The sequence below is a fragment of the Nyctereutes procyonoides genome, unplaced genomic scaffold (assembly GCF_905146905.1).
Source record: "Nyctereutes procyonoides isolate TBG_1078 unplaced genomic scaffold, NYPRO_anot_genome, whole genome shotgun sequence".
NCBI lineage: Eukaryota > Metazoa > Chordata > Mammalia > Carnivora > Canidae > Nyctereutes > Nyctereutes procyonoides.
In genome coordinates, this window is record NW_026575048.1 from 39,200,289 (window position 1) to 39,267,175 (window position 66,887).

Genomic DNA, 66,887 nt, shown 5'->3' on the forward strand with positions numbered 1-66,887 from the left:
CCCCAAAGTGGTTTCTCAGAAATCCCTAGAATCCTGAGCAGAGATTCAGAAAGGAGCCCTTGCATCCTCCTAGGCCAGCAGGATGACCAATGATCTTTCTGTCCTGTAGGGCCTAGGACCAGCTAGCTGACTGGCCCGAGCTCACCTTCCTCGTGGGCTTAGCAGGGTGACGCACCCAGAACCTGTCCCACACCCACTGCACCTTCTCCATTCCAACTCCTGCCCCCCTTGTGTTCTCTGGTCAGACCCCAGAGGGGCCTCTCAGGGGAGGGCCCAGACAGACCAAGGTAGCCCCCCTGAACAGGCACAAGTGCGCACAAGAGCAGCGTCTTCAGCCCACTGCTCTGTCCCCCCTCCCCACCCAAACAGATGTGCAGCTATCGCCTGGTGCTCCCTGGATGCAGAAAACGAGGAGGGGCTCGGGAGGTGAGCAGGGAGCCAGCAAAGAACCTGGGCAGCCTCCTGGGCCAGTCTCCTGAAGAACTGCTCTTCCTGACAAATGTCGGCCTTGGACAGGTCATCATGGTCCTCAGGGATCAGACCAGAATAGGTCAGACCTGCGGAAGAAACAGCATCAGCATGTGTCCACACGTGGAAGAGGAGGGGAAGTCAGAACTCCTGGCTGCTGGGGAGCCCAGGAGGAGGCCAGAGCCCCGGACAGGGGTGGGGCTTGGACAGGGGCCCAGGAGGCCTGTCCTCACACTGCCCTGGGGCTGCCTTGACCCAGGCTCTGTGAAAAGACATGCTTTTAAGACCTTTCTGGAAACGGGAAGAGAAGATAATATCTCTCCAATATTACCATCTGCACAAACCTTTCTGTCTACCAAGGCCTCTATCTCTATTCTCTCTCTTTCTCTCTCTCAAAACACAAAAACAACAGACAAACACACACACACACAAACACACATGCAAATTTTCAGAATGCACTAAAATGAAAAAAATCTCATCCCTTCCCAAGCTTGTCTTTCTTTCCCTCTTACCTTCCGCAAAGACTTCATATTAGGTGATCAAGTCCAAATCACTCTCCAGAACTGTCCCTACCCTCAGCTAAAGAGGACTAGCCAGGATCACATGGGGAATGTCCTTACCTGGGGTGCCCAGGAGCACCGAGGCGAGGAGCAGGAGGGCCCAGGAGGTCATGGCAAGGCAGCTGCTGACACACCCTCAAACCCCTTTATACAGACTGGACACCTCACATCTGACCTTGCCACGTCCTGCTCCTCTTATAGGCCACCTCGCAGGTCCCTGGTTTACCACAAACATCACCAGTTTGTGGAGAAGTGGGGGGAGGAGAGGCTCCACACTATCTCTCTTCCCCTTCTGCCCACACAGAGTGTTCCTAGCTGAGTGCAAGGTGGCTGGAGGGCACAGCTGCCATGATGCCCCCATCCTGCCCCAGATGTGGTCATGGAAGATCCATCCTTGCACCTGAGAGCTCAGGAGGCACCTAGGCCATGAGTATCCCATCCCCCACCCCTTCCCCAACCTCCCAGGAGTTGTGCAGGCGTCCCTCCCCCAGCCATCCCCATTTCCCTGCTCTCCCCCAGCCATTTCAGCCCAGTAGCTCTAGCCGACTCCACCAGATTTAGAGACAGGTGCTCGGGGCAGATGCTGACAGCTCCTCCCAGCCCTGCCTTCTCGGGTGGGGGACACCCAGCATGAGCTCAAGGACTCCCTGTGTCCCCAGCCCCTCACCAGCCTGCTGGCCAGCACCGTGGAGGCAGGCTCTTCCCTCAGAGCCACCTTCAGCCCCGCCTGTCAGGGCCCAGGGCCACAGGGAGACACAGCCCATGGGAAGGAGGTGAGTCCTGGACAGGGGTCTAGGCCCAGCTCCCGGGCCCCTGACTCCCCGTCTGTGCACCAAGATCACGGCCCTCATTGGTAATAACCGTGGCGGCTGCCCACTTAACAGGCAGTATCAGATAAGTAAGAGACCATCCTTTAGGGTAAGTCGGTCCCAGACATTGCGCAGAACATCCTCCTGCTACAGCGTGTGCCCTCCTTACCTGACACCCATATTCAACAAGGCATCCCCTCATTTGTCTGGTGCCTTCACCCACCTCCTTCATGCCTCAGACCAGTACACTGGGTGCAGATAGCAGGGGACCTGACCTCTGCCACCAGGCCTGTGGGGGACACTGCGAGCACCAGAACCCGCCTCCCACCTCCTATTGGGTCTTTTCCCAACCAGCTGCTGAGATGGCACAGTCATCCAGGCAGGACCAGCTGACAGGGTCCCCTCACACCCCCAGCCCTGCATCCCCCTCATTGTGGCTCTGACGACTGCACCTCCTGCCACCTGCCCGGGAACCCCATCGTGGGTCTACAGCCTTGTTCTCTAAATCACTCTACTTTCCTGAACCTATTCAGAGCCCTGCTCTCCACTCAGCCTCTGCTGAGAAGGGAAGAGGGTGGGGTCCCAGGCAAGCAGGCCTCTGACAAGCTGGGGGCTCTAGAGCAAGGGTCTCCATCTCTTGGAGCTTCAGTTTCTTTTCTATCAAAAGGGTAGAGTGTCATTTGTTCATAGGGCTCCCCTGTGGGGTGTCTTTCTTCATGAGGAAGCTTTACAGGCTTCTGTGAGCACTGCTCCTGTGCGAGGGTAACAAGTGCTTTGGGGGGGGGGGGAATGAGGGGCTTCCTGTGCTCAGGAAGGTGCCAGGCTAAGAAGGTGTCCTAGATCTCCTCCCCTTGGGACTCCTAGGCAACCCTATCATTCGAATCTTCTTACCCATTTATTAGCATCAGAAACAGTAGAATGGACATTATGACTGATCTTCCAGGAAGAATAATGGTTATACAGTGAAAATGCTAATAAATTGGACAACTAATGTTGAAATGGACATATCCCTATAAAGACACAAGCTGCCGAAATAGACCGAAAAGAATGGAAAATCCATACGGACCTATAATAAGTAAAGCCATGGAATTAATAATGCAAGCTCTACCCACAAAGAACAGCCCAGGCCAGATATCTTCACAGATGAATTCTACCAAACATCAAAAAAAGAATTAATATCTCTTCTTCCCAAACTCTTCCAAAAACTAGAATAGGATGCCCTGTAGTCAATACCAGAAAAAGGTAGCCCAAGAGTACCAATATCCTATCAATATGGTTGCAGTAATCCTCGACAAAATCCTCACCAGCGTAGAACATATAAAAAGAATTGTACACCATAACCAAGTAGAATTTTTCAGGAATGCAAGATTATTTAACACCTAAAATTCATTCATGTGATTCACTATAGCAATAGAACAAAACATAAAAACCACATGACCCTCTCCATGGACACAAAAGCATCATTTGATTAAACTCAACATCCATTCACATTAAGACACTCACCAACTAGAAATGAAAGGGAAATCCTGCACCTAATAAATTGCATCTATATAATCCCCCGGCTGACATCATACATCTTGATGAAAAACTAAATACTTTCCAACAAAGACCAGGAGCAAGACATGGATGCCTGCTGTCTCTACACCTATTCAGTATTGCACTAATGATACTAGCCAGGAAAATTAAGAAACAAAATGACAAAATACATCTATGAGCAAGGAAGATGTATGCCTATCTCCATTTGCAGATAACATCTCCTGTGTAGGTAAATACTAAAGGATTAAACAAAAAAAGGAATCCTTTCTAAGGTGTATCTAGAAGCCATTAGACCTCCATTATCAAATGATTCAAAGGTGCAACACTAGATTTTCCTAGATCAAAATTCATGCATGGATGGAACTAGGTATTTACCTTTTTTTATGTGAGTAAACTTGATCAGTCTCAATGGCAGGCTGTTTGTGTAATTATTGTAAAATCTCTGTAAAAGCATGCTAGGAGGCTGTTCTTAAAAGTTTCATAACATTTCCACTTGTAAGAACATCCAAACATGTGGACCACTTTTGAGAAAATGCTCTTGTGCTAACCATCTTCTATAAGATCATAAGTAAGAAGGTGCTCACTAAATGGCATTAAAACTCTTAAACAAATGGTGCTGGCAAAACTGGAGAGCCCATGGAAAACACTGAAGGTAGACCTTACTTTCCACCATATATGAAAAGTCACTAGAAATGGATTAAACACCCACGTGTAAGACCCAAAACTACAATATCATTAGACTAAAACGTAAGGAGAAAGCTGCATGACATTGGACTTGGCAATAATATCTTTCTGTCCATTATAGCAAAATGAAAATGCAGCAAAATGGAAAATTTGAATTTCATCAAACATAAGAATTTATGCATCCAATGACACAGTCGGAAGTGACTAGCGATTTTTGGAAGGGTAAAAATATTTACAAATCATTCTCTAATACTGAGCTACATTCCAGGATAATCAACAACAAACATCAAATCACTCAATTTAAAACAGTGAAAAGGACTTTCAATACACTCTCCCTTCAAGATATAGCAATGGCTAAGAAGCATATGAAATGTTGCTCCTCATCAATAATTGTTAGGGAAATGCAAGGCGAAACCACAATGAGGTAGCACCCCATTCCTGATAACTGGGCTCTTATCAAAAAAAAAAAAACCAGAAAATTACAAGAGTTGCTGAAGATGTGGAGAAAGTGTGCACTGTTGTTGTACTATCATAAAACCACTATGTAAAGCAATAAGGTGGTTCCTCAAAAAATTAATAATAGGCTACTACATGCTCCAGCAAGCCCACTTCTGGATATTTATTCACAATATGAGAAAACAGAATCTCAAAGAGGTATTCACACGCTCAGGATCATAGCAGTACTATTCACAATAGCCAAGAGGTGAAAGCAACCCGAATGTCGATGGACACATGATGGATAAATAAAATGCATTATAAATATAAGTGTGTGTGTGTGTTATTAATCTTAAAAAGATAAAATCCTGTTGAATGTCAGAACATGCATAGACTTTGAGGACATTAAACTGAGTGAAATAAGCCAGTCACAAATAGGCAAATACTGTATGATTCCATTTCAATAAGTAGTCTAGAGGTTTCAAATTAATGGAAACATCAAAAAGAATGCTGGTTTCCAGGCTTTGGGTCAAGGGAAAAACGAGAGTCATGGCTAAACAGTGAGTGCAGAGTCTCAGTTCTGTAGGTTAAAAGTCCTGAATGTCTGTGTCACAACAGTGAGAATATACTCAACATTGCTGAGTGGACATTTAAATATTATTAAAATTGTAAATCATGTGTTGTGTGTATTTTACAATGTAAAGAATAGCGATCCCTGAAAAAGGAGGTAGTAGAGCTCACAACTCAATCGCGCAAGCGCTTTTCCTTGGGATAAGCAACAAACCTCTCTGTGCAGCACAAGTGTCTAGGATACTCCTATCTCGTCACGCAGAACACCATGAAGACACGTTCTCAGGACACACAATATAATATTTATAGGTAATTTTTGTTTTATCTTCAAACAGAATTTGGGGTGCTAGACATCTTCATGTGATATTACTAGTATTTGGTAGATTGTCAGTTGCTTGAGGGAAGTGTCTTCCTTCAGGTGTTCCCTATCCTGACAACAGGATGTAACACGGAGCTGGGACTCTGTCCAGAGGTCTGTGAGGTGCCACTGGAAGGTGAGGAGATGTGGTTTGTAGGCTGGAAAGAGCCCAGGGCTGCCCTGTACAGAGGGACCTAGGAGCAAAGGCAGAAGGAAGTCTGAAGACGCCCAAGGAGATGGTTGCAGAGCCTGGCCAGGGCTAAGCTGCTTTGCACTAGGATCAGGCTACTCCACATTGCCAGGAAGGGGGGGGGTCATTCACCCCAGCTGGGGTCAGGGAACTAGGAAGTGGCCAGGAGGGAGGGATGTCACATGACACCAGCTGGCGGCCTGGGTGGCCCAGGTGGGTCACAGAGGAAATGTTAGAGAATTGAGAAGGTCCTGGGGGAGAGAGGGTACCCCAGAGGAGTCTGTATTAGGACGCAAGTGCACGCATGCTCGTCCTGACAGGTGACCAGAGCTGGCTTGCGCCCTGCCCTTTACTAGCTGTTACCTCTAAGACTGAGGCCACCTTCTTCTGCTCCCACCTTTAGAAGTCCCTGCTCACCCTCCATCATGCCCTGGACCCTTCCTCTCCCTCCCCAAGGCCTCCCCTGTGGTTGTTCCTCGGGTCTCTCCTACGCTGTGGGCCTCGGACCTCTCCCGGGACCATTGTCATCCACCTGGACACACACCTTACACACAGGCCCCAACTCTACTCTCACATGGCCTGCAGCTCTGCCACACTTGGCTCCGACTCTTGACAGGAACCCCCTCCTAAGGCCATCCCCGCCTGCTGACATCACACCCTTCAATCCCAGTGCACATGGCAGTTGTGCACTGAAACCATCTGACTAAGGTCCCCAAGGCCCAAAAGCACCCAAATCCAGGGACGGAATTTCCTCTTTCTTCTTCTTTTGTACTATCCCAGTGACCCTGGACAAGCTCAGCCATTCCCTAGAGCCTGAAACATTTGGTTCTCTTGGCTCCTTAGCCCCATGTCTGGTTTCCCCTGTGCCACTGGCTGCCTCTCCCCAATCTCCTTGCTGCTTTGCTCCTCCTCCACCACCACCAGCCGCCACAGGTTGACTAGCCCCTCCTGTCCTCAGACAGGAATGTTCTCCTTCTGCACTGTCTCCCTGCCCTTCACACCCAGTTCAAGGACTTCAAATTGGGCTCGGCCCAGACACCCTCTCCCCATCCACCGACCTGCATACGGAATAGACACAGTCTTAGGGTCAAAGAAGAACCCTTCCTCATTCTCTCCAAGTCCACCCATCTAAGTGTCTTTCCCCCCTTAGTACATGTCACACCACCCATCCATGTGCTAAAGGCAAATTACTGCAAGTCTTTTCTCTTTATTTTTAAATCATGTCAGATTTAGGCAAAGCTTGTAAGACTAGAACAAACAGCTCCCGTTCACCTTAACCAGATTCCCCCACTGGGTACATTTTACTACATGTATGTGCTGTGCTGTCTTGTCCTGGTGTTTCTGAGTGTACATGTTACCATTCTCCTAACTCACTGGCAGTGCATTGCAGACGTGATGCCCCACGACCCCCTAATACTTTAGCGTGTGTTTCCTTACAAGAAGGACGCTGTCATTCATAGGGTGGCACTGCCATCCACATCAGGACGCTACCATTGGCACAATATTATCATCCCAGGCTGCAGTGAGTTTCCCAGATTACACCAACCGTGTCTTTTGCAGTCTTGATACACGCCAGGCTCATCTGTTACAATTACATCAAGCATCTTCCTAGTTTTCTTTGAATCGGAAGAGATGCCCCATCCCTTCTCCTCTTTCATGATCTTGGCATTTTGAAGAGTACAGACCAGCTGCTGTGTGGAAAGTCACTGTGGGTTTGTCTGATGTTCCTCAGGGTTAGTGCATGGGCAGGGGAGGGGGCAGAAAACATTAATCACCTGTCTGCCATGTCTCCAATGTCACCCTAACTAATAATGCGATTTAGTAAGTAATTCCCATCTAGTAAATCTTTGTGGAAATACAGTTTGCAACTTTGTCTACATTTATTATCTGGTATTCTGAAGTAACACTTTCCTTTTTCCCTTATTAATTATGACTATTTATATCTATATGGTTCATGGATTCTACGTTACACAATGAGTGACAACCTACTGTTGTCCTTACCCATTTTAATACTCCATTTGCCCCAGATTTCACCACTGAGAGTATCCTTGAACTGCTCTTGGGTTGAATCTTGGTGGATGCACCATTGCTTTTGGTGATGGCCAACATTCACTCCCTCTCTAGTTACCTTCCCTTTCCAGGTACCATGTCCATTCTCCCCTGAGTGACTGAGGAGGATAAACTCCGCTTCCGCACCAGGGGTGTGTCCTGACTTGCCTCATGCTATCCTGTCGCCCATGCCCTTGGAACCGAGGGATGGATTCCAAATAGGTGCCTGGCCTACTCCAGTCAGTGCGAACAGAGATGTCTAATGGGGCTTCTGGAAAAGAAGCCTCCATTCCCCTCACTGGGAGCAGGTACAACGTAGAATCAACAAACACTCTCTTTCTGTCTGGATGACACAGTATGAAATGTCAAGTGTGGACGTGATGAGGCCATTGCTGCTGCCCAGATGGAAGCTAGCCTGAGATCAATCTCACTATACAGAGGTGGGAGGAATGTAGACAATAGCAGAGATAACAGGACTGAAGCCTGGTGACACTACTCATTTCTGGATCATCCTGTGCCTGAAGCCAGCTATGGACTGCATAATGATTTCATTTCATCCAATTTCATCCAATAAATTGTCTTATTCATTTAAGGCTGAAGGACCTAAGATTTCTACTGCTTCCCAAGCAAAACAATCCTAAATATTGAACTTCCCAAAGCAAAGAATGCATTTCAGCTCCTTAGGACCAAGAGCCCTCTTACTACAAGCCTGTTGTTTTCCCCTGCTGGTCTGAGAGCTTCTGGGGTATATTCACTGTGTCCCCGGCTCTGAGAGGAGTGTGTATCTCTAGTGAGGGCATCATAAGCATCTCATGTATATGTGGGAGACCTGCAAACGTTGTCTTGTCCACCGCTACATCGCTCAGCTTCTACAACAGAGTGTGGGACATGCAATAAACATTCATTGAGTCAGTGCATAAGTCACCCAAGCCTGTCTCCGAGCACCTCCCCTCCAATCCCCCAAAGGAACAGAAGCTGTGGCCAAAAGCTTGCAAGACATTTTATTCTCCTGCCAGGGGATGACACTGCAGGGAGCTAGCTGAGAGAAACTGGAGGGTCCGTCCTGGATTTAGGAAGGCAGGAGCTGGCGGTGCTTGCTGGAGACTCTGTGCTTCTCCCCGGGTGCAGTAAGGTCCCAGCTCCTTGGACACCTGGAGTGGGGAGAAGAAACAGCTGTGGCAGGGGTGGGGTCCCTGCAAATGTGCACTAGAGCCACCTGCCCCTGCAGATCACACCCAGAGTTACATCCTGGAACCCAGTCAGGAGCCTGAGGGTGTTTGGGGTTCTGGAGATGGAAACCACAGGCTCCAATGACAGGAAGTGGTGGGGACCTCGCATTACGAGGTGACCCCAGATCTGCCAGCATCAAGTCCCAAAGCCTCAGTCAAGGCAAGACTGGCTGCCAGAGACACTAAGGGGCCTTTCCTGCCCCCGGTCCCACCACCCTAGCCTGATCTGTGGGCGCAGCCTGGGCAGCCCTGGAGGGAGAGGCTGCAGAGCTTCCCTGCCAGCGGGGTTCCCGAGCCCGGCTCTCGGGCCCCGGGTGTCCTGGGCGAGATGGTGCCTGGTTCCTGTTCCCCAGGAACCGCTGCTGGGCTGGGGACAGGTGTCAGTCAGGCCTCTGTCGTCTATGCCTAGCCCAGGCTGAGGCCACTTCCTTGGTGGTAACCTCCTTACACATAATCATCTCACTCAAGTGTTACTCAAAATAAAAAATCAGGATTATTATCCCCTTCACAGGTAGAGACGCTCAAGTTCACAGGCGTTAAGCTACTTGCTCAAGTGCATGCTGACCAGAGATGGAGCCCTGATGTCACCCATGGTAGCCTGAGAGAAACCCCTGAACCCTTGGGGCACCTGGCTGGCTCAGTGAGTCACCTGGGCCTCTGGCTCTCAGGTTTGTGAGTTGAAACCCCACGATGGATGGAGAGATTACATAAATTATTTAACTAAAAATTTTAAAAGTCCAGATTCTTCATGGGTATTTCACAACCATTCTTGTTACAGCCCACCTGCCCAACTTCTCCAGACTTCCACACAGTAGGGGGAGGAATGTGTCACAACAAGGGCGCTAGGAGGGACATGTATGAGTTGCTTATGAACTTGTCTATGACAGATGTATTTCCATGTTTTTACACCATGCTACATATAATTGGGGATGAGATCTGGACCCTCCAGGAAGGGGTCCCTGCTGTTACCTCTGTACTCACCTACTTGAGGTCTGCACATCCTGAAGGTCACACAGATATCCCTGGAGGGATCACTATTCAGGAAAAACTGGGCAACCCTAAACAAAAATCTGGTGAGGATATCTTTGCAGATTTTTTCCACCGCTGGAATCTTTGAGCACACCGCTGTTGTAGCCTTGTCAATGGCTCCCTGAAGTAGCAACAGCACCATGACCAGAGACAAGAATTAGCTGTGCTCTGCCCCAACCACCCCCACGGATCCCAGCAGCTCCTGGCCCTGGGACACTCTGACTGTGGGCATGCTGGGAGGAGGACCTGGTGCCAGGTGACCATGGAAGCAGAGGCTGGAGAGACCTGGATAGGCCCTCATGCCCAGTTCCAACGCCCTGATCTGGGCCTGGCCAGGAGGGGATCAGGAGACAAGGACAGTTGGCTCTGTCCTGTGTCAGTCCCTAGTGCATCATCACCCCGGGCCCACTGTCTTTGTATGTGGAGCACAGTGCCCCGGCTGCTACCCCACAATCAGGTTCTGCCTACAGAGGCCTCCTGGGTCCCAGGCCTGGTAGGGCTCAGGCTCAAGTGGGGTGGGGAAAGTTAGGAGAGAGAGCTTTGAGCCATGGCACGTTCCATTTTGCAGTATCGTCTACTGCCATCGCAGGAGAGAGGCTACAGCTGAGTGCCCAGGGCTGAGGGTGGGCCCTGCAGCACCCAGAAGCTGAGCAGGGTCAGGGAACAGAGGAGAAGGAGGGAGGGAGGGTGAAACGAGGCTTCCTGGGAGGAACACATCCACTAGTTCAGCACTTGCTCAGGGCCAGATGGGGAGCTCAGCTAGTCCCACCCCTCAGCTCCTTCGAAAGGACTAAGGAAGTGTTTGGGGGATTAATATCCATCCCATTGCACAGAGAAGGAAACTGAGACTCAGAAAGCATTAGCACTTGGCCCAGCCATGCAGCTAGAGGTGACAGATCTGGGGTTCATCAACCCTGACCCAGATGCCCTTGGATCCAGCCTCATAGGCTCTCCCGTGGGCACATACAGTACGACCACAGGGGAAAGGTTCCTACCTCTCCTGGCTACAAGTTTCCTTTGACAATGAAAGATAAAGCATCCTTACCTGCTCCCAGAGCATCCCAATTTCAAATGGTTCTCTGTAGTCCCTCCCCAGACACGGGGGGCGGACCTCAGATACCCTGTTGAGAAGGTCTCACCCAAACAGGGAACAGCTTCTCCCCAGGGTGCCTGTCCCCAGCCCCTACTACTACCCCGGATGGTCGTTCAGATGGTTCCACAAATCTGAAGATCACCTGAATGTGGGACGGTCGCACACAAGTCCTCAGCCAAGTCATTATCATTCGACAAATATCACATTGGTTGAACTGCGGGTCGCCCTGTCAGAAAAAGTAGATCCCCAAAGTGGTTTCTCAGAAATCCCTAGAATCCTGAGCAGAGATTCAGAAAGGAGCCCTTGCATCCTCCTAGGCCAGCAGGATGACCAATGATCTTTCTGTCCTGTAGGGCCTAGGACCAGCTAGCTGACTGGCCCGAGCTCACCTTCCTCGTGGGCTTAGCAGGGTGACGCACCCAGAACCTGTCCCACACCCACTGCACCTTCTCCATTCCAACTCCTGCCCCCCTTGTGTTCTCTGGTCAGACCCCAGAGGGGCCTCTCAGGGGAGGGCCCAGACAGACCAAGGTAGCCCCCCTGAACAGGCACAAGTGCGCACAAGAGCAGCGTCTTCAGCCCACTGCTCTGTCCCCCCTCCCCACCCAAACAGATGTGCAGCTATCGCCTGGTGCTCCCTGGATGCAGAAAACGAGGAGGGGCTCGGGAGGTGAGCAGGGAGCCAGCAAAGAACCTGGGCAGCCTCCTGGGCCAGTCTCCTGAAGAACTGCTCTTCCTGACAAATGTCGGCCTTGGACAGGTCATCATGGTCCTCAGGGATCAGACCAGAATAGGTCAGACCTGCGGAAGAAACAGCATCAGCATGTGTCCACACGTGGAAGAGGAGGGGAAGTCAGAACTCCTGGCTGCTGGGGAGCCCAGGAGGAGGCCAGAGCCCCGGACAGGGGTGGGGCTTGGACAGGGGCCCAGGAGGCCTGTCCTCACACTGCCCTGGGGCTGCCTTGACCCAGGCTCTGTGAAAAGACATGCTTTTAAGACCTTTCTGGAAACGGGAAGAGAAGATAATATCTCTCCAATATTACCATCTGCACAAACCTTTCTGTCTACCAAGGCCTCTATCTCTATTCTCTCTCTTTCTCTCTCTCAAAACACAAAAACAACAGACAAACACACACACACACAAACACACATGCAAATTTTCAGAATGCACTAAAATGAAAAAAATCTCATCCCTTCCCAAGCTTGTCTTTCTTTCCCTCTTACCTTCCGCAAAGACTTCATATTAGGTGATCAAGTCCAAATCACTCTCCAGAACTGTCCCTACCCTCAGCTAAAGAGGAGCTGCCAGGATCACATGGGGAATGTCCTTACCTGGGGTGCCCAGGAGCACCGAGGCGAGGAGCAGGAGGGCCCAGGAGGTCATGGCAAGGCAGCTGCTGACACACACTCACAACCCCTTTATACAGACTGGACACCTTGCATCTGACCTTGCCAGCTCCTGCTCCTCTTGTAGGCCACCTCCCAGGTCCCTGGTTTACCACAAACACCACCAGTTTGTGGAGAAGTGGGGGGAGGAGAGGCTCCACACTATCTCTCTTCCCCTCCCCCCACACAGAGTGTTCCTAGCTGAGTGCAAGGTGGCTGGAGGGCACAGCTGCCATGATGCCCCCATCCTGCCCCGGATGTGGTCATGGAAGATCCATCCTTGCACCTGAGAGCTCAGGAGGCACCTAGGCCATGAGCATCCCATCCCCCACCCCTTCCCCAACCTCCCAGGCGTCTGTGCAGGCATCCCTCCCCAGCCATCCCCATTTCCCTGCTCTCCCCCAGCCATTTCAGCCCAGTAGCTCTAGCAGACTCCACCAGATTTAGAGACAGGTGCTCGTGGCAGATGCTGACAGCTCCTCCCAGCCCTGCCTTCTCGGGTGGGGGACATCCAGCATGAGCTCAAGGACTCCCTGTATCCCCAGCCCCTCACCAGCCTGCTGGCCAGCACCGTGGAGGCAGGCTCTTCCCTCAGAGCCACCTTCGGCCCCGCCTGTCAGGGCCTTGGCCACAGGGAGACACAGCCCGTGGGAAGGAGGTGAGTCCTGGACAGGGGTCTAGGCCCAGCTCCCGGGCCCCTGACTCCCCGTCTGTGCACCAAGGTCACGGCCCTCATCCGTAATAACCGTGGCGGCTGCCCACTTAACAGCCAGTATCAGATAAGTAAGAGACCATCGTTTAGGGTAAGTCGGTCCCAGACATTGCGCAGAACATCCTCCTGCTACAGCATGTGCCCTCCTTACCTGACACCCACATTCAACTGGGCATCCCCTCATTTGTCTGGTGCCTTCAGCCACCTCCTTCATGCCTCAGACCAGGACACTGGGTGCAGATAGCAGGGGACCTGACCTCTGCCACCAGGCCTGTGGGGGACACTGCGAGCACCAGAACGCGCCTCCCACCTCCTATTGGGTCTTTTCCCGCCAGCTGCTGAGATGGCACAGTCACCCAGGCAGGACCAGCTGACAGGGTCCCCTCACACCCCCAGCCCTGCATCCCCCTCATTGTGGCTCTGACGACTGCACCTCCTGCCACCTGCCCGGGAACCCCATCGTGGGTCTACAGCCTTGTTCTCTAAATCACTCTACTTTCCTGAACCTATTCAGAGCCCTGCTCTCCACTCAGCCTCTGCTGAGAAGGGAAGAGGGTGGGGTCCCAGGCAAGCAGGCCTCTGACAAGCTGGGGGCTCTAGAGCAAGGGTCTCCATCTCTTGGAGCTTCAGTTTCTTTTCTATCAAAAGGGTAGAGTGTCATTTGTTCATAGGGCTCCCCTGTGGGGTGTCTTTCTTCATGAGGAAGCTTTACAGCCTTCTGTGAGCACTGCTCCTGTGCGAGGGTAACAAGTGCTTTGGGGGGGGGGGAGTGAGGGGCTTCCTGTGCTCAGGAAGGTGCCAGGCTAAGAAGGTGTCCTAGATCTCCTCCCCTTGGGACTCCTAGGCAACCCTAACATTCGAATCTTCTTACCCAATTATTAGCATCAGAAACAGTAGAATGGACATTATGACTGATCTTCCAGGAAGAATAATGGTTATACAGTGAAAATGCTAATAAATTGGACAACTAATGTTGAAATGGACATATCCCTATAAAGACACAAGCTGCCGAAATAGACCGAAAAGAATGGAAAATCCATACGGACCTATAATAAGTAAAGCCATGGAATTAATAATGCAAGCTCTACCCACAAAGAACAGCCCAGGCCAGATATCTTCACAGATGAATTCTACCAAACATCAAAAAAAGAATTAATATCTCTTCTTCCCAAACTCTTCCAAAAACTAGAATAGGATGCCCTGTAGTCAATACCAGAAAAAGGTAGCCCAAGAGTACCAATATCCTATCAATATGGTTGCAGTAATCCTCGACAAAATCCTCACCAGCGTAGAACATATAAAAAGAATTGTACACCATAACCAAGTAGAATTTTTCAGGAATGCAAGATTATTTAACACCTAAAATTCATTCATGTGATTCACTATAGCAATAGAACAAAACATAAAAACCACATGACACTCTCCATGGACACAAAAGCATCATTTGATTAAACTCAACATCCATTCACATTAAGACACTCACCAACTAGAAATGAAAGGGAAATCCTGCACCTAATAAATTGCATCTATATAATCCCCCGGCTGACATCATACATCTTGATGAAAAACTAAATACTTTCCAACAAAGACCAGGAGCAAGACATGGATGCCTGCTGTCTCTACACCTATTCAGTATTGCACTAATGATACTAGCCAGGAAAATTAAGAAACAAAATGACAAAATACATCTATGAGCAAGGAAGATGTATGCCTATCTCCATTTGCAGATAACATCTCCTGTGTAGGTAAATACTAAAGGATTAAACAAAAAAAGGAATCCTTTCTAAGGTGTATCTAGAAGCCATTAGACCTCCATTATCAAATGATTCAAAGGTGCAACACTAGATTTTCCTAGATCAAAATTCATGCATGGATGGAACTAGGTATTTACCTTTTTTTATGTGAGTAAACTTGATCAGTCTCAATGGCAGGCTGTTTGTGTAATTATTGTAAAATCTCTGTAAAAGCATGCTAGGAGGCTGTTCTTAAAAGTTTCATAACATTTCCACTTGTAAGAACATCCAAACATGTGGACCACTTTTGAGAAAATGCTCTTGTGCTAACCATCTTCTATAAGATCATAAGTAAGAAGGTGCTCACTAAATGGCATTAAAACTCTTAAACAAATGGTGCTGGCAAAACTGGAGAGCCCATGGAAAACACTGAAGGTAGACCTTACTTTCCACCATATATGAAAAGTCACTAGAAATGGATTAAACACCCACGTGTAAGACCCAAAACTACAATATCATTAGACTAAAACGTAAGGAGAAAGCTGCATGACATTGGACTTGGCAATAATATCTTTCTGTCCATTATAGCAAAATGAAAATGCAGCAAAATGGAAAATTTGAATTTCATCAAACATAAGAATTTATGCATCCAATGACACAGTCGGAAGTGACTAGCGATTTTTGGAAGGGTAAAAATATTTACAAATCATTCTCTAATACTGAGCTACATTCCAGGATAATCAACAACAAACATCAAATCACTCAATTTAAAACAGTGAAAAGGACTTTCAATACACTCTCCCTTCAAGATATAGCAATGGCTAAGAAGCATATGAAATGTTGCTCCTCATCAATAATTGTTAGGGAAATGCAAGGCGAAACCACAATGAGGTAGCACCCCATTCCTGATAACTGGGCTCTTATCAAAAAAAAAAAAACCAGAAAATTACAAGAGTTGCTGAAGATGTGGAGAAAGTGTGCACTGTTGTTGTACTATCATAAAACCACTATGTAAAGCAATAAGGTGGTTCCTCAAAAAATTAATAATAGGCTACTACATGCTCCAGCAAGCCCACTTCTGGATATTTATTCACAATATGAGAAAACAGAATCTCAAAGAGGTATTCACACGCTCAGGATCATAGCAGTACTATTCACAATAGCCAAGAGGTGAAAGCAACCCGAATGTCGATGGACACATGATGGATAAATAAAATGCATTATAAATATAAGTGTGTGTGTGTGTTATTAATCTTAAAAAGATAAAATCCTGTTGAATGTCAGAACATGCATAGACTTTGAGGACATTAAACTGAGTGAAATAAGCCAGTCACAAATAGGCAAATACTGTATGATTCCATTTCAATAAGTAGTCTAGAGGTTTCAAATTAATGGAAACATCAAAAAGAATGCTGGTTTCCAGGCTTTGGGTCAAGGGAAAAACGAGAGTCATGGCTAAACAGTGAGTGCAGAGTCTCAGTTCTGTAGGTTAAAAGTCCTGAATGTCTGTGTCACAACAGTGAGAATATACTCAACATTGCTGAGTGGACATTTAAATATTATTAAAATTGTAAATCATGTGTTGTGTGTATTTTACAATGTAAAGAATAGCGATCCCTGAAAAAGGAGGTAGTAGAGCTCACAACTCAATCGCGCAAGCGCTTTTCCTTGGGATAAGCAACAAACCTCTCTGTGCAGCACAAGTGTCTAGGATACTCCTATCTCGTCACGCAGAACACCATGAAGACACGTTCTCAGGACACACAATATAATATTTATAGGTAATTTTTGTTTTATCTTCAAACAGAATTTGGGGTGCTAGACATCTTCATGTGATATTACTAGTATTTGGTAGATTGTCAGTTGCTTGAGGGAAGTGTCTTCCTTCAGGTGTTCCCTATCCTGACAACAGGATGTAACACGGAGCTGGGACTCTGTCCAGAGGTCTGTGAGGTGCCACTGGAAGGTGAGGAGATGTGGTTTGTAGGCTGGAAAGAGCCCAGGGCTGCCCTGTACAGAGGGACCTAGGAGCAAAGGCAGAAGGAAGTCTGAAGACGCCCAAGGAGATGGTTGCAGAGCCTGGCCAGGGCTAAGCTGCTTTGCACTAGGATCAGGCTACTCCACATTGCCAGGAAGAGGGGGGGGTCATTCACCCCAGCTGGGGTCAGGGAACTAGGAAGTGGCCAGGAGGGAGGGATGTCACATGACACCAGCTGGCGGCCTGGGTGGCCCAGGTGGGTCACAGAGGAAATGTTAGAGAATTGAGAAGGTCCTGGGGGAGAGAGGGTACCCCAGAGGAGTCTGTATTAGGACGCAAGTGCACGCATGCTCGTCCTGACAGGTGACCAGAGCTGGCTTGCGCCCTGCCCTTTACTAGCTGTTACCTCTAAGACTGAGGCCACCTTCTTCTGCTCCCACCTTTAGAAGTCCCTGCTCACCCTCCATCATGCCCTGGACCCTTCCTCTCCCTCCCCAAGGCCTCCCCTGTGGTTGTTCCTCGGGTCTCTCCTACGCTGTGGGCCTCGGACCTCTCCCGGGACCATTGTCATCCACCTGGACACACACCTTACACACAGGCCCCACCTCTACTCTCACATGGCCTGCAGCTCTGCCACACTTGGCTCCGACTCTTGACAGGAACCCCCTCCTAAGGCCATCCCCGCCTGCTGACATCACACCCTTCAATCCCAGTGCACATGGCAGTTGTGCACTGAAACCATCTGACTAAGGTCCCCAAGGCCCAAAAGCACCCAAATCCAGGGACGGAATTTCCTCTTTCTTCTTCTTTTGTACTATCCCAGTGACCCTGGACAAGCTCAGCCATTCCCTAGAGCCTGAAACATTTGGTTCTCTTGGCTCCTTAGCCCCATGTCTGGTTTCCCCTGTGCCACTGGCTGCCTCTCCCCAATCTCCTTGCTGCTTTGCTCCTCCTCCACCACCACCAGCCGCCACAGGTTGACTAGCCCCTCCTGTCCTCAGACAGGAATGTTCTCCTTCTGCACTGTCTCCCTGCCCTTCACACCCAGTTCAAGGACTTCAAATTGGGCTCGGCCCAGACACCCTCTCCCCATCCACCGACCTGCATACGGAATAGACACAGTCTTAGGGTCAAAGAAGAACCCTTCCTCATTCTCTCCAAGTCCACCCATCTAAGTGTCTTTCCCCCCTTAGTACATGTCACACCACCCATCCATGTGCTAAAGGCAAATTACTGCAAGTCTTTTCTCTTTATTTTTAAATCATGTCAGATTTAGGCAAAGCTTGTAAGACTAGAACAAACAGCTCCCGTTCACCTTAACCAGATTCCCCCACTGGGTACATTTTACTACATGTATGTGCTGTGCTGTCTTGTCCTGGTGTTTCTGAGTGTACATGTTACCATTCTCCTAACTCACTGGCAGTGCATTGCAGACGTGATGCCCCACGACCCCCTAATACTTTAGCGTGTGTTTCCTTACAAGAAGGACGCTGTCATTCATAGGGTGGCACTGCCATCCACATCAGGACGCTACCATTGGCACAATATTATCATCCCAGGCTGCAGTGAGTTTCCCAGATTACACCAACCGTGTCTTTTGCAGTCTTGATACACGCCAGGCTCATCTGTTACAATTACATCAAGCATCTTCCTAGTTTTCTTTGAATCGGAAGAGATGCCCCATCCCTTCTCCTCTTTCATGATCTTGGCATTTTGAAGAGTACAGACCAGCTGCTGTGTGGAAAGTCACTGTGGGTTTGTCTGATGTTCCTCAGGGTTAGTGCATGGGCAGGGGAGGGGGCAGAAAACATTAATCACCTGTCTGCCATGTCTCCAATGTCACCCTAACTAATAATGCGATTTAGTAAGTAATTCCCATCTAGTAAATCTTTGTGGAAATACAGTTTGCAACTTTGTCTACATTTATTATCTGGTATTCTGAAGTAACACTTTCCTTTTTCCCTTATTAATTATGACTATTTATATCTATATGGTTCATGGATTCTACGTTACACAATGAGTGACAACCTACTGTTGTCCTTACCCATTTTAATACTCCATTTGCCCCAGATTTCACCACTGAGAGTATCCTTGAACTGCTCTTGGGTTGAATCTTGGTGGATGCACCATTGCTTTTGGTGATGGCCAACATTCACTCCCTCTCTAGTTACCTTCCCTTTCCAGGTACCATGTCCATTCTCCCCTGAGTGACTGAGGAGGATAAACTCCGCTTCCGCACCAGGGGTGTGTCCTGACTTGCCTCATGCTATCCTGTCGCCCATGCCCTTGGAACCGAGGGATGGATTCCAAATAGGTGCCTGGCCTACTCCAGTCAGTGCGAACAGAGATGTCTAATGGGGCTTCTGGAAAAGAAGCCTCCATTCCCCTCACTGGGAGCAGGTACAACGTAGAATCAACAAACACTCTCTTTCTGTCTGGATGACACAGTATGAAATGTCAAGTGTGGACGTGATGAGGCCATTGCTGCTGCCCAGATGGAAGCTAGCCTGAGATCAATCTCACTATACAGAGGTGGGAGGAATGTAGACAATAGCAGAGATAACAGGACTGAAGCCTGGTGACACTACTCATTTCTGGATCATCCTGTGCCTGAAGCCAGCTATGGACTGCATAATGATTTCATTTCATCCAATTTCATCCAATAAATTGTCTTATTCATTTAAGGCTGAAGGACCTAAGATTTCTACTGCTTCCCAAGCAAAACAATCCTAAATATTAAACTTCCCAAAGCAGCAACAGAAGTTTAGAATGCATTTCAGCTCCTTAGGACGAGAGCCCTCTTAACTACAAGCCTGTTGTTCACCCCCGAAGGTCTGAGAGCTTCTGGGGTATATTCACTGTGTCCCCGGCTCTGAGAGGAGTGTGTATCTCTAGTGAGGGCATCATAAGCATCTCATGTATATGTGGGAGACCTGCAAACGTTGTCTTGTCCCCGCTACATCCTCAGCTTCTACAACAGAGTGTGGGACATGCAATAAACATTCATTGAGTCAGTGCATAAGTCACCCAAGCCTGTCTCCGAGCACCTCCCCTCCAGTCCCCCAAAGGAACAGAAGCTGTGGCCAAATCTTGCAAGATATTTTATTCTCCTGCCAGGGGACGACACTGCAGGGAGCTAGCTGAGAGAAACTGGAGGGTCCGTCCTGGATTTAGGAAGGCAGGAGCTGGCGGTGCTTGCTGGAGACTCTGTGCTTCTCCCCGAGGTGCAGCAAGTTCCCAGCCCCTTGACACCTGGAGTGGGGAGAAGAAACAGCTGTGGCAGGGGTGGGGTCCCTGCAAATGTGCACTAGAGCCACCTGCCCCTGCAGATCACACCCAGAGTTACATCCTGGAACCCAGTCAGGAGCCTGAGGGTGTTTGGGGTTCTGGAGATGGAAACCACAGGCTCCAATGACAGGAAGTGGTGGGGACCTCGCATTACGAGGTGACCCCAGATCTGCCAGCATCAAGTCCCAAAGCCTCAGTCAAGGCAAGACTGGCTGCCAGAGACACTAAGGGGCCTTTCCTGCCCCCGGTCCCACCACCCTAGCCTGATCTGTGGGCGCAGCCTGGGCAGCCCTGGAGGGAGAGGCTGCAGAGCTTCCCTGCCAGCGGGGTTCCCGAGCCCGGCTCTCGGGCCCCAGGTGTCCTGGGCGAGATGGTGCCTGGTTCCTGTTCCCCAGGAACCGCTGCTGGGCTGGGGACAGGTGTCAGTCAGGCCTCTGTCGTCTATGCCTAGCCCAGGCTGAGGCCACTTCCTTGGTGGTAACCTCCTTACACATAATCATCTCACTCAAGTGTTACTCAAAATAAAAAATCAGGATTATTATCCCCTTCACAGGTAGAGACGCTCAAGTTCACAGGCGTTAAGCTACTTGCTCAAGTGCATGCTGACCAGAGATGGAGCCCTGATGTCACCCATGGTAGCCTGAGAGAAACCCCTGAACCCTTGGGGCACCTGGCTGGCTCAGTGAGTCACCTGGGCCTCTGGCTCTCAGGTTTGTGAGTTGAAACCCCACGATGGATGGAGAGATTACATAAATTATTTAACTAAAAATTTTAAAAGTCCAGATTCTTCATGGGTATTTCACAACCATTCTTGTTACAGCCCACCTGCCCAACTTCTCCAGACTTCCACACAGTAGGGGGAGGAATGTGTCACAACAAGGGCGCTAGGAGGGACATGTATGAGTTGCTTATGAACTTGTCTATGACAGATGTATTTCCATGTTTTTACACCATGCTACATATAATTGGGGATGAGATCTGGACCCTCCAGGAAGGGGTCCCTGCTGTTACCTCTGTACTCACCTACTTGAGGTCTGCACATCCTGAAGGTCACACAGATATCCCTGGAGGGATCACTATTCAGGAAAAACTGGGCAACCCTAAACAAAAATCTGGTGAGGATATCTTTGCAGATTTTTTCCACCGCTGGAATCTTTGAGCACACCGCTGTTGTAGCCTTGTCAATGGCTCCCTGAAGTAGCAACAGCACCATGACCAGAGACAAGAATTAGCTGTGCTCTGCCCCAACCACCCCCATGGATCCCAGCAGCTCCTGGCCCTGGGACACTCTGACTGTGGGCATGCTGGGAGGAGGACCTGGTGCCAGATGACCATGGAAGCAGAGGCTGGAGAGACCTGGATAGGCCCTCATGCCCAGTTCCAAGGCCCTGATCAGGGCCTGGCCAGGAGGGGATCAGGAGACAAGGACAGTTGGCTCTGTCCTGTGTCAGTCCCTAGTGCATCATCACCCCGGGCCCACTGTCTTTGTATGTGGAGCACAGTGCCCCGGCTGCTACCCCACAATCAGGTTCTGCCTACAGAGGCCTCCTGGGTCCCAGGCCTGGTAGGGCTCAGGCTCAAGTGGGGTGGGGAAAGTTAGGAGAGAGAGCTTTGAGCCATGGCACGTTCCATTTTGCAGTATCGTCTACTGCCATCGCAGGAGAGAGGCTACAGCTGAGTGCCCAGGGCTGAGGGTGGGCCCTGCAGCACCCAGAAGCTGAGCAGGGTCAGGGAACAGAGGAGAAGGAGGGAGGGAGGGTGAAACGAGGCTTCCTGGGAGGAACACATCCACTAGTTCAGCACTTGCTCAGGGCCAGATGGGGAGCTCAGCTAGTCCCACCCCTCAGCTCCTTCGAAAGGACTAAGGAAGTGTTTGGGGGATTAATATCCATCCCATTGCACAGAGAAGGAAACTGAGACTCAGAAAGCATTAGCACTTGGCCCAGCCATGCAGCTAGAGGTGACAGATCTGGGGTTCATCAACCCTGACCCAGATGCCCTTGGATCCAGCCTCATAGGCTCTCCCGTGGGCACATACAGTACGACCACAGGGGAAAGGTTCCTACCTCTCCTGGCTACAAGTTTCCTTTGACAATGAAAGAGAAAGCATCCTTACCTGCTCCCAGAGCATCCCAATTTCAAATGGTTCTCTGTAGTCCCTCCCCAGACACGGGGGGCGGACCTCAGATACCCTGTTGAGAAGGTCTCACCCAAACAGGGAACAGCTTCTCCCCAGGGGCTGCCTGTCCCCAGGCCCTACTACCACCCCGGATGGTCGTTCAGATGGTTCCACAAATCTGAAGATCACCTGAATGTGGGACGGTCGCACACAAGTCCTCAGCCAAGTCATTATCATTCGACAAATATCACATTGGTTGAACTGCGGGTCGCCCTGTCAGAAAAAGTAGATCCCCAAAGTGGTTTCTCAGAAATCCCTAGAATCCTGAGCAGAGATTCAGAAAGGAGCCCTTGCATCCTCCTAGGCCAGCAGGATGACCAATGATCTTTCTGTCCTGTAGGGCCTAGGACCAGCTAGCTGACTGGCCCGAGCTCACCTTCCTCGTGGGCTTAGCCGGGTGACGCACCCAGAACCTGTCCCACACCCACTGCACCTTCTCCATTCCAACTCCTGCCCCCCTTGTGTTCTCTGGTCAGACCCCAGAGGGGCCTCTCCGGGGAGGGCCCAGACAGACCAAGGTAGCCCCCCTAAACAGGCCCAAGTGCGCACAAGAGCAGCGTCTTCAGCCCACTGCTCTGTCCCCCCTCCCCACCCAAACAGATGTGCAGCTATCGCCTGGTGCTCCCTGGATGCAGAAAACGAGGAGGGGCTCGGGAAGTGAGCAGGGAGCCAGCAAAGAACCTGGGCAGCCTCCTGGGCCAGTCTCCTGAAGAACTGCTCTTCCTGACAAATGTCGGCCTTGGACAGGTCATCATGGTCCTCAGGGATCAGACCAGAATAGGTCAGACCTGCGGAAGAAACAGCATCAGCATGTGTCCACACGTGGAAGAGGAGGGGAAGTCAGAACTCCTGGCTGCTGGGGAGCCCAGGAGGAGGCCAGAGCCCCGGACAGGGGTGGGGCTTGGACAGGGGCCCAGGAGGCCTGTCCTCACACTGCCCTGGGGCTGCCTTGACCCAGGCTCTGTGAAAAGACATGCTTTTAAGACCTTTCTGGAAACGGGAAGAGAAGATAATATCTCTCCAATATTACCATCTGCACAAACCTTTCTGTCTACCAAGGCCTCTATCTCTATTCTCTCTCTTTCTCTCTCTCAAAACACACAAACAACAGACAAACACACACACACACAAACACGCATGCAAATTTTCAGAATGCACTAAAATGAAAAAAATCTCATCCCTTCCCAAGCTTGTCTTTCTTTCCCTCTTACCTTCCGCAAAGACTTCATATTAGGTGATCAAGTCCAAATCACTCTCCAGAACTGTCCCTACCCTCAGCTAAAGAGGAGCTGCCAGGATCACATGGGGAATGTCCTTACCTGGGGTGCCCAGGAGCACCGAGGCGAGGAGCAGGAGGGCCCAGGAGGTCATGGCAAGGCAGCTGCTGACACACACTCACAACCCCTTTATACAGACTGGACACCTTGCATCTGACCTTGCCAGCTCCTGCTCCTCTTGTAGGCCACCTCCCAGGTCCCTGGTTTACCACAAACACCACCAGTTTGTGGAGAAGTGGGGGGAGGAGAGGCTCCACACTATCTCTCTTCCCCTCCCCCCACACAGAGTGTTCCTAGCTGAGTGCAAGGTGGCTGGAGGGCACAGCTGCCATGATGCCCCCATCCTGCCCCGGATGTGGTCATGGAAGATCCATCCTTGCACCTGAGAGCTCAGGAGGCACCTAGGCCATGAGCATCCCATCCCCCACCCCTTCCCCAACCTCCCAGGGGTCTGTGCAGGCGTCCCTCCCCCAGCCATCCCCATTTCCCTGGTCTCCCCCAGCCATTTCAGCCCACTAGCTCTAGCAGACTCCACCAGATTTAGAGACAGGTGCTCGTGGCAGATGCTGACAGCTCCTCCCAGCCCTGCCTTCTCGGGTGGGGGACATCCAGCATGAGCTCAAGGACTCCCTGTATCCCCAGCCCCTCACCAGCCTGCTGGCCAGCACCGTGGAGGCAGGCTCTTCCCTCAGAGCCACCTTCAGCCCCGCCTGTCAGGGCCTTGGGCCACTGGGAGACACAGCCCGTGGGAAGGAGGTGAGTCCTGGACAGGGGTCTAGGCCCAGCTCCCGGGCCCCTGACTCCCCGTCTGTGCACCAAGGTCACGGCCCTCATCCGTAATAACCGTGGCGGCTGCCCACTTAACAGCCAGTATCAGATAAGTAAGAGACCATCGTTTAGGGTAAGTCGGTCCCAGACATTGCGCAGAACATCCTCCTGCTACAGCGTGTGCCCTCCTTACCTGACACCCACATTCAACTGGGCATCCCCTCATTTGTCTGGTGCCTTCACCCACCTCCTTCATGCCTCAGACCAGGACACTGGGTGCAGATAGCAGGGGACCTGACCTCTGCCACCAGGCCTGTGGGGGACACTGCGAGCACCAGAACGCGCCTCCCACCTCCTATTGGGTCTTTTCCCGCCAGCTGCTGAGATGGCACAGCCACCCAGACAGGACCAGCTGACAGGGCCCCCTCACACCCCCAGCCCTGCATCCCCCTCATTGTGGCTCTGACGACTGCACCTCCTGCCACCTGCCCGGGAACCCCATCGTGGGCCTACAGCCTTGTTCTCTAAATCACTCTACTTTCCTGAACCTATTCAGAGCCCTGCTCTCCACTCAGCCTCTGCTGAGAAGGGAAGAGGGTGGGGTCCCAGGCAAGCAGGCCTCTGACAAGCTGGGGGCTCTAGAGCAAGGGTCTCCATCTCTTGGAGCTTCAGTTTCTTTTCTATCAAAAGGGTAGAGTGTCATTTGTTCATAGGGCTCCCCTGTGGGGTGTCTTTCTTCATGAGGAAGCTTTACAGGCTTCTGTGAGCACTGCTCCTGTGCGAGGGTAACAAGTGCTTTGGGGGGGGGGGAGTGAGGGGCTTCCTGTGCTCAGGAAGGTGCCAGGCTAAGAAGGTGTCCTAGATCTCCTCCCCTTGGGACTCCTAGGCAACCCTAACATTCGAATCTTCTTACCCAATTATTAGCATCAGAAACAGTAGAATGGACATTATGACTGATCTTCCAGGAAGAATAATGGTTATACAGTGAAAATGCTAATAAATTGGACAACTAATGTTGAAATGGACATATCCCTATAAAGACACAAGCTGCCGAAATAGACCGAAAAGAATGGAAAATCCATACGGACCTATAATAAGTAAAGCCATGGAATTAATAATGCAAGCTCTACCCACAAAGAACAGCCCAGGCCAGATATCTTCACAGATGAATTCTACCAAACATCAAAAAAAGAATTAATATCTCTTCTTCCCAAACTCTTCCAAAAACTAGAATAGGATGTCCTGTAGTCAATACCAGAAAAAGGTAGCCCAAGAGTACCAATATCCTATCAATATGGTTGCAGTAATCCTCGACAAAATCCTCACCAGCGTAGAACATATAAAAAGAATTGTACACCATAACCAAGTAGAATTTTTCAGGAATGCAAGATTATTTAACACCTAAAATTCATTCATGTGATTCTCTATAGCAATAGAACAAAACATAAATACCACATGACCCTCTCCATGGACACAAAAGCATCATTTGATTAAACTCAACATCCATTCACATTAAGACACTCACCAACTAGAAATGAAAGGGAAATCCTGCACCTAATAAATTGCATCTATATAATCCCCCGGCTGACATCATACATCTTGATGAAAAACTAAATACTTTCCAACAAAGACCAGGAGCAAGACATGGATGCCTGCTGTCTCTACACCTATTCAGTATTGCACTAATGATACTAGCCAGGAAAATTAAGAAACAAAATGACAAAATACATCTATGAGCAAGGAAGATGTATGCCTATCTCCATTTGCAGATAACATCTCCTGTGTAGGTAAATACTAAAGGATTAAACAAAAAAAGGAATCCTTTCTAAGGTGTATCTAGAAGCCATTAGACCTCCATTATCAAATGATTCAAAGGTGCAACACTAGATTTTCCTAGATCAAAATTCATGCATGGATGGAACTAGGTATTTACCTTTTTTTATGTGAGTAAACTTGATCAGTCTCAATGGCAGGCTGTTTGTGTAATTATTGTAAAATCTCTGTAAAAGCATGCTAGGAGGCTGTTCTTAAAAGTTTCATAACATTTCCACTTGTAAGAACATCCAAACATGTGGACCACTTTTGAGAAAATGCTCTTGTGCTAACCATCTTCTATAAGATCATAAGTAAGAAGGTGCTCACTAAATGGCATTAAAACTCTTAAACAAATGGTGCTGGCAAAACTGGAGAGCCCATGGAAAACACTGAAGGTAGACCTTACTTTCCACCATATATGAAAAGTCACTAGAAATGGATTAAACACCCACGTGTAAGACCCAAAACTACAATATCATTAGACTAAAACGTAAGGAGAAAGCTGCATGACATTGGACTTGGCAATAATATCTTTCTGTCCATTATAGCAAAATGAAAATGCAGCAAAATGGAAAATTTGAATTTCATCAAACATAAGAATTTATGCATCCAATGACACAGTCGGAAGTGACTAGCGATTTTTGGAAGGGTAAAAATATTTACAAATCATTCTCTAATACTGAGCTACATTCCAGGATAATCAACAACAAACATCAAATCACTCAATTTAAAACAGTGAAAAGGACTTTCAATACACTCTCCCTTCAAGATATAGCAATGGCTAAGAAGCATATGAAATGTTGCTCCTCATCAATAATTGTTAGGGAAATGCAAGGCGAAACCACAATGAGGTAGCACCCCATTCCTGATAACTGGGCTCTTATCAAAAAAAAAAAAAACAGAAAATTACAAGAGTTGCTGAAGATGTGGAGAAAGTGTGCACTGTTGTTGTACTATCATAAAACCACTATGTAAAGCAATAAGGTGGTTCCTCAAAAAATTAATAATAGGCTACTACATGCTCCAGCAAGCCCACTTCTGGATATTTATTCACAATATGAGAAAACAGAATCTCAAAGAGGTATTCACACGCTCAGGATCATAGCAGTACTATTCACAATAGCCAAGAGGTGAAAGCAACCCGAATGTCGATGGACACATGATGGATAAATAAAATGCATTATAAATATAAGTGTGTGTGTGTGTGCGTGTTATTAATCTTAAAAAGATAAAATCCTGTTGAATGTCAGAACATGCATAGACTTGGAGGACATTAAACTGAGTGAAATAAGCCAGTCACAAATAGGCAAATACTATATGATTCCATTTCAATGAGTAGTCTAGAGGTGTCAAATTAATGGAAACATCAAAAAGAATGGTGGTTTCCAGGCTTTGGGTCAAGGGAAAAACGAGAGTCATGGCTAAACAGTGAGTGCAGAGTCTCAGTTCTGTAGGTTAAAAGTCCTGAATGTCTGTGTCACAACAGTGAGAATATACTCAACATTGCTGAGTGGACATTTAAATATTATTAAAATTGTAAATCATGTGTTGTGTGTATTTTACAATGTAAAGAATAGCGATCCCTGAAAAAGGAGGTAGTAGAGCTCACAACTCAATCACGCAAGCGCTTTTCCTTGGGATAAGCAACAAACCTCTCTGTGCAGCACAAGTGTCTAGGATACTCCAATCTCGTCACGCAGAACACCATGAAGACACGTTCTCAGGACACACAATATAATATTTATAGGTAATTTTTGTTTTATCTTCAAACAGAATTTGGGGTGCTAGACATCTTCATGTGATATTACTAGTATTTGGTAGATTGTCAGTTGCTTGAGGGAAGTGTCTTCCTTCAGGTGTTCCCTATCCTGACACCAGGATGTAACACGGAGCTGGGACTCTGTCCAGAGGTCTGTGAGGTGCCACTGGAAGGTGAGGAGATGTGGTTTGTAGTTTGGAAAGAGCCCAGGGCTGCCCTGTACAGAGGGACCTAGGAGCAAAGGCAGAAGGAAGTCTGAAGACGCCCAAGGAGATGGTTGCAGAGCCTGGCCAGGGCTAAGCTGCTTTGCACTAGGATCAGGCTACTCCACATTGCCAGGAAGAGGGGGGGTCATTCACCCCAGCTGGGGTCAGGGAACTAGGAAGTGGCCAGGAGGGAGGGATGTCACATGACACCAGCTGGCGGCCTGGGTTGCCCAGGTGGGTCACAGAGGAAATGTTAGAGAATTGAGAAGGTCCTGGGGGGGAGAGGGTACCCCAGAGGAGTCTGTATTAGGACTCAAGTGCACGCATGCTCGTCCTGACAGGTGACCAGAGCTGGCTTGCGCCCTGCCCTTTACTAGCTGTTACCCCTAAGACTGAGGCCACCTTCTTCTGCTCCCACCTTTAGAAGTCCCTGCTCACCCTCCATCATGCCCTGGACCCTTCCTCTCCCTCCCCAAGGCCTCCCCTGTGGTTGTTCCTCGGGTCTCTCCTACGCTGTGGGCCTCGGACCTCTCCCGGGACCATTGTCATCCACCTGGACACACACCTTACACACAGGCCCCACCTCTACTCTCACATGGCCTGCAGCTCTGCCACACTTGGCTCCGACTCTTGACAGGAACCCCCTCCTAAGGCCATCCCCGCCTGCTGACATCACACCCTTCAATCCCAGTGCACATGGCAGTTGTGCACTGAAACCATCTGACTAAGGTCCCCAAGGCCCAAAAGCACCCAAATCCAGGGACGGAATTTCCTCTTTCTTCTTCTTTTGTACTATCCCAGTGACCCTGGACAAGCTCAGCCATTCCCTAGAACCTGAAACATTTGGTTCTCTTGGCTCCTTAGCCCCATGTCTGGTTTCCCCTGTGCCACTGGCTGCCTCTCCCCAATCTCCTTGCTGCTTTGCTCCTCCTCCACCACCACCAGCCGCCACAGGTTGACTAGCCCCTCCTGTCCTCAGACAGGAATGTTCTCCTTCTGCACTGTCTCCCTGCCCTTCACACCCAGTTCAAGGACTTCAAATTGGGCTCGGCCCAGACACCCCCTCCCCATCCACCGACCTGCATACGGAATAGACACAGTCTTAGGGTCAAAGAAGAACCCTTCCTCATTCTCTCCAAGTCCACCCATCTAAGTGTCTTTCCCCCCTTAGTACATGTCACACCACCCATCCAGGTGCTAAGGCCAAATTACTGCAAGTCTTTTCTCTTTATTTTTAAATCATGGCAGATTTAGGCAAAGCTTGTAAAGACTAGAACAAACAGCTCCCGTTCACCTTAACCAGATTCCCCCACTGGTAACATTTTACTACATGTATGTGCTGTGCTGTCTTGTCCTGGTGTTTCTGAGTGTACATGTTACCATTCTCCTAACTCACTGGCAGTGCATTGCAGACGTGATGCCCCACGACCCCCTAATACTTTCATAAGTAAGGAAGCATGTGTTTCTTTACCCGAAGGACGCTGTCATTTTTAAGGTGGCACTGCCATTCACATCAGGACACTATGATTGGCACATTATCATCTCATGCTGAAGAGAGAGTCCCAGATTACACCAACCATGTCCCCTGCAGTCTGGATACACACCAGGCTCATCTGTTAAAATCACACCCAGTATCTGCTTAGTTTCCTTCTATCTGGAACAGATCCTTCATCTCTTCATGTCTTTCATAATCTTGCATTTTGAAGAGTACAGACCAGCTCCTGTGCTGAAAGTCTATTTGGGTTTCTCCTATGTTCCTCAGGATTTGTGTATTTGGGTCAGGAGGAGTAAAAAACATTCACCACCTATCTGCCAGGTCTCTCTACTGTCATCTTAAATAATCACATATTTTAGTAATTAATTCCAGGGTGGTATTTATGGGAATATAGATTGCAATTGTGTCTACATTCATATTTGGCATTGTACAGTAATATAACACCTTCCCCTTTCCCTTATTTTCTTTTTAAAATTTTATTTATTTATTCACAAGACACACAGAGAAAAAGGCAGATACATAGGCAGAGGGAGAAGCAGGCTCCATGCAGGGAGCCCAATGCAGGACTCGATCCCAGACTCCAGGATCTTGCCCTGGACCAAAGGCAGATGCTCAACCGTTGAGCCACCCAGGCAACCCCCTTTCCCTTATTGATTTATTTATCTCTACATGATTCACAGATTCTACTTTACACAATAGAGGAGAATCTACTACTGTCTTATCCATTTTAATACTCCACTTGCCCCAGATTTCACCATTGAGCATCTCTTTGAACTGCTTATTAGGTTGAATCCTGGTGGATGTACCAGTGCTCTTGGTGATGGTGAGCATGAATTCCCCTCTTTTCAGTAACAATCTCCTCCCAGATTTTCATGTCCACTCTTACCCAAGTGATTGTAAGATATAATTTCGGCCTCAGCACCTGGGATGTGCTCTAAATGGCTCAGGCTAATCTGCATATCTCATGCCCATAGAACAGAAGATTGTTTGCAGTAGGGCACCTGCCGATTCAGGCCATAAAAACACAATTAATGTTTGATGAAGTTTCTTAGGAAAGAAGTTTCCATTCATCTTGGAGGGAGGTGCTGGAAGAGAGGCCACCAAAGAACTCTCTTTCCCTCTGGATGACATAGTATAAAATGTCAAGAATGGACCTGATGAGGCCATTGCTGCTGCCCAGATGGATGCCTGAGAAGGAAGCTAGCCGGAGATCAATCTCACTATACAGCTGTGGGAGGACCTGAGAGAATGGAAGAGAAACAGGACTGGAGCTCTGGTGACAGTACTCATTTCTGGATAATTCTGTGCCTAAAGCTATCTATGGACTGTTTAATGATTTCATCCAAAAAATTGCCTTGTTCATTTAGGCCAGAATGACCTAAGATTTCTTCTTCTAAGCAAAACAATCTTAAATAATACACTCCCCAAAATACCAACAGAAGCAAAAGATCGGTTTCTGCTCCTTAGGACCAAGAGCCCTCTTATCTACAACTCTGTTGTTCTTCCCCGCTGGTCTGAGAGCTCCTGGGATATATTCACTGTGTACTCCCGGCTCTTAGAAGATTGTGTGTCTCTAGTGAGGGCTTCATAGGCATTTCATGACTTTATGTGGAAGAGCTGCTAACGTTGTCTTGTCCACTACATCCCCAGGTTCTACAAAAAAGTGTGGGACATACAATAAACTTTCATTGAGTGAGTGCATAAGTCATCCAAGCCTGTTTTTGACACCCTCCACTCAAATCCCCCAAAAGGAACAGAAGCTGTGACCAAAAGCTTCCAAGACATTTTATTCTCCTGCCAGGGGACGACACTGCAGGGAGCTAGCTGAGAGAAACTGGAGGGTCCGTCCTGGATTTAGGAAGGCAGGAGCTGGCGGTGCCTGCTGGAGACTCTGTGCTTCTCCCCGGGATGGAGTAAGGTCCCAGTTTCTTGGTCACCTGGAGTGGGGAGAAGAAACAGCTGTGGCAAGGGTGGGGTCCCTGCAAATGTGCACTAGAGCCACCTGCCCCTGCTGATCACACCCAGAGTTACATCCTGGAACCCAATCAGGAGCCTGAGGGAGTATGGGTTTTGGAGATGGAAACCACAGGCTCCAATGACAGGAAATGGTGGGGACCTCGCATTACGAGGTGACACTAGATCTGCCAGCATCAAGTCCCAAAGCCTCAGTCAAGGCAAGACTGGCTGCCAGAGCCACTCAGGGGCCCTTCCCTGCCCCGGGTCCCGCCGCCCTGGCCTGTTCTGTGGGCACAGCCTGGGCAGCCCTGGAGGGAGAGGCTGCAGAACCCTCCCTGCCAGCGGGTTGCCCGAGCCCAGCTCTCTGGCCCCAGGTGTCCTGGGCTAGATGGTGCCTGGTTCTCAGGAACCGCTGCTGGGCTGGGGACAGGAGTCAGTCAGGGCTCTGACATCTATGATAACCCAGTCTGAGGCCACTTCCTTGGTGGTAACCTCCTTACACATAATCATCTCACTCAAGCGTTACTCAAAGAAGAAATCAGGATTATTATCCCCCTCACAGGTAGAGACGCTCAAGTTCACAGGTGTTAAGCTACTTGCTCAAGTGCATGCTGACCAGAGATGGAGCCCTGATGTCACCCAGGGTTGCCTGGGACATAAGCCCAGGCTCTTAGTGAGTATTTCTCAGCCATGTCTAGCTACAGCTCACCTGCCCAACTCCTGCTCAATTTCCACACAGTTCGGGGAGGAATGTGTCTTGTTAAGGGGACCTGGAGGGACAAGTATGAGGTATTGCTGACATCTCTATGATAGACAAATATCTCTATTTTTTTTTAACGATGTTGCACCTGCTTGTGGATATGACCTGCACACTCCAGGAATGACTCTCTGCTTCACCTCTGTACTCACCTGCCAAGGGGAGCATATCCTGAGTATCACACAGATTCGCTTCGCAGGTTCAACATTCACGATGCAGTAGGTGATTTCCCCCAGAAATTTGCGGATGGTTTCTTTGCAATGATTTTCCACGAACGGAAACTTTGAGCACACCAGTGATGCAACTTTTTCAAAGGCTTTCTGCAAGAGCAACACCACCATAACCAGGAACAGGAATTAGCTGACCTCTGCCCCCCAAAAATCCCTGAAGCCCCCAGCTACTCCTGGCCCTGAGCCCCTCTGACTGTGGGCACTGGGAGGAGGACCTGGCATCAGATGGCCATGGAAGCAGAGGCTGGAGAGACCGGGATCAGCCCTCATGCCCAGTCCCAAGGCCCTGATCCAGGCCTGGCCAGGAGGGGCTCAGGAGACAAAGACAGTTGGCTCTGTCCTGTGTCAGTCCCTGGTGCATCATAACCCCAGGCCCACACTGTCTTGTGTGTGGAGCACAGTGCCCCCTGGTGCTAGACCCACAGTCAAGTTCTGCCTACCGAGCCCCCTGGGTCCCAGGCCTGGCGGGGCTCAGGCTCAGGTGGGGTGGGGAAGGTTAGGAGACAGACCTTGGAGCCTTGGCACGTTCCATTTTGCAGTATCATCTACTGCCATCACAGGGGAGAAGGGAGAAGGCTACAGTTGAGTGCCCAGGGCTCAGGGTGGGCCCTGCAGCACCCAGAAGCTGAGCAGGGTCAGGGAACAGAGGACAGAGAGGGAGGGAGGGGGGGAGGGAGGGAGGGTGAAACGAGGCTTCCTGGGAGGAACACATCCACTTGTTCAGCACTTGCTCAGGGCCAGATGGGGAGCTCAGCTCATCCCACCCCTCAGCTCCTTCAAAAGGCTTAAGGAAGTGGTTGGGGGATTGATATCCATCCCATTGCACAGAGAAGGAAACTGAGGCTCTGAAAGCATTAGCACTTGGCCCAGCCATGCACCTAGGAATTGGCAGATCTGGGGTTGGTCAGCTCTGACCCAGGTCTGCCTAGACCCAGCCTGGAAAGCTTTGCCTAGATATACCCAGTGAGGATAGAGCGATAGATTCCCACTTTCCGGGAACAAGTTTCCTTCAACAATGTATTGGAAACCATGCACACTCTTCTTACTAATCTGTGTTCCCAGAGCACACAATTCAGGGAATTCTCAGAAGTCAACCTCCAGATAAACCAGGGCCCCACACATTCCCTGCTGAGAAGCTCTGACCCAACAAGGGATCATTCCCTCCCCCAGCTCCCCAACCCGGTTGTGCCCCACTCCATTGACCGAACAGCAAATTGTTCCCCAAACCATAAAGTCTCACCTGAATTAGGTTACCACCTAGGCAATTCTTCAGCCAGTTAACCATCAATTTACATAAATCGCATTGGTTGAACTGAGGGTCACCCTGTAGAAAAGGAAGAACCCCAAGGGTGATCGCTCAGAAACCCCAAGAGCTCCTGAGAGACTCATGAAGGGACTCTTGGAGCCTCCTAGGACAACAGGATTATCTATGGACTTTAGGATTGAAGCAGGTTGGCTGGCACCTGCCCACCCTCCTGCTAGTCCCAACGGGCTGGGGTCCGGGCACCCCAGGATCTCCCCATACTCACAGCACCTTACCCACCCCAGCACCTGCCCCTCTTCTGGTCTCTGGTCAGACCCCAGAGGAGCCTCTTAGAGTGGGAGAGGGGAGCTGCCACCCAGACCAAGGTAATCCCCTCCCTCAGCTAGATACAGGCCAGGCACAAGCATCTTCAGCCCACAGCCCTGCCTTCCCTCCAGCTGATGGAGACGTGCAGCTCCCAGGGCAGAGAAAATGGGAAGGGGCTGTGGGAAGTAAACAGAGGGCTAACAGTGAACCTTGGCTGCCAACTGGGCCAGGACCTCGAAGAAGTACTCTTCCTGACACATGTCAGCGGTGAATAGGTCATCATGGTCCTCAGGAGTCAGACCAGAAAAGGTCAGACCTGGGGAAGAAACAGCATCAGCATCTGTCCACAGATGGAAGAGGACAGAAAGTCAGAACTCCTGGCTGGTGGGGAGCCCAGGAGGAGGCCAGAGCCCGGACAGGGGTGGGGCTTGGAGAGGGGCCCAGGAGGCCTGTCCTCACACTGCCCTGAGGCTGCCCTCACCCAGGCTCTGTGCAAAAGTCACGCTCTCAAGTTCTTTCTGGAAAGCAAGTGGAAAGGTTATACAGCACCACAACCATTCAAGCAACCCCTTCTCTCTCTCTGTCCCACTATGTCTCTTTCTCACACAAACGCATACACACGCACAGATTTGACCTAAAAGGAACCTTTTCTCAACTCCTCTCTTAGGTCTTTCCTGTCTCTTGTTTTCCCCTAGAGAATCAACACAGGGTCCAGCCCAACCCACTCTCCAGAACTGTCCCTACCTTCAGCTAAAGAGGAGCTGCCAGGATCACGAGGGGAATGTCCTTACCTGGGGTGGCCAGGAGCACTGAGACAAGGAGCAGGAGGGCCCAGGAGGTCATGGCGAGGCAGCTGCTGACACACCCTCACACCCCCTTTATGCAGGCTGGACACCTCCAGTCTGACCTTGTGGCTCCTGCTCCTCCTGTAGGCCACCTCCCCAGGTCCCTGGGTTTACCACAAATGCCACCAGTTTGTGAAGAAGGGGGGGGGAGAAGAGGCTCCACACTATCTCTCTTCCCTCCCCCCACACAAAGCATTCCTAGCTGAGTGCAAGGTGGCTGGAGGGCACAGCTGCCATGATGCCCCCACCCTGCCCCGGATGTGGTCATGGAAGAGCCATCCTAGCACCTGAGAGCTCACGGAGGCACCTCGGCCATGAGCATCCCATCCCCCACCCCTTCCCCAACCTCCCAGGGGTCTGGGCAGGTGTCCCTCCCCCAGCCATCCCCATTTCCCTGCTCTCCCCCAGCCATTTCAGCCCAGTAGCTCTAGCCGACTCCACCAGATTTAGAGACAGGTGCTGGGGCAGATGCTGACAGCTCCTCCCAGCCCTGCCTTCTCGGGTGGGGGACACCCAGCATGAGCTCAAGGACTCCCTGTGTCCCCAGCCCCTCACCAGCCTGCTGGCCAGCACCGTGGAGGCAGGCTCTTCCCTCAGAGCCACCTTCGGCCCAGCCTGTCAGGGCCTTGGGCCACAAGGGGACACAGCCCGTGGGAAGGAGGTGAGTCCTGGACAGGGGTCTAGGCCCAGCTCCCGGGCCCCTGACTCCCCATCTGTGCACCAAGGTCACAGCCCTCATCCGTAATAACCGTGGCGGCTGCCCACTTAACAGCCAGTATCAGATAAGTAAGAGACCATCGTTTAGGGTAAGTCGGTCCCAGACATTGCGCAGAACATCCTCCTGCTACAGCATGTGCCCTCCTTACCTGACACCCACATTCAACTGGGCATCCCCTCATTTGTCTGGCGCCTTCACCCACCTCCTTCATGTCTCAGACCAGGACACTGGGTGCAGATAGCAGGGGACCTGACCTCTGCCACCAGGCCTGTGGGGAACACTGCGGGCACCAGAACGCGCCTCCCACCTCCTATTGGGTCTTTCCCCGCCAGCTGCTGAGATGGCACAGCCACCCAGACAGGACCAGCTGACAGGGTCCCCTCACACCCCCAGCCCTGCATCCCCTTTAATGTGTCTCTGAGGACTGCACCCCTGCCACCTGCCCGGGAACCCCATCGTGGGCCTACAGCCTTGTTCTCTAAATCACTCTACTTTCCTGAGCCTATTCAGAGCCCTGCTCTCCACTTAGCCTCTGCTGAGAAGGGAAGAGGGTGGGGTCCCAGGCAAGCAGGCCTCTGACAAGCTGGGGGCTCTAGAGCAAGGGTCTCTATCTCTTGGAGCCTCAGTTCCCTTTCTTTCAAATGGGTGTAGTGTCTCCTGTTCATAGGGCTCCCATGTGACACGTCTTTGTGCATGTGGAAGCTTTACAGCCTGTGCTGTGCTGGCAGAGGGAGGCTGGTGTTAGGGCATCCTTCCCCAAGGTGGCTTCTGTGAGTGCTGTTCCTTTGGGAGGGTAACTGGTACTATGTGAGGGAGTAGAAGGTTTGGGTTCTGTGCTCAGGAGGAAATACCGGGCTCAGAAGGTGCCACAGGCCTCCTTCCCATGGGACTCCTCAGCACCCTCAACATGGTAACATGTCTTACCCTATTATTAGCATCAGAAACGCAAAAATGAACATTATGACCATTCTTACAGGGAAGATAACTCTTATATTACGAACAATTGTATGCCAACTTACATTGAAAGGACACATCCCTAGAAGGATACAAACTGGTGAAACAGAATGAAAAGAGTGCAAAATTCAAAAGACCTATATATAATAAGTAAAGTAATAGAATTAGTAATGCCATGTATACCCAGGAAGAAGAACCTAGGCCCGATATTTTTACAGATGAATTCTATCAAACATTAAAAAAAGAATTAATACTAATTCTTCTCAAACTCTTCCAAAATATAGAAGATGTTGCCCTGATGTCAATACTAGAAAAATACAACAGGAAAATTACAACTGGGAAAAGTACAGACCAGTATCTCCTATGAATATGGATGCAATATTCCTCTACAAAACCCTAGCAAACTGGATCCAGTAACATATCAAAGAATTCTATACCATGACCAACTAGAATTTGTCCAGTAATGCAAAGTGATTTAACACCTGAAACTCATTTATGTGATTCATTATAGCAATAGAATAAATAATATAAAGTGCATGGAGGGAGGGGCAAGATGGCGGAAGAGCAGGGTCCCCAAATCACCTGTCCCCACCAAATTACCTAGATAACCTTCAAACCATCCTGAAAATCTACGAATTCAGCCTGAGATGTAAAGAGAGACCAGCTGGAATGCTACAGTGAGAAGAGTTCGCGCTTCTATCAAGGTAGGAAGACGGGGAAAAAGAAATAAAGGAACAAAAGGCCTCCGAGGGGGAGGGGCCCCGCGAGGAGCCGGGCTGAGGCCGGGGCGAGTGTCCCCAGGACAGGAGAGCCCCGTCCCGGAGGAGCAGGAGCTGCACCAACCTTCCCGGCGGGCGGAAAGGGGCTCGCAGGGAGTTGGAGCAGGACCCAGGAGAGCGGGGATGCCCTCAGGCTCCCGGGGACACTAACAGACACCTGCGCCCCGGGAGAGTGCTCCGAGCTCCCTAAGGGCTGCAGCGCGCACGGCGGGACCGAGGAGCAGCTCGGAGGGGCTCGGGAGCGGCTCCGCGGAGGGGGCTGCGGGGCGGGAGCGCGAATCCCACAGCGCAGGCCCCGGAGCACAGGGCGCCGGGACACAGCCCAGGATCCGGCCTCCCCCGGGACAGGCAGAGGCCGGGAGGGCCCGAGACAGCGAGGACGCTCCTGCCCCGAGCTGAGCAGATCAGCGGCCCCGCCCCGGAGCCTCCAGGCCCTGCGGACGGAGAGCCGAGAGCCCCGAGCCCCGTAGTTCCTGCGGAGGCTGAATCCAGGCTTCCAGAGTTGCCATAGCAACTGCGACTGTTCCTCCTGGGGCCTGGCGGGGTAAACAACCCCCGCTGAGCCCTGCAGCAGGCAGGGGCAGAGCAGCTCCCCCAAGTGCTAACACCTGAAATCAACGCAACAGGCCCCTCCCCCAGAAGACCAGCTAGAGGGACCAGTGATACTCCCCCGTGTTCCAATACAACTTGTTTCTGGCCACTCTGCACTGAGCAAAATGACTAGAAGGAAAACCTCAACTCAAAAGAAAGAATCAGAAACAGCCCTCTTTCCCACAGAGTTACAAAATCTGGATTACACTTCAATGTCAGAAAGCCAATTCAGAAGCACCATTATACAGCTACTGGTGGCTCTAGAAAAAAGCATTAAGGCCTCACGAGACTTCATGACTGCAGAATTTAGATCCAATCAGGCAGAAATTAAAAATCAATTGAATGAGATGCAATCCAAACTAGAAGTCCTAACGACGAGGGTTAACGAGGTGGAAGAACGAGTGAGTGACATAGAAGACAAGTTAATGGCAAAGAGGGAAACTGAGGAAAAAACAGACAATCAATTAAGGGACCATGAAGACAGATTAAGGCAAATAAATGACACTCTAAGGAGGAAAAACCTACGTTTAATTGGGGTTCCCGAGGGCGCCGAAAGGGCCAGAGGGCCAGAATATGTATTTGAACAAATCCTAGCTGAAAACTTTCCCAATCTGGGAAGGGAAACAGGCATTCAGATCCAGGAAATAGAGAGATCCCCCCCTAAAATCAATAAAAACCGTTCAACACCTCGACATCTAATAGTGAAGCTTGCAAATTCCAAAGATAAAGAGAAGATCCTTAAAGCAGCAAGAGACAAGAAGTCCCTGACTTTCATGGGGAGGAATATTAGGGTAACAGCAGACCTCTCCACAGAGACCTGGCAGGCCAGAAAGGGCTGGCAGGATATATTCAGGGTCCTAAATGAGAAGAACATGCAACCAAGAATACTTTATCCAGCAAGGCTCTCATTCAAAATGGAAGGAGAGATAAAGAGCTTCCAAGACAGGCAGGAACTGAAAGAATATGTGACCTCCAAACCAGCTCTGCAAGAAATTTTAAGGGGGACTCTTAAAACTCCCCTTTAAGAAGAAGTTCAAGTAACTCTGAACGTGAATGGGCTTAATGACCCCATCAAAAGGCGCAGAGTTTCAGACTGGATAAAAAAACAGGACCCATCTATTTGCTGTCTACAAGAGACTCATTTTAGACAGAAGGACACCTACAACCTGAAAATAAAAGGTTGGAGAACCATTTACCATTCAAATGGTTCTCAAAATATACCCTAAAAACTACAGAACACTTCTGAAAGAAATTGAGGAAGACACAAAGAGATGGAAAAATATTCCATGCTCATGGATTGGCAGAATTAATATTGTGAAAATGTCAATGTTACCCAGGGCAATTTACACGTATAATGCAATCCCTATCAAAATACCATGGACTTTCTTCAGAGACTTAGAACAAATTATTTTAAGATTTGTGTGGAATCAGAAAAGACCCCAAACAGCCAGGGGAATTTTAAAAAAAGAAAACCATATCTGGGGGCATCACAATGCCAGATTTCAGGTTGTACTACAAAGCTGTGTTCATCAAGACAGTGTGGTACTGGCACAAAAACAGACATATAGATCAATGGAACAGAACAGAGAACCCAGAAGTGGACCCTGAACTTTATGCTCAACTAATATACGATAAAGGAGGAAAGACGATCCACTAGAAGAAAGACAGTCTCTTCAATAAATGGTGCTGGGAAAATTGGACATCCACATGCAGAAGAATGAAACTGGACCACTCTCTTGCACCATACACAAAGATAAACTCAAAATAGATGAAAGATCTAAATGTGAGACAAGACTCCATCAAAATCCCAGAGAAGAACTCAGGCAACACCCTTTTTGAACTTGGCCACAGTAACCGGAGAAGGACAAACGGTGTATGTTCTCATTCATTTGGGGAATATGAATAATAGCGAAAGGGAATATAAGGGAAGGGAGAAGAAATGTGTGAGAAATATCAGAAAGGGAGACAGAACATAAAGACTTCTAACTCTGGGAAATGAACTAGGGGTGGTGGAGGGGGAGGAGGGTGGGGGGTGGGGGTGAATGGGTGACGGGCACTGAGGGGTACACTAGACGGGATGAGCACTGGGTGTTATTCTGTATGTTGGTAAATTGAACACCAATAAAAATTAATTTATAAAAAAAAAAAAAATAAAGTGCATGATCCTCTCCATGAACACAGAAACATCATTTGATAAAACTCAACCTCCATCCACGTTAAGACACTCACCAACTAGAAATGGAAGGAAGTCCTGCACCTAATAAATTGCATCTATATAATCCCCTAGCTGACATCATACTTCATGACGAAAAACTAAATACTTTCTCCCAAAGGTCAGGAGCAAGACATGGATGTCTGCTCTCGGTACATCTATTTAGTGTTGCACTCATGACACTAGCTATAAAATTAAGAAAGAATGGGCAGCTCGGGTAGCTCAGTGGTTTAGAGCCACCATCAACCTAAGGTGTGATCCTGGAGACCCAGGATCAAGTCCCATGTCAGGCTCCCAGCATGGAGCCTGTTTCTCCCTCTGCCTGTGTCTCTCCCTCTTTTTCTCTCTGTGTCTCTCATGAATAAATAAATAAAATCTTTAAAAATAAAATAAATAAAATTAAGAAATAAAATGAAAAAATCCATCTGTTAGAAAAGAGGATGTATGGTTATCTCTAGTTGCAGATGACATCTCCTGTACATAGAAATACTGAAAATTCCACAAAATGAATCAACACTGAGATGTGTCTAGACCTGCATTTTCAAGTGATTCAGACTGCCCAACACAACTTTCTTTTTTTTTTTAATTTTTTTTATTTATCTATGATAGTCACAGAGAGAGAGAGAGAGAGGCAGAGACACAGGCAGAGGGAGAAGCAGGCTCCATGCACCGGGAGCCCGATGTGGGATTCGATCCCGGGTCTCCAGGATCGCGCCCTGGGCCAAAGGCAGGCACCAAACCGCTGCACCACCCAGGGATCCCCCAACACAGCTTTCATAGATTAAAATTAATTCATGGTAGTGTTAGGCCTCTAAGTGTATTGTATGTAAATTGATTAATCTGAGTTGGAGATTGTTCTTGTATAATTATTCTAAAATCTCTATAAAAGCATGCTAACAGGCTGCATTTAAAAAGTGTCATACCCTTTCCACTCATAAGAACATCCAAACATGGGCAGCCCAGGTGGCTCAGCAGTTTAGTACTGCCTTCAACCCAGGGCCTGATCCTGGGGACCTGGAATCGAGTCCCATGTCGGGCTCCCTGCGTGGAGCCTGCTTCTCCCTGTGCCTGTGTCTCTGCCTCTCTCTCTCCCTGTATGTCTCTTATGAATGAATAAATAAAAATCTTTAATAAAAAAAAAGAACATCCAAACATGTGGGCCACTTTTTAGAGACTTTGCCTTCACGCTAACCATCTTTTATAAGATTATATGTAAGAAGGTACTCACTAAAGGAAATTAAGATTTTCAATATATGGTGCTCAGAAAACTGGAAAACCCATGGAAAAGAATGAACTTTTCACCACATACAAAATGTCATTAGAAATGTATTAAAGGGGGCAACTCGGGTGGCTCAGCAGTTTAGCGTTGCCTTCAGCCCAGGGTGTGATCCTGGAGACCCGGGATCAAGTCCCACATCGGGCTCCATGCGCAGAGCCTGCTTCTCCCTCTGCCTGTGTCTCTGCCTCTCTCTCTCTCTCTTATGAATAAATAAATAAATAAATCTTAAAAAAAAGAAAAGAAAAAAAGAAACGCATTAAAAGGCAGCCTGGGTGGCTCAGCGGTTTAGCACTGTCTTCATCCCAGGGCGTGATCCTGGAGACCCAGGATCTAGTCCCATGTCAGGCTCCCTGCATGGAGCCTGCTTCTCCCTCTGCCTCTCTCTCTCTCTCTCTCTCTGTATCTCTCTCTCTCTCCCTCTCTCTCTTTCTCTGTGTCTCATGAATAAATAAAGTCTTTTTAAAAAAAAAATCTTAGGGATCCCTGGGTGGCGCAGCGGTTTGGTGCCTGCCTTTGGCCCAGGGCGCGATCCTGGAGACCCGGGATCGAATCCCACATCGGGCTCCCAGTGCATGGAGCCTGCTTCTCCCTCTGCCTATGTCTCTGCCTCTCTCTCTCTCTCTGTGTGTGTGACTATCATAAATAAATAAAAAATAAAAAATTAAAAAAAAAATTAAAAAAAATCTTATTAAAAAAAGGAATGGATTAAACACTTAGTGTAAGACTCAAGACTATAAAATTTCTAGAAGAAAACCCAAGGTGAAAGCTACATGACATTGAACTTGGCAATGGTTTCTTGGATATGATACTGAAAGCACAGCAAAATGGGCAAATACCATTTTATCAAACATAAAAACTTTGTGTGTCAAATGGCACAATTGACAAAGTAAAAGGGCGATTTATGGAATGAGAGCAAACATTTGCAAATCACATTTCTTATACTGGACTAACATCCAGAGTATACAAAGAACTGTTGAAACACAACAACAAAACATCAAAACAAAAACAAAAACAAAAAACATCAAAACACTCAATTTTATACATTTCATTTTTTTTTAAGTAGACTCCTACCCAACATGAGGCTCATACTCATGACCCCAAGAAAAGAGACACATACTCTACCCACTAAGCCAGCCAAGTGCCCCTCAAATCACTCAATTTTGTAAAGGGCAAAAACACTTTGAATAGGCAGTCTCCCCTCAAGATATAGCAACAGCTAAGAAGTATATGAAATGATGCTCATCATCAATAATCATTAGGGAAATGCAAGGCAAAACCATAATGAGATAGCATCCCAAACCCGATAACCTGGCTCTTACCAAAAACCGAAAATTACAAGAGTTGCTGAAGATGTGCAGAAAGTATGCACTGTTGTTGTAAAATCGTAAAACCACTATGTAAAGTAATAAGTAAATAATAAATGATAAATAAATAATAAACCCACTTCTGGATATTTATTCACAAACTAAGAAAGCAGAATCTCAAAGAGGTATTCACACACCCATCTTCATAGCAGTACTATTCACAATAGCCAAGAGGTGAAAGCAACCTGAATGTCCATGGACAGATGATAGATAAATACAATGCAATATAAATATTTATGTGTGTGCTATTCAATCATAAAAAGATCAAATCCTGTTGAATGCCGGAACTTGTATGGACTTTGAGGACATTAAACTGAGTGAAATAAGCCAGTCACAAATAGGCAAATACTGTATGATTCCATTTCAATGAGTAGTCTAGAGGTGTCAAATTAATGGAAACATCAAATAGAACAGTGGTTTCCAGGCTTTGGGTCAAGGGAAAAAGAGAGTCATGGCTTAACAATGAGTATGGAGTCCCGGTACTGTAGGATAAAAACTCCTAGATGTCTGTGTCACAACACTGAGAATATACTCACACTGCTGAGTGGACATTTAAATATTACTAAAATTGTAAATTTTGTGTTGTGTATTTTTTACAATGTAAAGAATAGCGATCCCTGAAAAAGGAGTTAGTTGGTCTCACAACTCAATCACACAAGCGCTTTTCCTTAAGATAAGCAACAGACCTCTCTGCACAACACAAGTGTCTCTGCATACTCCTATCTCGTCATGCAGAACACCATGAAGACATGCATTCATGCGATAACATTTAATAAAATTGATAATTTTTGCTTATTGTACAAACAGAGGGGATTTAGGGCGCTAGACATCTTCATGTGATATTACTAGCATTTGGTAGATTGGCAGTTGATTGAGGGAAGTGTCTTCCTTCAGGTGCTCCCTATCCTGACACCAGGATGTAACACAGAGCTGGGACCCTGTCCAGAGGTCTGTGAGAAGCCACTGGAAGGTGAGGAGATGTGGTTTGTAGGTTGGAAAGAGCCCGGGCTGCCCTGTACAGAGGGACCTAGGAGCAAAGGCAGAAGGAAGTCTGAAGACGCCCAAGGAGATGGTTGCAGAGCCTGGCCAGGGCTAAGCTGCTTTGCACTAGGATCAGGCTACTCCACATTGCCAGGAAGGGGGGGGGGGGTCATTCACCCCAGCTGGGGTCAGGGAACTAGGAAGTGGCCAGGAGGGAGGGATGTCACATGACACCAGCTGGAAGCCTGGGTTGCCCAGGTGGGTCACAGAGGAAATGTTAGAGAATTGAGAAGGTCCTGGGGGAGAGAGGGTACCCCAGAGGAGTCTGTATTAGGACTCAAGTGCACGCATGCTCGTCCTGACAGGTGACCAGAGCTGGCTTGTGCCCTGCCCTTTACTAGCTGTTACCTCTAAGACTGAGGCCACCTTCTGCTCCCACCTTTAGAAGTCCCTGCTCACCCTCCATCATGCCCTGGACCCTTCCTCTCCCTCCCCAAGGCCTCCCCTGAGGCTGTTCCTCAGCTCTGTCCTACACTGTGGGCCTCGGACCTTTTCCAGGACCATTGTCATCCACGCGGACACACACCTTACACACAGACCTCATCTCACATGCAGCTCTGCCCCACTGGCTCCAGTTCTTGACATGAACCCCCTCCTAAAGCCACCCCCGCCTGTCAACATCACACATATCAATCAATACATGTTTTGTGGGAACGTATTTTGCAGCTATGTCTACTTATATAAGTTGGCATCTATACTAAAGTAATACTTCTCCTTTTCCCTTATTTGATTATTAATTTATTATTTAAATCTCTATGAATTCATGGATTCTAATTTAATCAATGCATTATAATCTGATATTGCCCTTATCTGTTTTGATACTCAAATGGTTCCAGATTTCATCACTGGGAGTCTTGAATTGCTCTTATGATTAAGTTCAGACCAATGCACCATTGCTTTTTATGCTGGCCATGATGCCTTTCCCTGCCCCAGCAATGATCTCCACCCAGGTATTTGTGTCCATTTCCTCTCAAGTGATTAGGTAACAGAGTTGTGCCTGACTTGGCTCACACTAATCTATATATCCATTGCACTTGGAACCTATTGATTATTCCCATAGGGCAACTGGCCCATTGGACTAATGAGAACATTGGAGATATCTGATTGGGCTACGGGGAAAGAAGTTCCATTGTTTTCTAAGGGAGCTGCTGGAAGAGAGGCTACCAAAGAATTCTCTTTCTTTCTAGAAGACATAGTATAAAAAGTCAAGTTTGGATCTGATATAGTTATTGTTGCTACCCAGAAGGAATCAATCTCAGTATGCAGTTGTGGGAGGACCTGAGAGAATGGCAGAGAAACAGGACTGGAGCTCTAGTGACACCCAAATTTCTGGATCATTGTGTGCCTAATGGTATATATGGACTCCTTAATTATTTGAGCCAATAAATTGTCTTACTCACTAAAGCCAGAATGACCTTGTTGTTTCCAAGCAAAATAATCCTAAATAATACACTCCCCAAAGAACAGCAAAGGTTGCCTGCAGACAGAAGTGAGTATGGGTTTCTGTTTTTTTAGGACAAAGAGCATTCTTACCTACAACCCTATTGTTCTTCCCCACTGATCTTAGAGCTTCTAGAGGTATATTTACAGTGTCCCTGGCTCTTAGGGAAGTGTGTATCTCTAGTGAGGGCTTCATAAGCATCTCATGACTATATATGGAGGAGCTGCTAGCAAAGTCTTGTTCACCACTACATCCCCAGCTTCTAGAAAGTGTGTGGGACATACAATAAACATTCATTGAGTGAGTGCATAAGTCACCCAAACCTGTTTTTTACACCCTCCACTCAAATCCAACAAAGGAACAGAAGCTCTGGCTAAAAGCTTGCATGATATTTTATCTCCTGCCAGGGGACAGCACTGCAAGAAGCTAGCTAGGAGAAACTGGAGGGTCCGTCCTGGATTTAGGAAGGCAGGAGCTGACGGTGCCTGCTGGAGACTCTGTGCTTCTCCCCAGGGGTCACAGGGCTCAGAGGCTCGGACACCTGGAGTGGAGAAGAGCCAGCTGTGGCAGGTGTGGGGTCCCTGCAAATGTGCACTAGAGTCACCTGCCCCTGCTGATCACACCCAGAGTTACATTCTGGAACCCAGTCAGGAGCCTGAGGGGATTTGGGGTTCTGGAGATGGAAATCACAGGCTCCAATGACAGGAAATGGTGGGGACCTCGCATTACAAGGTGACCCCAGATCTGCCAGCATCAAGTCCCAAAGCCTCAGTCAAGGCAAGACTGGCTGCCAGAGCCACTCGGGGGTCCTTCCCTGCCCCGGGTCCCAAACCCTGGCCTGTCTGTGGGCGCAGCCTGGGCAGCCCTGGAGGGAGAGGCTGCAGAGCTTCCCTGCCAGCGGGGTTCCTGAGCCAGCTCTCTGGCCCCGGGTGTCCTGGGCGAGATGGTGCCTGGTTCCTGTTCCCCAGGAACCGCTGCTGGGCTGGGGACAGGTGTCAGTCAGGCCTCTGTCGTCTATGCCTAGCCCAGTCTGAGGCCACTTCCTTGGTGGTAACCTCCTTACGCATAATCATCTCACTCAATCATTACTCAAAGAAGAAATCAGGATTATTATCCCCTTCACAGGTAGGGACGCTCAAGTTCACAGGTGTTAAGCTACTTGCTCAAGTGCATGCTGACCAGAGATGGAGCCCTGATGTCACCCAGGGTTGCCTGGGACATAAGCTCAGGCTCTTAGTGAGTATTTCTCAGCCATGTCTAGCTACAGCTCACCTGCCCAACTCCTCCTCAATTTCCACACAGTTCGGGGAGGAATGTATCTCGATAAGGGAGCCTGGAGGGATAAGTATGAGCTGCTAATGACTTTCTCTATAACAGATGTATTTCCAAGTTGTTATACCATGTTGCACATGCTTGGGGACATGACCTGGGCCCTCCAGGAATGAGTCTCTGCCGTCACCTGTGTACTCACCTATATCAGGTCTGCACATCCCGAGTTTCACACAGATTGCCTGAGGGGATTTGTCATTCAGGATACGCAGGGTGATGTCACTAAGATATTTAGTGATTATTTTGTGGCATAAATGGGTCAACACAAATGTCTCCTTGCACAGGAGAGATGCAGCATGCTTGAAGGCTTCCTGGAGGGGCAGAACCACAGAAAAACAGGAATCCGGTAAGTTCTGCCCCGCCCAGACCCCTGAAGCCCCCCAGCAGCTCCTGGCCATGAGCATGCTGGAGAGAAGACCCTGGACTGTGGGCATGCTGGGAGGAGGCCCTAGTGCCAGGTGGCCATGGAAGCAGAGGCTGGAGAGACCGGGATCAGCCCTCATGCCCAGTCCCAAGGCCCTGATCCAGGCCTGGCCAGGAGGGGCTCAGGAGACAAGGACAGCTGGCTCTGTCCTGTGTCAGTCCCTGGTGCATCATCACCCCAGGCCCACTATCTTGTGTGTGGAGCACAGTGCCCCCTGGTGCTAGACCCACAGTCAAGTTCTGCCTACCGAGCCCCCTGGGTCCCAGGCCTGGCAGGTCTCAGGCTCAGGTGGGGTGGGGAAGGTTAGGAGAGAGAGTTTGGAGCCTTGGCACGTTCCATTTGCAGTATCGTCTACTGCCATCACAGGGGAGAGGCTACAGCTGAGTGCCCAGGGCTGAGGGTGGGCCCTATAGCACCCAGAAGCTGAGCAGGGTCAGGGAACAGAGGAGAGGGAGGGAGGAAGGAAGGGAGGGAAGGTGAAACGAGGCTTCCTGGGAGGAACACATCCACTTGTTCAGCACTTGCTCAGGGCCAGGTGGGGAGCTCAGCACATCCCACCCCTCAGCTCCTTCAAAAAGATTAAGGAAGTGGTTGGGGGATTGATATCCATCCCATTGCACAGAGAAGGAAACTGAGGCTCTGAAAGCATTAGCACTTGGCCCAGCCATGCAGCTAGAAGTGACAGATCTGGGGTTGGTCAGCCCTGACCCAGGTCCCTCCTGGCCTCGCAGAGCTTTCCCGTGGACACGTGCGGTGGGGCTACAGGGGAGAGGGTCCTACCTTCTCAAGGGATAAGTTTCCTTTAACGATGCGCTGGAAACCATGCACACTCTTCTTCATCATCCATGCTCCCAAAGCTTCAAGATTTCATGGGATCCTCTGAATTCCCTCCCCAGAGAGGGGAGGGGGCCCACAGATCCCCTGCTGAGAAGCTCTGGCCCAACCAGGGATCAACCCCTCCCTCAGAGCTGCCCCCCCAAATCCCCACTCATGCCCTTGACCACATTCTGGTGGATCCCCAACCATAAGGCCTCACCTCTGTGATATACTCTCCCAGGTATTTCATCAGCAACCTGATTATAATCTTACAAGGTATACAGGTGAAGATCATCTGGTCATCCTGTCAGAAAATGATGCCCCCTGAGGTGATCTCTCAACACCCCCCATAACCCATGGCAGGGCCCCAAGAAGGGGCTCCTCAGTGCCTTCTAGGCCAGGAAGATACCTATGATCTTTTGGTCCATTAGGGCCTGAACCCAGCTGGCTGGCACCAGCCCACCATCCTGCTAGTCTTAGAGGGGCTGACACCCCAGAACCTGTCCCATACCCATAGCACCTTACCCACCCCAGCACCTGCCCCTCTACTGGTCTCTGGTCAGATGCAGAGGAGCCACCTGGTGGGAGGGAGCAGTCAGCCAAACCAAGGTTCAGCCTCAGGCAGGAGTATCCACAAAATCAGTATCTTGAACCCACACACCTACCTCCCCTCCCACCAGCACAGGGATGCTGCCCTGCCTAGTGCTCCTAGGGAGGAGACACTGGCCCCAGGGTGGGGCGGGGGGGGAGGGTGAAAGGGGTTGCCGAGGGAGGTGAGCAGGGAGCCAGCTGCCTACCTTGGATGCCTCCTGAGCCGGGACCTCAAAGAAGTGCTCTTCCTGACACATGTCAGTGGTGAATAAGTCATCATGGTCCTCAGGAGTCAGACCAGAAAAGGTCAGACCTGGGGAAAAAACAGCATCAGCATCTGTCCACAGGTGGAAGAGGAGGGAAAGTCAGGACTCCTGGCTGCTGGGGAGCCCAGGAGGTTGCCAGAGCCCCAGACAGGGATGGGGCTTGGTGAGGAATCCAGGAGGCCTGTCCTCACACTGCCCTGAGGCTGCCCTGATCTAGGCTCTGTGCAAAAGGCACGCTCTCAAGTTCTTTCTGGAAACAAAAGGAAAAGATTAACCCCCCGTCACCTGTGAACCTCTTTTCTGCTCTGATTTCTCTCTTCTTCTTGTCTTTGTTCTTTCTCTCTCTAAACACACACACACACACACACACACACACACACACACACACACAGATTTGCAGACTGCTCTGAAAGGCTATTACCCTTTATCTACTTTCAAAGGATGTCTTCCTTTGTCTCTCACATTCTCCAAAGAATTCTAGTCAGGTGCCCACGCAACCCACTCTCCAGAACTGTCCCTACCCTCAGCTAAGGAGGAGCTGCCAGGATCACGTGGGGAATGTCCTTACCTGGGGTGGCCAGGAGCACCGAGGCGAGGAGCAGGAGGGCCCAGGAGGTCATGGCAAGGCAGCTGCTGAGACACCCTCACACCCCCATTATGCAGGCTGGACACCTCGCATCTGACCTTGCAGGCTCCTGCTCCTCTTGTAGGCCACCTCCCAGGTCCCTGGGTTTACCATAAACACCATCAGTTTGTAGAGAAATGGGGGGAGGAGAAGTTTCACACTACCTATCTTCTCCCTCCCCCCACACACACTGCTAGAGCTTTGTGAGCTGATTGGCTGGGATAGGAGGGCAGTAGCTGCTATCAGCCTCCCCGCCTCACAGGATGTGGTGGTGGCTGTTCTGGAGCAGCCTTCCCCAGGCAGCTTGTAAGCACTGCTCTGATGCGAGGGTAACAGGTGCTCTGGAGGGGAGTAGGGGGTGGGGGGGGTTCCTGTCCTCAAGATTAAATCCCAGGCTAGGACGGTGCACAGGCCTCCTCCACATGGACTCCTCAGCACTCTTAACACACCAGCGTCTCCTCTGTAGCCCCCAATTACTCACCCTTTCCTAACCTCATTGGTCACAAAATTTTCTGGTTCAGGAGCTATTAGAGGGATTGAGAGACACTAGCTGACCTCGTCACCGGCTTGGGATGTGTGTGCATGAGGCCTGCTGGCCTGGCAGCCTGTGGAGCCTGAGGGGCAGCTGACATGGAGACTTCTCACAGACACCCAGACACAGTCCCCTGCCCCAGATCGTCAGATGAGGTCCTCCTTATACTCTCTTTCTACTCCAAGTAGGCAGAGTGGAGAGTGGGCAAAGCAGCTCTCTCTTTGCTTTGCATCTCTCTGAAGATGCAAAACATCTTCTCATCTCCTATGTCCAACTCCACACCGCGGACTCACAAGCACCCACAACCCATCCTTCTGGTTCTTTCTTTGACTCCACTTGGATCCCTACTTCATGACCTATAGCTGGAGAGGCCCTTCTCTGCTCTATCATCAACAAATTGCGATTTAAATTTTTGGCCTATATTTATGAATAGCATAAGGATATTTCTAAATTGCTTTACTTACAAAAAGCAGAAGGACACAGATATAATGGCCCCCACCTGCCCGACTCCCCCCAGTTCTCCACTATTCCATAGTCTCAATCCTCAGGAAAAACTACTGTTAAAATTTGCTTTTTTATCTTTCTGAACAAGCATAGTATATGTGCATTGCTCCACTCTTAGTTACAAAATGTAAAACATATTCAGGGATGTGCACAAAGCAAAATGGACAGCTCGGTTGCTGCCTCTGAATGAAGCACCCATGTCACCACAACCCAGTCTAAGAACCCTGCCAGCGCCCCAGAAGCCCACTTACCTCCCCTCTCCTCCCCGAAGATGACACAAGCCTGTCCTTAATGATACTCACCTCCTTGCTTATCTCTATAGAAATCATCTGAGCACATGCTCTTAAACACTGTAGTCCCATTTGCTCTACTGTTGCAATGTAAGTAAATGGAACAAGACGTGCTACATTCTCTGTGTCTGGCTGACTGTGATTAGCATTAATGTGTGAGAGATTCATGCATGTTGTTGGGTGCAGGAGGCACTTGTTCCGTTCGTTTGTGGGGCAACTATGCCACTGTGTTAAGTTTCCTTAATTAATTGATTCTCCTACTGATGGATGTTTTGAGCTGGTATCAGTTTTGACCGTCTGATGCACACTCATTATCTTTCTTTTTTTCACCTTTATTAAGATATGGTTAAAGTACACTCACCTGCATGCATTGATAGTGTACAACCGTGCTCGCTTCGGCAGCACATATACTAAAATTGGAAAGATAGTGTACAACCTTGACTATCAATGACACTATGGTAGCAGACAAGAAGGTGGACCTGTTCATCACTTCCTTGTGTCCTTTTGATAAATGAATCGATACATGGTGGATGGATGGACAGATGGATGGCTTGTGGATGGATGGACAGATGATGGATGGATAGATAGATAAAGGGAAGGATTAATAGTGGGTGGATGGGGGATCCCTGGGTGGCGCAGTGGTTTGGCGCCTGCCTTTGGCCCAGGACGCGATCCTGGAGACCCGGGATCGAATCCCACGTCGGGCTCCCGGTGCATGGAGCCTGCTTCTCCCTCTGCCTGTGTCTCTGCCTCTCTCTCTCTCTCTCACTGTGTGCGTATCATAAATAAAGAAAAATTAAAAAAAAATAGTGGGTGGATGGATGGATGGATGGATGGATGAAGTTGGTGCCGAATGAAGAAGTGAAGGAAGGAGACCTGAATGATACATGGATTGGTGGGATGCATGGATGGATGGATGACTGGAAAGAGCTCCACATGATATAGCTTCCTCTCACTTTTTGGATGCACCTCCCTGGATACCTTCTAAACTACTTGTTACAGGTACACTTCATGCATCAACTGACCCCAGGGGCTCCTTCCAGTGCCAGGATAGCCTGCTGACGCTGGAACCTGCGTTGGTGGTTGTTGAGAAATGATGGGCACACCTGCTTTGTGTTTTGGATAGAAGCTCATGAATGCAGCACTCTGGACAACTGAACAGATCAGATGGGGAGAACTGACTCACAAACCTCTCATTGATGTTCCTGATCAAAGCTGAGGTCAGACTCCTGACCACAAGGCTACCACCACGTGAGTGATATCTTAGATAATGACACAGAGGAGAGATCAGAAGTTTCTCAAAGTCTTAGAAAGCATCATCAGAACTACCCAAGACCAGTATCTCAAGTTCCCAGGCCACAAGATGGGCCCAGCTTCACCAAGGCTTTTGCTCTCAGACGTTACTGTTTTTATATCACATTCTCTCCCTGTATCTACCTTGTGCTCAATGCTCAGTGAAATAAGCCAAACACAAAACAATTACTATGTGACTCCACTCATAGGAGTCACGGAGGGTAGTCAAATCATAGAGATGGGATGTACAGTGGTAGTTGCCAGGGGCTGGGAGGTTAGGGAGTCATTGGTTTCTTTTTCCCTCTTTTTTTTTCTTTTTTGATTAGAAGTTTTTATTTAAATTCTACTTAGCTAACATGTATGGGAAAATTGGTTTCAAGGGAGGTATTTGTTTTTGATGAATACAGACTTTATTTTGAAAGACCAACAAGTTCTGGAGATGGATGATCATGATGGTTACACAATAATGCGATTGGACTCAACACCACTGAACTGGACACTTAAGAATGGTTGTGATGAGGGCAGCCCGGGGGGGTGCTCAGTGGTTTAGCACCACCTTCAGCCCAGGGCATGATCCTGGAGACCCCAGATCGAGTCCCACCTCAGGCTCCCTGCATCCCTGCATGGAGCTTGCTTCTCCCTCTGCCTGTGTCCCTGTGTCTCTGCGTCTCTCTCTCTCTCTCTCTCTCTCATGAATAAATAAATAAAATCTTAAAAAAAAAGAATGTTAATGATGGGAAACCTTCACAGATACATTTTGCGATTCAGAAAGAATGGCTCACAATCCAGGGAGAAGAAAGACACCCACTCTTTCATGAGAGTAAAGGTCAAAAAGACATATTTGAAGAGCTATTTTACACTGGCCTTTCAAAACTGTAAAATAGGGGCAGCCCCGGTGGCTCAGCGGTTTAGTGCCACCTTCAGCCCAGGGTGTGATCCTGGAGACCCGGGATCGAGTTCCATGTCAGGTTCTTTGCATGGAGCCTGCTTCTCCCTCTGCTTGTGTCTCTGCCTCTCTCTCTCTTTCGCTCTCTCTCTCTCTGTCTCTCATGAATAAGTAAAATCTTTTAAAAAACTGTAAAATATACACAATAGACATCCTTTCAGTCAGTCTTAGACTGAACCTAGTTTTAAAAAGTCCTAACCAAAAAAAAAAAAAAAAAAAAAAAAGTCCTAACAAGCCCACAAACACAGATGTGAAGGGGAATCTTTGAGACATTGTTCCTCTTCCAAACACTTGAAAGTAATCCATCACTGGGGCAATGAGTACACAGACTATGGTAGGTCACAAAATGAACATTATGCAGACGGGGAAGAGTTAAAGCCCTGTTCTCTAACTCAGAAAAGAGCAACAGGCATAGGAGAGTCTCTGTTTTAGGAAAAGATGGCTCCCTATTTCATTAGTGTTCTATTGCCATCAACCAGATCACAAACTCAGTGGCTGGAAACAACACCCACTTAGGACCTCTCAGTTCTAGAGACCAGAAACCAGAGTGGGCCACAAGGCCCAGTCTGGACTCACCTCTGGAGGCTGAGAAGGATCCATTCCCAAGTTAGCAGAGCCCTGCCTGAAATTGGGGCCCTAGGGAGCTTCACACTCTCACTTGTCTGCTGCTCATGGGTGTCCCCCAGGGAAATCAATGTTTCCTTGATTCTCAGTGTTTCCTCGCTCTGTCTTCTCCCACTTCGAGGCATTGTGAAGATTTCAGGGCACTGACCCTCCCTCTTTTCAGCCATCTGAAGGGAGAGATTCCACCTGTGGACAGCCAGTCAGTGTATCCCACCGCCCTGCCACACGCATGGGCTCGAGGATGGGCCTCCACCCCAGTTTGAACAATGAGATATGAGGTGTCTGCTGTGGCTTCAGGGAAGAAAGGCTCCCTCTGGCCATCAGCAGGGCTACCAGAGGAGCCCCCATCCTGCCTCGACAGAGCCGGGTGGAGCTGTGACATCTGGACTGGCTAACACAAGTCACTCCTATGGGGAGAGAGGCACAGTTGCAGGAAAAAACCCTACAGAGCAGAGGACAGCAACAGAGAGAAGCCTGATCTTGGTGTCAGAATGGGAACCTATGCATCAAGCTTTGCCAACAACTACTTGATCTATTTCTGACTCTTTCTGGTATAAGTAGTTAGAACCAATTTTGCTCTTGTTCTTTAAAAAAAAAAAAGTAATACTAATCCTGATATACATATTTTTGCAAACAGAAATTCATTAATGAACACAAGGTAAGAGAAATGTTCCCCAAAGTCAAACTGTCTCTTGCTACTCTGACATCCTAGCCTCTCCCAACCGTGTTAGGGGGACATGTCTCTACTCTCTCCTTTCCTACAACTCGGCCTCAGTCCAGGGGGCAGGGCTGGGCCGAGGAGTGGCCAACACCTTGGGAGCTCAGGTCCCCACACCTCTCGTCGGGATTCTGAGGCTTTGTCAGAGGGTCAAGTCTGGCTGGCTGACTCCCTCATCCCTCAGGGAGAAGAGTCTCCCACAGGCTCCCCAGACCTCTGCTCTGTTCATCCCAGGGCTACCATCCCAGGACAAGGGCAGGACAGAGAGTGTGGGGAACCCAGGACGGTCACTCTGAGGCTCAAGCTGTGGCCCCTAAGCCAAAGTTCATGCAACTGCGCCAGTGCTGAGACATGTCACTAAGGACAGATGTCCATGGGGGCAAGAGGACAGGAGATGGACTCCACTAGGGACAAACTGGGAGACCTCCTCTGAGGATATGGAATTTAATCTACATTGAAAGGATGGAAAGAATCCACTGACTTCCTTCTTCCCTTGCTTCCTCCCGACTCCCTTCTTCCCTGGCTTCTGCCTTTGGCTAAGATGATTTGGGCTGCACACAAGAAAATATCTCACTAGAAACTGTAGAAGCAGTAAAAAGAGCCCGGAAGTGTAAATGGGCACCTCAGCCAGGTCAGGCTTCTGAACTGCTTCTCTGGGCTTCTCGTGTTTCTCCCTTCTTGGGACACAATGGCTACATCACATCCTTGTATGGGAATGTCCAAAAGGAGATAGGGACATCTGTCCCCATCGGTCTCTTAACCAGGAGGACACATTGCCGAGACATACACCCCAAGCAGGCTTCTGCTGGACCAGAACCTGAACACATACTTACTCCAAAGTAATTACTGGCAAAGGCCAATGGCGCGGCCTAACCTTGGGGCGTCCACAGAGCTGGCGCCTAGACTCAGCTCTCCTAACACCTAGACTCTGTGCTCTTCTCAAAGGCCTCTTCCGCCATCAGACCCTTGGTCACCGGAAACAACAACGCGGATGGCAGCATTGACCAGTACGGTGCCTCCTTGTACGTGGCAGCTCTTAATTCAGATCTGCAAAATATGGGCATAGGCTGCTGGTGTAGGGACGGAAAAATGGAACACGTTGTATATAGTGGGCAACTGGACTGCTTTGGTAGAGCCCCTTACGCATTACCAAACTGAGGGACTTAAAACGAAAGAAATGGATTCCCTCTCCAGGCTGGAGGCTCAGAGGCCACCCATTACCCCACACTGAGGACCCCCATCCTGAAGTCACTACTGGGAAGGGGGCCGGCCTCAGGTGCCTCCTCCAACAAGCAGGAGCCAATAACCCCAGTGCTCTCCCTCTTGGGTCTCTGCAGGAGACACTCCCTCCACCCACAGCACTTACCCAATCTCAGCCTTCAAAAACTGCCCAACTGCTAGACTCCCTGAAATCTCTGCCCAGCTGTCCTGTGCCCACCTCGCCCCCCAGATCTCCCCTCTCCCACCCGAACCCCCAGATCTCCCCTCTTCCAGGGCAATGCCCCGCTCTGGTTACCGGTCTGTGCTCCCAAGGCACATGAAGTCCACCAGGGCAGTGAGCCCTGTGCTCCCACCTCCCAGACTACTCACTGGTATTGGGTCAAATGAGTGCATGGGTGAGAGCTAAACTCCAAGCTTCCCTACACCCCCCACCCCCACCCAGGGGAAAAGAGCAGTGCCTGGAAGGGCTCCCATGAGGCCTCCCAAGTTGCCATTTGCCAGGCACTCCCTGGATTTTCCCGCCAAGCCCCACACTTCAGTGGAGAGTGTCAAGCCCAGAGCAGAGATTGGCTTGGTCCTGGGCCTGGGGAGGGAGGGCAGTCTTAGGCCCTTGGGGAGCAGCCCCAGGACGATGTCCAGAGACACAGCCCAGACCCAGAGGAGTGATGAGGAAGAGGGCTCTTCACCTGCACCCCTCCAAGGAGACCCCGGAGATCTCCACGCTGCCCCCTGACAACACCCCTGACCCCTGTCCCAGCCCCCCAGTCCCCTCCACCCAGAATCTGCCAATCTCTCTCCACAGTCACACAGACAAACAAGTCTGGCAACTCCACTGCAGTAAGAAATGAATCCATTTACAAAAGAAAGGAGAAAAACAAACTTTGCCCCACCCCACCTGGCTTCTTTATCCCTTCTCTTTCTCTCTCTCTCTCTCTCTCTCTCTCTCCTTCCTGCCCTCCATTCTTCAAAATTAAATATACACAAACACTATTTTTACAATTTGTAAGTACATCACTCAGTGGCAGGAAGTACACTGAGGACTTTCTGAAGAACTGTTTTGCACATACTGCTTTCCCAGCCAATGTGCCTCCCCTTCTTCCCACCAGTAATGCATGGGGGGGGGGCGCGTTCTCCACATCCCCACCAACACTTGGCTCTGCCTGCTTTTTCCTAAGCCATCCTTGAGCCTGGGAAGAGTGGCTTTTTTGCTCCAGGCCACCGAGCTCAGGAGTCCAGCGTCCTGTCGCATGCACCATGAATTGACCACTCTTCACACCTTTGCTTCTCTGCTGCCCCAGAAATGCAGCTCTGATCTCCCAATTCAAACTCCAGTTGTCTCCACCAGGTCTGTGGATTGATTCACTTTGGGGTAGATGTCACCCTGGACCCAGGGGTCGAGTGAGGGGGTCCTGGGGCCTTCTAATGCCAGGAGGGTGGCAAGGCAACCTTCTGGTTGCTTGGTCTGTTTGTTTTTAATTTCATTTATGTGTTTTGAGAGACAGAACAAGTGGGAGAAGGGGCAAGGGAGAAGAACAAGCAGATTCCCTGCTGAGTGTGGAGAGACACTCAGGACTCCTTCCCAGGACCCAGAGACCATGACTTGAGTGGAAGTCAGATAGAGGCTTAACAGAATGAGCCACTCAGGCATGTGTGAAGCCACTTTCCTGCTGCGGGCAGGCAAGAACAGACTGGCCCCATGGGGACCCAGGCCAGCTGCGGACACACTGCTAGGCAGGAAGCATGAGTGGAAAGAGCATGGGCAGGAGAGACTGTTCCGCAGGACTATCCACCGTCCACGCACCCGTAGGGGAGCCATCGCATCAACAAACTCAAGTTCTCGAAGCTCCAGACCTTGGGAAGGCCAACAGTGTTTGCATTGGTTGGTTGGTTGGTTGGTTGGTTGGTTGGTTGGTTGGTTTTTCCCAGAATAACTCTTTCTTCATTTACAGTGAGAAATAGATGTGCCAGCAGGTCAGGAGACAGATCTGTGCCGGCTGTCTCAATGTCCGTGTCCCTTGAAAGGCCCAACTTTGCTCAGAGTTCGTGGTGACAGTTGTGTTTGGAGCGATGGGAACCAGAGACCCGTCCAGGGACCATGAGGCTGAATTCCTCCTTTGCCTCCGGCGCCAGGGCTCTCTGGAATGGCTGGCTGGCTCTCTGGGTTTCTTTATTTTATGCTCTTGGATGACACAGCTCAGCAGTGGCGAGAAGCCGACCCCTCTTCGAGGATTTGATGGGAGCCACAGAGCCGCTATCCAGGAAACCCCAGGAAACACACAGCTCTGTGTTGGCGGGGCTGGATGGGAGAGCATGCCGTGTGTCCCACTCCATTCCCCTTCCCCCGGGGACACGGGAACGCTACATCTGCCAGCCTGCCATGGGGGTCAGCAGGAACCTGAGCCTGGTTCTGGACAGTGAGCTGATGGCACAGATGAAGGACGCCCCTCCCGGGATCGGCCCTCGAACCTCCCTCCTATCTTCCAGGCTTCCTCTCTGTGCCCTGCCGGCCAGCGACAGAGGATCCAGGGCAGGGCTCCAGCCCTGGGGGATGGCAGGCAGGCAGAGGGAGGAGCCCAGGCCCCTGAGGGACCTTATGAACCCCAGCCTGTCTGCCCTGGGACAGGGCAACCTGTCTGCCCTGGGATGGGAGTGAGACATGTCTCATGGGAAGCCACGGGCCTCGAGGGATCTTTGTTACAGCTGTGAGGCTACCTTGACCAGTGTACCCAGGGGCCAGCCGTCCACAGACCCTGCTCTGCTGCTCCCTCATCGCTGTCTGTATCCAAACCAGGGGCATCCAGCCGGCTCAGTTGTTGCACACTTAGTAAACCTTTAGCACATTCCAGTTCCAGCTTCCTGATCGGACCCAGTCGCCCTGCTCCTAGGCTTTCCTCCCACATTGACACAGGCTCCCCTCATGGCAACTGACTTTCTCATACTGACAAGCTCTTGAGCCAACAGACTACACGAATTGCTGGGTGCCCTCCAGCGTGTCACCAGACCCGCCTGTGTGCAGGGGCACTAACTCCCGCCCTGCCATCGCCATGAGTATCAGGGGAGCTTCCTGGAGCACAGATGCTGGCAGCCTCCACTCAGTCAGCAGATACACTGATCCCCAGGTGGTGACAAGGAGCTAAGGCTCTACTCCTTGCACAGTAGAGAAGCGTCTGCCCCTTGGTGAGTGTGAGCTTGTCCCCAGGTGTGCCCTCCCAGTGGGACCCTACCCTGCAGCCTCTACCCCTGCCAAGGACACATTCTTTCTCCTAAACCTCCACCTGTGCCCCACCCCTACCCTGGATGGGGTGCTGAGGTGCCACAAGCAACATGGCTGGTCTGGGCTACTCAGGAGCCACTCTGGAAATCGTGTCCCCACAGTCTTGTCCCAGACTCTTGCGCACTTGTGGGGTTGGTTGGTTGGTTGGTTGGTTGGTTTCATGGAAAGGTTCCTCTGAGGAATGACAATCACGTGTCCATAGAATCAGAAGAGTTCTCTGGGGAAAGGGGAAGGAGAGGGTGGCAGGTAGGGGGTCCAGGAGTATCCCGGGATTGCCCCTCCAGGGCTTGCCCTGGGTCAAGAGCAGGCCAGGAAGCTCTTAAGTGCATTGCTCAAGAGTGGAGGAGGCTTAGGGGCTGGGGAGGCAGGGGAGGGGGCTCATTCTGGCTACCCTGAGCTGCCTCTCTTTCCACCCCCACAGCCCAGAGACATGGGGTCAGATGTGGACACTCCAAAGCCCCCTGCTTACAGGCCGCTGGGAGACCATGCCCATGGGACTGACAGCAGGAAGAGAGAGGCAGCAGGAACCAGGCAGCAGGCAGGAGATGGTGGGTGGGCTGGGAGAGCGTCACTGCTCAGAAGAGGTAGGGATCAAAGTGCCTGGAGGGCTCTCCAGGACAAAGGCAAACACTGAGGTCCCTGGGCCTCCCATACACCCTGCCCCCACACACCAGGTATAAGGTATAAGGGTCCCCACCCAAGCAAGGTATCCAGGCTGTGGAGGTGACATGGCCGAGTCACACCTGCTGCTGTGGTTGCTGCTGCTCCCCACACTGTGTGGCCTGGGTGCTGGTGAGTCTCCCCAGCCTCTCCTCACCTCCCTCTCACCTGGGTCCAGGTGTGGAGGAGACTTCCCGTCCATCTCCAGGTTTTCTGAGCTCTGGCTCTGAGCCAACCATTATCCCTACTTTGTACAATATCCTCATTTCAAGATGAGGAAGCTGAGGCACAGAGAGGCTACTGGGCTTGTCCAAGGCTATTGAAAACATAGAAAACCTAAGTTTACCTGACAAAGTTATGCCACCTCTTATGAAAGGGATGGGAGGGGTAGAATTTCAAGTGTTTATTCAACTCACAAGATAAGCCAATGATTACCCATTCTATTGTATCATTCCTCAGATTTGTGTTGGCAACAGTGCAGGGTCTAGTTCACTGCATCAGAGGAGGGAGGAAATGATTAGCTTGGTCCATTTCTTTGTTTTCTGTCCCAAACCATTTCCCCCTCTATCAGAGCCTTCTGGTCTTGCTGTCCCTGAAGGACACGTGCTTTGCTTACTCACTGTGATGGACATTTACCCTAAGTTATAAGGTGTTAAAAAACAAAATTTAACCAAGTAAGTTTTAAAGATCTTATTGGCTTTATTCAACAATTCATGAGTGACACAGCAGCATCCCAGCTAGCATACAGTAAGGAGATCCGTAGTGATGTACAATATAAAAGACTTTTATAGTTAGAAGGGGACAGCAGTAGCAAAGAGTGGATTGGTTTAAGCAAGGTCACGTTCCTTTGGGAGATGGCAGAGGTCTGTGAGGCAGACGCCTTCTGTAGTGCTGACCAGCTAATGCCAGATTGACTGGTTTAAGTTTCCACTCCTGGGAAACTGGAATTAAGTTAGGTATTAAGTCTTGGTTTGGTGACTTGGGCCTGCTGTCTCTTTTTTAATAAATGGAACCCAAACCCCTAACCCTTGAAGAAAGGCAGGATTATGTGGAGGTATAGACCTAATTGCCTAGGTTCAAATCTCGAATCTGTCAAGGCTATGGAACCTTCCACAAGTCCTTTCATCTCTCCATGCTTCAACCTCCACATTCATAAAACTGGCTTCCAGGTCAATATGTGGGAAGCAACTAGAATTGGGATCCAAAATTAGAAAAGTAGTTACCCCACATAACTAATCCGGACCTTGCCATGCATCAGGCCATTAAACACTAAGCAACCAACTGAAGCTGTATGACCTGCTCTCTATGGTTTATCTGCACTTACACTTGTCAAAAGAAAACATTCAAGGCAGTTTCACTCACGTCTGGCACAACAGCGTAAGATGCTCTGTGGATTCATGCCTCAGAGAAACCAGTGAAAATTGTTTTTAAAACAACCACCCAAATTCTCTGGAATCTGACTAAGTGCATAGAGCAAATGGAGAAAGGTTTATTCAAGAAAATCTACTAAAACTCAAGAAGAACTACATGGAGTCTGTGGTATTTGAACCAGGACCCTCACTGACTCCCTCCCCTTGCAGCTCAGCAAGATGGAAACTCCACTCTTGTCTGGTACAGACAAGAACTCAGGGTTCTCTCTCCTCCCAGATCCCAGCCATAAGGCTATCTTCCTGGCAGAGACAAACTCAAGCTCTTGCCATCTTGCCCCCAGCTACCTGTTGCTGAGACCAAGTCCCTTGTGAGGGTAGCTAAGAGGTGGGAACTGTCTTCTCAGATCCTACTGGTGGGACAGATGCTGTGTTGCACATGGCAGGGCTGAGAATACGGGACCCACTTTCCTCTTGGATAGCTCATGGGCAAGGAATTCCCACCAGGACAGGCAAACTGAGGTGACCTGGGGCTGCTGCCTCCTGATCCACTGAGCATTCAGTTGCTGCAGTGGGGGCGTGACTCACTGAGAAGCATTGTCAGTACCCCCAACACCAGAGCTTTGGCTCCTGGATTTCCCCCAGGAGGGAGAACAGGCCACAAAGAGAGGCCATCAACTCTCCTCTAAGGGAACTGACTTCATTTGCAACAGAATAGAGAGAGATGCAAGCTTCTGGGAGCTCTCAAAAATGGTGGATTTCTGGTGGAAGACATTTCTTAGTAGATTGACAGACCCATTTGCAGACCCTATGGGACAGACCCATAAGCCACACTGTAGATGGGCTTACTTGCTGGAGTGAAACAGGGAAAGATACAAGTGAATGGACTTCCCTGGGTAGGACAAAATCTCAAACACTGACCTCAGGCACTATCCCTACAAAGACACTTCGTATTTGATTGGATTCCACTGTAAAGCAATCTGTTCCCTGAGGAATTGCTGAAAACAATAGAGTAATCAGCCTTGAATTTGTGCAGCTTAACAACTGGGTGTTGTTAGAGAAAGAGACTGAGAGCCCTGCCCAAACATCTGTCAGCACAAAGGTGGCATCCTCAAGGCTGCTCCCCCTCCAGGTGTAACAGCAGAGGTGTGGAGGTACTTTACGAGCATAATTCTGCAGCCACTAAACAACTAAACAACCAAATAACAATAACAAGCCTGAGGTGAGGGTGGGTGGTTAACCACTAGTCAGATTTGCTAAAATATATTATCTAAAATACCCAATTTTCAACAACAAAATATAATACATAAAAGAATAGGAAAGAATGACCCCCACTAGGGGGCAAAACAAAACAAAACAAAACCCCAGAAACAGAAACTGCTTGTGAAAGCAACCAGATATCATCATATTTAACAAAGACTTCAAAGTAACCTTTGTAAATATATTCAAAAAACTAGAGAAAACCATGATTAAGGAAAGGAAGGAAGGCATGATGAGTGTCACATCAAATAGAAATATTAATTAAGAGATAAAATGATTTACAAAATCAGTTGGAAATTCTGGACTTGAAAAAGACAGTAACTAAAATTAAAAATCAATAGTAAATGTGAATAAGTGGAAGAAGGAATTAGCACACTCGAAGATAGATCAATAGGAACTATGAGGGATCCCTGGGTGGCGCAGCAGTTTGGCGCCTGCCTTTGGCCCAGGGCGCGATCCTGGAGACCCAGGATCAAATCCCACATCGGGCTCCCGGTGCATGGAGCCTGCTTCTCCCTCTGCCTGTGTCTCTGCCTCTCTCTCTCTCTCTGACTCTCATAAATAAATAAAAATTAAAAAAATAAAAAATAAAAAAAAATAGGAACTATGAAATCCAAAGAATGGAAAGTAATTAGAATGAAAAAAAAAAAGTGAACGGAGCCTCAGAGAACAATGGGATCTCCTAAGTGCAACAGCTCATGCATAATAGAAGTACCAGTAGAGGAGAGAGAAAGTAGCAGAAAAACATTTGAAGAAAAATGACTGAAAATTTTTCAAAATTTGTTGACAAACAATCCACACATCCAAGAAGCTCAGGAAACACAAAATAGGATACATACAAACAGATCCACAAATCCACACATCATATTCAAAATGCTGAATGCCAAAGACAAGGAGAAAATTATGAAAGCAGGAAGAGAAAAACAATTTCAAGAGAATCCAAATAATATTCACAACTGACACTACATCATAAACAGTGGAGACCAGGTTACAGTGAAATGAAAACATTCAAAGGGATCACAGAAAACAACTGTCAACCAAAAGTTCTATAGCCAGTAAAGCTGTCTTACAAAAATGAAGGCAAAGTAAAGACATTCTCAGATAAGCAAAAAACAGAGAATTGTTGCTAGCACACCCACCTTACAAGAAATACTAAAACATGTTCTTCAGGCTGAAAGCAAGTACACATTCACATGAAACAATAATGAGACAAGATAATTAATTATGAAAGACAGTTTAAATGCACATTTCCTCTCCCCTCCTAACTGATTTAAAAAAAATGTTGGGGCTCCTGGGTGGTACAGTTGGTTAAGCATCCAACTGTTGCTTTTGGCTTAGGTCATGAGATATATATATATATATATATTCACAAAAAGGGGTAAAAATAGAAAATAGCTGCACAGGAGTAACATTTCTACATCTACGGGATCCCTGGGTGGCTCAGCGGTTTAGTGCCTGCCTCCGGCTCAGGGTGTGATCCTAGAGTCCCGGGATCGAGTCCCACATCAGGCTCCCTGCATGGAGCAGCCTGCTTCTTCCTCTGCCTATGTCTCTGCTTCTCTCTCTCTCTCTCTCTCTCTCTCTCTCTCTCTCTCTGTCTCTCATCAATAAATAAATAAAATCTTAAAAAAGTTTTTTTTTCTACATCCCACTGGAGTTGAGGTCACATTAAGTCTGAAGCTGTTTCTGAAAAGGTAAGATATAAAGGCTAACACCTAGAGCAACACTCAGAAAATAACTCAAAGAAATGAATAGTGAGAAAATCATTAAGGAAATTAAAAAGCTACATTGGGAAATACTTATCTGATGCAAAAAGAAAGCAGTAAAGGAGGGGTAGAAGGAAAACAAAATGAGACATGTAGAAAACAAAAAGTAAAGTGACAGATGTAAATTCATCTATATCAATAGTAACATTAAATGTATTAAACAATCCAATTAAAGGCAAGGATGGTCAAAATAGATTAGGGAAAAGCAAAACAGGAACCAACTATATATAGAGGGAGATATATTTTAGATTTAAACAGAAGCATATAAAAAAATAAAAAAATAAACAGAAGAATAGGTTGGAAGTACGAAGATGGATAATGACACAGCACACAAGCCTCAAGAAAGCGGGACTGTACCAATAAAAGTCAAAATGGAACTGAAAAGAAGAATTTTACTAGAGATTTTTTAAAAGGACATCTTCTAAGATAAAAGGGTCAATCCATCGGGAAGATACAGCAAGTGTAAACATAGACGCATCTAAACACAGAGCACCAATATACATGAAATGAAAGGTGACAGACAAGAAGGGAGAAATAGAGGATTCAACAGTAATAGTCAAGGACTTCAATATCCAAGCTTCAATAACGGATAGAACAATGAGGCAAAAAAGACAATGAGGAAACAGAAGATTTGAACACCATAAACCAACTAGACTCAGCAGACATCTATAGAACACAATAACCACCAACAAGCAGAGTAGGTATTCTTCTTAACCACACATGGAACATTCTCCAGAACAGACTACAAGCCAGTCCATTAAAAACCTTTAATCAGTTTAAAATGATAGAAATGACACAAAGTATATTTTCCAAACAACAGAATAAAATTAAAAATCAAGGGCACCTGAATGGTGCAGTAGGTTAAGTATCTGACTCTTGATTTTGGCTCAGGTCATGGTCTTGGGGTTGTGAGATCAAGCCATGTTTCAGGCTCTACACAGAGTCTGCTTAGGATTCTCTCTCTCTCTCTCTCTGCCCCTCCTTCCTGCTCTCTCTCTCACTCTCTTGCTCTCTCTCACAAAGAAATAAAATCTTTAAAGAAATCAGGTGGAAAATTAGAAAGTACTTTGAAAGAATAAAAATAAAGACACAGGGGAGCTTGGGTGGCTCAGTCAGTTAAGCAGCTGCTCTGGTCATGATCCAGGGTCCTGGGATTGAGCCCCACATCGGGCTCCCTGCTCAATGAGCAGCCTACTTCTCCTTCTCCATTGCTTGTGCTCTCTTTCTCTCTCTCTCTCTCTCTCTCTCTCTGTTTCTCTCTCAAATAAGTAAAATCTCAAAAAAAAAAAAAAAAGACACAACAGATGAAAACTAAGGGAAGCTTTAAAGCAGCACTTATGGGGAAATCCTGGAATTTATATAATATAGAGGCCTATACTAAAAAAGAAGATCTCAAAGCAGAAGGAAGGAAATAATAAAGATAGACTAGAAATGAATTAAACCAGGGATAGAGAAACATGAAAGAAGACCAATGAACCCCAATTCTGGTTCCTTGAAAAAAAATCAGTGAAAGTGACCATTTTTGTTAAATTTGCTATAAAGAAGAGAGAGAAGACCCAAATAATTATGTTCAGAAATAAAAGAGAGATGTTATGCCTAGCCTTACAAAGAGAAAAATGATTATCCTATAAACAATTGTATGTCATTAAAGTAGACAACTTAAAATGGACACATCTCCGTAAAGATACCATCCACTGAAGCGCAGTGTTCAGCACTAGATTTTACAGCATCAAAATTAAATCACAACTCTCTGGGCTCAGACCTAGTTTGTGGCAACATGGCTAAACACATCAGGGAGGTCAGAATTGTTGGTAAACACAGGACCCCTGGTGATGCCTCCCTCAGCAAAATGGTAGAGAAGATTGAAATATGCCAACATACCAAGTATACTTGCTCATTCTGTGGCAAAACCAAGATGAAAAGATGAGCTGTGGAGGTCTGGCCTTATGGTTCCTGCATGAAAATGAGGATAACTGGGGACGCCTGACCCACAGTAACTTCTGCCGTCACAGTAACATTGGCCATCAGAAGACTGAAACACCAGTAGAAGCTGCACCATTTGAAACATCGCTAGCCTATAATAAACGGGTTAGTTCATGTAACAAAAACAAAAAAAAAAAAACCAAAATTAAGTCATAGCTGAAACTAGGTCTTTCATTGTATTTTATGTGAGTAAAGTTGACTAAGTCACTTGAAGACAGTTTTTGTGAAATTAACATAATATCTATATACACAGAATGCTAAGAGCTCAGTCCTTTAAGCACCCGACTCTTGGATTCAGCTCAGGTCGTGATCTGAGGCTTGTGAGATGGAGACCCACTTCAGGCTCCATGCTAGGTATGGAACCTGCTTAAGATTCTCTCTCTCCCTTACCGCCTCCCCATCCCCCGACTCACATGTACATACACTCTCTGTCTCTCTCTGTCTCTCTCAAAAGGACAAAAGAAACTCATGCTAACAGGCTGCACATCAATATTACAGTAGCCCTTCTACTCATATGAATACCCAAATATGTGGATGAGTTTTGAGAAACTCTGCCTGCCTGCTAACCACCCTGCAAGACCATATGAAGAAAGTGTTCATAAAAGGGGATTTAAACATCTTCACCAAATAGTGCTGGGAAAACTGGAGAGCCACATGGAGAAGAATAAAGGTAGACCCTCATTACCTTCCACCATATACTAAAAGTCACTAGAAGGGGATTAAAGGCCTAAGTGGAATACCCAAACCTACATAAACTATAAAGCTGCATGACAGTGGATTTGGCAATGATTTCTTGGATATGACACCAAAAAATGCAACAAAATGCAATAGAACAAGTGAGACTTCATCAACCGTAAGAACTTTTTTTCTATTAGATTTTATTTATTTATTCATGAGAGACACACAGAAAGAGAGGCAAAGACACAGGCAGTGGGAAAAGCAGGCTCTATGCAGGGAGCCCGATGTGGCACTAGATTCTGGGACTCCGGAATCACGCCTTGAGCCAAAGGCAGGCACTCAACCAATGAGCCACCCAAGCATCCCAAATTTAAGAA

General features: G+C 48.7%; 2 protein-coding genes across 3 annotated transcripts in view; both read right to left on the minus strand.

Annotated features, from left to right (window-relative positions):
- LOC129510803 (antimicrobial peptide NK-lysin-like) overlaps positions 1-1,159 on the minus strand; it is a 3,712-nt gene extending 2,553 nt beyond the window's left edge. For both annotated transcript variants that reach the window (XM_055327067.1, XM_055327066.1), the window contains exons 1-2: positions 1,089-1,159; positions 451-557 (exon numbers count right to left, since the gene is read on the minus strand). In XM_055327067.1, coding sequence (XP_055183042.1) covers positions 451-557; positions 1,089-1,140 — 159 coding nt within the window. In that variant the 5' untranslated portion in view covers positions 1,141-1,159. The remainder of the gene's footprint in view (positions 1-450; positions 558-1,088) is intronic.
- Positions 1,160-31,258: 30,099 nt separating this feature from the next.
- Positions 31,259-49,408, minus strand: LOC129510807 (uncharacterized). The gene is made up of 8 exons (XM_055327070.1): positions 49,338-49,408; positions 48,710-48,816; positions 48,133-48,216; positions 46,815-46,983; positions 34,329-34,435; positions 33,790-33,873; positions 32,472-32,639; positions 31,259-31,543 (listed from the first exon to the last, which is right to left on the minus strand). Exons 1-8 carry the CDS (start codon positions 49,387-49,389, stop codon positions 31,427-31,429), a joined length of 888 nt encoding a protein of 295 aa, XP_055183045.1. The 5' UTR covers positions 49,390-49,408; the 3' UTR covers positions 31,259-31,426.
- Positions 49,409-66,887: the final 17,479 nt, after the last annotated feature.

What these genes read in the sequence shown, in the direction of transcription:
- LOC129510807 (XM_055327070.1), bottom strand. Translation starts at nt 49,389, where the DNA reads ATGACCTCCTGGGCCCTCCTGCTCCTCGCCTCGGTGCTCCTGGCCACC. An exon ending in TGGCCCAGTTGGCAGCCAAG is followed by an intron (nt 33,874 to 34,328) that starts GTTCACTGTTAG and finishes CCTTTTCTACAG; the next exon opens with GGTGACCCTCAGTTCAACCA. An exon ending in GGATATGCTCCCCTTGGCAG is followed by an intron (nt 31,544 to 32,471) that starts GTGAGTACAGAG and finishes TCCCCACTCCAG; the next exon opens with GTGACCAAGAAACTGGGACC.